Source organism: Nannobrachium achirus (genome assembly GCF_963921795.1).
Source record: "Nannobrachium achirus genome assembly, chromosome: 3".
Lineage (NCBI taxonomy): Eukaryota > Metazoa > Chordata > Actinopteri > Myctophiformes > Myctophidae > Nannobrachium > Nannobrachium achirus.
The window spans coordinates 18,476,998-18,549,086 of NC_137812.1; the positions used below are offsets into that span (position 1 = coordinate 18,476,998).

The 72,089-nt window shown below is 43.6% G+C and overlaps 3 protein-coding genes across 3 annotated transcripts; all 3 read left to right on the forward strand.

Annotated features, from left to right (window-relative positions):
* Positions 1 to 8,000: 8,000 nt before the first annotated feature.
* Positions 8,001 to 26,651, forward strand: p2rx3b (purinergic receptor P2X, ligand-gated ion channel, 3b; the record flags this gene model as incomplete). The annotated part of the gene is made up of 12 exons (XM_080721702.1): positions 8,001 to 8,122; positions 10,055 to 10,190; positions 10,306 to 10,377; positions 10,709 to 10,778; positions 11,439 to 11,532; positions 12,243 to 12,320; positions 13,380 to 13,521; positions 22,513 to 22,649; positions 25,452 to 25,545; positions 25,679 to 25,744; positions 26,051 to 26,128; positions 26,529 to 26,651. The coding sequence occupies 12 exons, from the start codon at positions 8,001 to 8,003 to the stop codon at positions 26,649 to 26,651; spliced, it is 1,212 nt and encodes a 403-aa protein (XP_080577828.1).
* A 3,160-nt stretch (positions 26,652 to 29,811) lies between these two features.
* LOC308282047 (octanoyl-[acyl-carrier-protein]:protein N-octanoyltransferase LIPT2, mitochondrial-like) lies at positions 29,812 to 30,537 on the forward strand (the record flags this gene model as incomplete). Its single annotated transcript, XM_080722395.1, has 1 exon — positions 29,812 to 30,537. One exon carries the CDS (start codon positions 29,812 to 29,814, stop codon positions 30,535 to 30,537), a length of 726 nt encoding a protein of 241 aa, XP_080578521.1.
* Positions 30,538 to 58,125: 27,588 nt separating this feature from the next.
* On the forward strand, positions 58,126 to 59,420 carry LOC308282048 (frataxin, mitochondrial-like; the record flags this gene model as incomplete). The annotated part of the gene is made up of 2 exons (XM_080722396.1): positions 58,126 to 58,137; positions 58,917 to 59,420. 2 exons carry the CDS (start codon positions 58,126 to 58,128, stop codon positions 59,418 to 59,420), a joined length of 516 nt encoding a protein of 171 aa, XP_080578522.1.
* Between the last annotated feature and the right edge of the window lie 12,669 nt (positions 59,421 to 72,089).

Here is a 72,089-nt window from a genome sequence, read left to right on the forward strand (position 1 = left end):
TGTCATCAATATTAAGCCCATATCTAACAGGGCTTCATATGGGAATGCCCATACATGGAGGCCACATCAGCATCATAAAAGGGTATGATGTCAGATAGACGTCATAGGACTTTCACATAAGGTTTGGGCTCTCACAGCATATCTCATTAATACAGTACATGGATCTCCATATATGGGTACCAGGGGTCTCCATATATGGGAAACTGGTCCGATATACATCACTGGCCAGATGGCCAAGAATTAGTCAAGAATTGTGACTAATTCGCCCCGAGGCGTCTTACTAGTAATTATATGTTAGTTGTCAAGTACAAATGCATTGTAATCACCTTTGGGAGCACCCGGGACAGTTTTTGAGTTGCTACAAACTTCAAACTACATTTTAACCGTGATAGATTCAATGAAAACACCCGTCCTTTTTTTCTGATGAGTCCTGATTCCCTCCTAATACGTGAGCTGGCCGTGTTTTTTCGATAAAATTACATTCATATTCAATGTATATTTTTTATTGTATTACATTTTTTCATTTTCCCCAAAAATGATTAAAAATAAATGATAAAAGTTATCGAAAAAACACGGCCTGCAACAAAGCCTGATTCGACTATAAAATGACCAAAGGTTTTTTTGAAAGCGAAATATCCCTTTAAGCAGGCTATAAGGTAAACCGTGAATTTGAATGTGCCCCAGTACTTGGGGCCAGACCGGTCTGGAAAAGAAGCATGATGTGAATTCAGTTTCCATGACCAGGTTGGTTTACCATCACCACCAGGGATGTAATCTATGATGATGATGACGACGATGATTAACAAGAATCCACTATTCTCTCTCTATCTCTCTCTCTATCTCTATCTCTCTCTCTCTCTCTCTCTCTCTCTCTCTCTCTCTCTCTCTCTCTCTCTCTCTCTCTCTCTCATCTTCAACAGAAGGATCAATACAAACAGATTTAACCTCTTCCATGCCGTTCGTCTTTGGTTCTTTGTCAATTCCCTTGTGTGTCTCTTTCCTCTGTCCATCAACCCCTCCCCTCCCCCCTCCTCCCCTCTGTCAGCAGACCACTTACCACATAATCTAATCCAAGGTGTAAGTGTGAGTGTGTGCGTGCATGTGCACGCACGTGTGCGTGTGTGTGTGTGTGTGTGTGTGTGTGTGTGTGTGTGCGTGCGTGCGTGTGCGTGCAAGCCACTGTGCGTGCGTGCGCGTGCACGCGTGCGTGATACCATTTTACCATTATCCCTTATCGTATATTTCCCAGTGTCATACTCATTGTTTCACATTGATGTTTTTAGCCCTGCCTGCCAGCATCTCATCTGTCTGTCTATCTGCGTTCGTCCTTCTGTCCATCTGACTCGAGAACTCATGGCTGAATTGCCATGGAATTTGCAGTGCAACTTCATGCTCCTCAGACAGAAGTGGGAAACTCAAATATACTCAAATGTTTTACTTAAAAAAGTATCAATACTGCAATTTATAAATACTCTGTTAGGGTGCCCTCACACCAAAATAACTAGAGTTTAATCCGCCAATGCATTTCAATGATAATGGAGCGTTTGCGTTTTTTTTGCAGAAATCCTCTGCTGGCATGAAACCGCTTAACTCTCATTGAAATGCATTGGCGGAACGCAGATTCCACTCTCATAGGTATTTTGGTGTGAGGGCACCCTTACAAGTAAAAGTCCAGAATTCAAAATGTACTTGAGTAAAAGTACCAAAATGTACTAAGCACTGAAAGTAAAAGTAGTCATTATGCAGAATATCCCATTTCAAGTCTTTTAAATGTATACAAATCTTTTGAAAAGATTGTAGACTGACTATTTTCAAATGGCCTAAAATAATGTATATAGGGCTGAAGAGGTTATTGTATGTTTTGTAATAATAATAAAAATCTGCAAAGTAACTATAACTAAAGTGCTCAAATAAATGGATCTGAGATGTAGTGGAGTATAAGTAAAAGTATTGGGCATTGGAAATATTCAAAATACAAATACCTCAAAATTGTACTTAAGTACAGTACTACTTAGTTACTTTACACCACTGTCCTCAGATGATGATGACCCCTATTGATTTTGTAGATCTCAAAATACAATGTGCAGATTGACAGGAAATCTGCTGAACAGAAATAGCGGAAAGAACAATTTGAGTTGACCCCATGACCTATCATCATTCTAGTCTATTCTAGATAGTGCCACCCTTTGGCCGGCCACAATATATATATATATATATATTTATACAAGTTATTTCATAGTCTAATCTGATTCTATGATGAACCCTAAATGGCATTTCCTCTAGTGCTAGTGGTTTTCAACCTTCTTCATATCAAGGTCCATTATTTATTCAACATTTGCACCGCGGACCACCATTTGATGACATTAAGCCTCTCAGACCTGCAAGATGTATTTAGACTTACTGGTAGTTGTCCTTAGATACGATTTTCTCCACAATTCCATGCTGTATTGAAGTGGTGCCATAGAAGACATAACAGGCCAACGTTGATCAAACACAACAATTATTCTAAATTCTCTAATTGTCTAGACTTCTTGTGAATTAGTAATGCAGATGTTAAACAATAATTTAACTCTTGAGAGCATAAAATGAAACCAAATCCATTTGGTTTAATTTTACGCTCTCGAGTTAAAGATCCAAAGGTCCATTTGGTTACCAACTCTCCATCATTTTGCCTCACTGGTGGTCCCCGGACCACTGATAGAGCCATCCAATCAAGAGCTCTTGAACCCGGCCTGTGTGTAAACCCCAGAGGATGTATTTGTAATGACGTTATGTCTATGACCAGACACGCTGAAAGTATATGACATCAGCAGCTATATGTTTCCCGGCCATAGGGAGTTGTAGAAATATGAGCTGGACCACTAAGTACCACTGTCATTAGTGATGTATAATATGTTGTACTGTGTGTCGGTAATGGCCTCCATCAATGTCATGCATGGTCTGTGGCATCATCAAAATGGATGTAGTTAAACCGTATTGAATGTATACAATTGTATTGAGTAGAGTATGTTAATGTTAACTTATAGAGAAGTTTTCTTTATTTCTTTTTTTTTTCTTTTTTTTTGGAAAGTTTGTTATTTTTGGATATACAAGCTCACAGGATGGCACGGAGTGTCGCGCTGCGAGCTTGTAGATCTGCTATTTTTGAAAAATCATGAAAAAGACTTTGAAAAACCTGTTTCTATGTCAGTGGTGCTGCGAAAGGTTTGCTTAAAAATACATATATTCAAAGATTTGCACACATTTTCACGACTTTTCAAAAATAGCAGATCTACAAGCTTGCAGCACGGCACCGAGTGCCACGCTGCAAGCTTAGTCATAGTATAGTATAGTATAGTATAGTTAAAGTATAAAATAATTAAGGTCCCTCCACCTTGGGCCCTACAGTAACTCAGTCCCAACAATGTGTTATGAGCTTGTTCAGCTTGTAGATCATTTAAAGAGGCGGTGCCATAGTTTTGTACTTTTTCTGGTTTTCATATGTCTAGGAGGTTGACAGTACTTCATTAGACCCCTGGTGTGGGTTATGAGCAATTATGTATTCTCTTTGTATTTGGGGTTTCTTCCCGGAGGCTGACACCTTGTGGGTCAAAAGTGCCGATCCAAAAACACAGATAAAATGACATCATATAATCATCCCCTTACCTTTTACCAACACTGTGGGTGTGTCTAACTTCAGCTGGGTCATCACCCACCATGACATACCGGTACTTAATGAACTGGTGGGTGTGGACAAGCAAGTCATTCCAGAGGGAGTAAAAGCCAGCACCGTTATCGCCCATTAGCGTTAGCCACCGTTAGCCACAAGCCACAATGGCTAATAGTAATTTACACTTGCCACTTTCTCTGTTTTTGCCGCCACTCGCGGTATATTTGCCCTGGCCACACCACTCACGCTAATATTTCCTTTTTTGTGGTATATGTTCTTTGCTGCTTCCCCTGACATGTATGTACCTGCAAGCAGAGCAGTTTGTATAAAAGTAATTTTTTAGTAATTTGTTTCACCGGAAGTTCTCCTACGCAAAATTTGTCACGAAAGTGTCAGATTTCACTTGCTTCATGCAGCGAGAGAGAGAGAGGGGAACAGCGAGAGAGAGTGCCGGAATGTGAAGCGAGTTACACAATATTTTGTTACCCACCAAAATTGGTAAGAAAAGTCACCTTCAGGTGGCTGCTACTCGAGACTTGTAAATAGACTAAGCCCCCATGCTTCCACACCCCCCATTTTTTCTGCTTTTGTAATTGATGTTATCCTTTTTCTGCTTTTGAAATTGATGTTATCTTATAAAGTGTTCTATCCGTCTGTATAAGATACATAAAGTGGTTCCTGCGTAAATAAGCCGTAAGGCTTTCTAGGAACTCCTTTTAGTTGACCTTGACCCCACCAGCAAGGGAAAAGATGCATGCTTTCTTTTCCCTAAAACACAACTCTTATTGCTTCAGTCATCAAAGCAATTTCTGTAGGCTTACTTTTAGCATTTTAATGGATCCTAATATAGTAAATCCTAATACAAGTATAACAATACTGTGCGTGTGTGAGTGTGTGTGTGTGTGTGTGCGTGTGTGTGTGTGTGTGTGCGTGTGTGCGTGCGTGCGTGCGTCCGTGCGTGCGTGCGTGCGTGCACACGTGCATGCGTGCACGCATGCGTGCACGCTCATAGAATGTCTCATTTACAGAGCTTTTCATGTTGACAACGAGGCGAGGAGGCCTAGATGGGCCGCGACCTTCTAATAGGCCTACAATACAATACAATACAATACAATACAATATATAATATAATGTGATTTACATACATAATATATGCCACCTAAGTTGATTGTGGTGGCAGCTGCAGGGGTGGAAAGGACTTGTTGGTTGTGGTGACAGTAAGTATCATCATGCAGTTCATTAATACTGCAGTGGTTAATCCTGCAGGTAGAAGCCATCCATACAGTGGTAGGGAAGGAAGCTTCACCATGTTTCAACATCTGTCAGCTGTAGAAATGTCCTCAACATGCTGGATGAGGAGAAAACAACCTCATGGACATTAACCTTTAACCCCTCTGGCGTCTCACATTTTGTTTTACAATGCGATTTTAATGGCTCCTCCTGGGGGGAGGGATGGCCGACCCTCTTGGAAGGATATAATTGAGTTCCGGTGTCTGCAAAAAGTATGATGACCGTGGCCTTTCTTAATGGCCTTGCAGCCAAATGGACCCTTCCATTTGTACATACACTGTAATTTTACTACACTGTTTACACATTCTAGATGATTTTGTTAATTTAACAAGAACAGCGTGGTAATTTAAATGCAGGCATGGGCTCACAGCGCTTCATATAGCTGACAGGGGTGATGGGAAGGAACTCTTATATTTATGTAACCGAGTCAATTCTTCCAGGAACAGTAATTTGGATTTAGAACCGGTTTCCTACGCAAGTGCTGACAATTTTACCATCGAGCTAATAGAGCCTGCCTGCTTGCTCAGGGGATAAATTGAATCTTTGACCATCAGATCAAAAGTTTTAAAAAGATTCTGTGACTACAGTAGGTGAGGCATGACCTTTGACACAATCTAAATGTCTCAATAGAAGAACAGTGAAACAAAATACAACCATCCCAAATGTATGAGTTACATTTTATCAACATACTCTACAGATTGCACACAATGACATTATATTCATTAAAACAGTTACATAGTGCCCCTTTAACTTTAAATTGTCTTTGAACCACTTTTGATATAGTTATCTTACTTATCTGCGTAATAATTAACTCAATTAACAGTACTTCTACTTAACTAGTGCACTTTCTCCTGGCACAGTCTGTAGGAGTCTAGTCAGTCTAAAAGAGGGTCTGTCTGTCTGTGTGTGTGTGTGTGTGTGTGTGTGTGTGTGTGTGTGTGTGTGTGTGTGTGTGTGTGTGTGTGTGTGTGTGTGTGTGTGTGTGTGTGTGTCTGTATGTATGTTTCCAGAGAAAATCTTGCAACAGCTTGACCGATTGGCACCAAATGTGTTATGCACACTGCTCTACACATGTTTCATACTGTTTCTTTTTGTTTTTAACTTTAGTTTTATCAGCCCTGCTTTGATCAGACTGAAACCTTGCCCACATACGGATGGATACAATGACATTATGTAGATGACTGACGTCATTAATGACTGAGTTGTTTTTAAGAACACATGATATACGGTACATGTAATGTACCGGTATAGGATATGTCTTTCTACAACCATACTGTATACTGCTGTATTGTCAGAGTTACGTTACTTGGAGCTTTGCCTAATACGTGTGTCAAATGATTATAGCGTGCTGTGCCAGAAATAGCAGATTTACGAGCGTTGGGAGCTTTTTGATCATCTGTTTTATATGGACATCATCATGCTTCTGAGTATAAATGATAAATGTGGCTTTAATTTTTAGCAAACAGAAAGTGAAAATAGAAAATAACTAAAAATCTAAGTAATGAGTGAGAACATTTGATCCATTCAGTAATCAACTCTAATTGACAAGACAAGCGTTGCAGTGCAAAGTGATTTCCAAGTTCATGATGGAGACCTCAGCTCTCTGGGGTCTACTAACCATAACAGACTATATTGGCGTCTCTCTCTGTGTTTGTGTGTGTGTGTGTGTGTGTGTGTGTGTGTGTGTGTGTGTGTGTGTGTGTGTGTGTGTGTGTGTGTGTGTGTGTGTGTTTGTTTTCCCCACAGTATGTCTCGTTTCAGTTGGACATGTTGTCAGTAGACAGGAAATGGCTTGTCTTCCTGCCTATTAACTGCTCCTACTGTATACCGCACATGTGTGCGCAGTCTGCGCACGCACGCGCACACACACACACACACACACACACAAACACGCTCACACGCACACACGCACACGCACACGCACACACACACACACACACACACACACACACACACACACACACACACACACACACACACGCATATGTGTATGTTATCAGCTCTCAGTAGTTCTCTCTCAAACCCAGTTTTTCATTTCCCCACTTAGCCACAGATTAGACACTATAGTGACCTGACCATGCCCAGAGATAGAGAGGAAAGATATATGATAAGACATTCATCATTGTCTAATGTACAGATGACTAAAACACAGAGCTCTCTATGTCACCACTTCCTCACTTTCATCCAATCACAGTCCATCATTGTCGTTGACATATATGTCATACGGTCAGTAAGTGACCATTTCAGACACACACACACACACACACACACACACACACACACACACACACACACACACACACACACACACACACACACACACACACACACACACACACACACACACACACACACACACACACACACACACACACACACAGCACACACACATACCCTCCAGCCCACTTGTTAGGATCGAACCCTCATTACATTAGTGTGAAATTTCACCCCCTCGGATATGGCTTGTGGCTGCATGAGTGCGTGTGTGTGTGTGCATGCGTATGATGTGCCTATGTGCCATGTGTTTGTATGTTTGAAGAATAATTAATGTAAAAAAAAATGTCTGAGAGTCTGAGAGTGAAAGAGACAAACTGAGAGAGATAGAGAGAGAAAATGACAATTGGGGGGGTAGGAAGGAAGGGGGGGAAGGAGGGAGGAAGGGAAAAACTATGAGCTGAGAGATATGATGGTGAGATAAGAAGACAGAGAGTTGGAGGAGCAGGTTGTTCACAGGCGGAGGCTGAACTTCAACATCACCTCATCGGCTGGAGACACACTAGTCAGGAGAAACAGCGATGCGTACACTAGCCTCTTCCTTTCTGCAGGAACTCTGGGACATTTGAAAACAAGTGACTATTTTTGGAACGCAGATTTAATTTTTTTTTTATAGAAAAACAGTGATAAAAAAAGACAAACGCAGAGAAATGCAGAACACACCGAAGATGTTCGTCGGCGTCCAGGCAATCATTTGGAGGAAGTAGCCAAGCAGGGCAAAAGAATGCAAAGGCAGCACAGCGAGGATTCCTCCAGAGGGTTTCTGAAGCGCGCGCTGCGGGCCGTCATGTGGTCGTTCATCACCAACTTCTTCACCTATGAGACCACCAAGTCGGTGGTGGTGAAGAGTTGGACCATCGGCATCATCAACCGCGTCGTTCAGCTGCTCATCATCACCTACTTTGTGGGGTCAGTAGCTCTGCTTTATTCCTCCTGTGGTTTTTAGAGCAGCGGCTCTCAAAGTGGGGTCTGGGGACCTCCAGGGGTCCTAGAGGGAGCTCCAGGGGGGTCTCCCAGCTAAATGATAGATAGGAACCAAATGGACCTAGGTCCAAATGGGTCCCATTGGTTCCATTTGTACACTCAGAGTTAAATTAATATTGATTTTACTATATAAATTAGGGTCTCTCAGAGATAGAAATACCATTAAATGGATGGTCTGTAGTAGCACTGCTGCATGTCAAACTAGGGGTCCTTGAAATTAGAATGGTCGGTCGGGAATCACTAGAGTGGTAAAAATCTTCCCCACCGGCAAATAGTGTCAATTTGGGGGTCCTTGACATGAAAAAGTTTAAGAACTGCTGGTTTAGAGCAGTAGTTCTGTTTCACGTCTTTCACTCCTATTCTTATTTGTAATGTTATTTTCTTCAATACATTCTTCAAAAGGTGGGTTATCGTTCATTCATAACAACGGGTGGGAACCTCATTATGTCCAAAATGTCTACTTTTCAGTTTTCAAATTCAAAAGTAGCCAACAATAGCAGATCTACAAGCTCAAAACACATTGCTACTTTTGTATGACACTTTACTGTATGGCAAAGTATAGGGCATTAATCTACCAAAAACAAGGTAAAATATGGAGATATGAGGTTTCTGCCTGACAGCAACAATATGCTAGATATATTTACATTAATTTAGTTTTTCTTTCTATTGTGAAAAATAAATACATGTAAATCGGCTATTTTCTGCCTCTTATATTTAACAATTTGGCCAATGTTTAATTTGTCATCTTAGAGGTATTTAAAAACTCCTTAAAGTGTCACTTTAGAAATGTGCAGATACCCTGTATACACTTCAACTTTATGTTGGTTTGTTAGTGTTGAGAGAGAAAACAATCTTGCACATTACGTTACTCATCTGGGGACCCCCCAAAATAATTTAGGGACGAAACAGTGGGTCCCGAGTCGACCCATTTGTGGGTCACGGACCATTTTCTATATGGGTCATTACTCAAGTAAAAAGTTTTTTCTTTTCCTACAAAAAATAAAATAACAATTTCAGAAAATCCCCCAAAAACATTTTATTTTAAGTTTTTTTTTTCTATATTCTATACATTTTCAAACAAACAAACATGTACAAAATTCCATAAATACAATATAATATTAATTGTTGTGAGCTTGTAGATCTGCTATTTTCACTAGTTTGGGTCCCAGGCAAATGTCTTATTTCTCTTTTTGGTCAAGGAACCACTAGGTTTAGTGCAGTGGTGTTCAACCTTTTTCAATCATATCAAGGTCCATTATTTATTCTGCATTTGAGCCAAAGAATGGACCACCATTCCATGAGAATTAGCCTCTCAGACCCAAGACAATATTTTGTTGTCGTTGGACAAGATTGTTTTCCACAATTCCATCCACGCTGTATTGATGTTGGTAGGAGAGATAAACAGGCCAACGTTGATCATAACAACAATTCTTCTACATTCTCCAATTATGATGTTTTACTGTTGAGAATAGAAGCTCCTGTTCTCCAGCATGGGTGGTAACTACGGGGGGCTCTCTCCATTCCGACATGTCGCCACTCCAACAGTGACTTCTTGTCTATGAAAGTGGCAACACTTCCATAGAGGTTAAGGTTAGGGTTAGGGTAAGAGATAGGGTTAGTGTCTGTCGGAAAGGAGACATGTCGGAATGGAGAGATGCACCCTGCACCCGTTAAGTAATAGTCTAATAGAACGTTATAATCACTTCTTTAACCACACTAAATAAGCCCTAAAAACAAATTAAGGCAATGCTCTGTGTGTGTGTGTGTGTGTGTGTGTGTGTGTGTGTGTGTGTGTGTGTGTGTGTGTGTGTGTGTGTGTGTGTGTTCATGTCTGTGCGTGTTGTGCACGTGCACCAGGTGGGTGTTTCTCCATGAGAAGGCCTACCAGGTGACGGACACTGCCATAGAGTCTTCAGTGATGACCAAGGTCAAAGGATTTGGAATCTACAATAATAAAGTCATGGATGTTGCGGACTACGTCACCCCTACAGAGGTAGCTTATATATATTTATGTACGTACGTACGTACGTACAAGGGAGGGAGGGAGGAGGGATGGATGTTGAAATATGTGGTGTTGGATTATATGTTATGTGTTATGCATTCCACAGGGATCCTCTGTTTTCTGCATCATCACCAAACTCATCACCACAGAAAACCAAGTTCAAGGACACTGCCCTGAGGTGAGCTACTATTATAGCACTCATTGCAAGTCCTAATGCCTACAGTGTACACGTATTACTGTCACTGCTGTTACTGCCACAACTCCTACGACAAAAGGCCATGACACACTGTAAGCGTCACTGACGTGCACCAAGAGAAAACAATCAATGAAAAGTGGTTACCTTTCTGTGTGTGTGTGTGTGTGTGTGTGTGTGTGTGTGTGTGTGTGTGTGTGTGAGTGTGTGTGCGTGCGTGCGTGCGTGCGTGCGTGTGTGCGTGTGCGTGTGCGTGTGTGTGTGTGTGTGTGTGCGTGCGCGCGCGCACACATGCCTGGATGCCTGTTTGAGACAGAGTGAGATGAAATTCAGGTGCACTCACGACAACAACTGCACCAAGTACCTCAACAAAGCGGGAGGATACGGTAAGATTCCTCTCTAGCTCTCTTTTCTTCCCCTTCCTCCCTCCTGTTCTCATTGTCTCTCAAAACATGTTACAGCACACGCTTTCCCTCTGAACAGGGGTCATCAATATGTCCGTAACTGTGTCTGTTTTACACACTGTTAATTTGATCATAAGGTTTTCTTCAGAATATGTATGACACTTATTTACTACAACACTACTATGGCACATTAGGAGTCCACTGCCACTAGTGGTTCTCAAAGTTTTATTTGCAAGGACCCCATAAATCTGGGAGTGTGACGGGCCCATTTGGTAATATAATTGTTCGCTCATTTTCTATGTCGGTGGAAATAATGGCATTTTGACAAAAATGGCAACCACAAACCAACGTGGTGATGACCTCTGCCTCTGAAAATGTACACAGCTCAACCATTTGACCACTTACGTTAACGGCCACTGTGTTACGTGGTCGGAAAGTGGTCTGAAAATGTACACAGCTCACCCATTTGACCACTTACGTTAACGGCCACTGTGTTACGTGGTCTGAAAGCGGTCTGAAAACACTTTCGAAATGTCCAAGTGGGTCCTGATCCAGAAAAGGTTGGAATCCACTACATGTGTTACAGGTTGATGTGTCATCCTCTGCTCTGTTACTGCTCTTCCTCCTTCCTCCTCCCATCAGGCTTTGGCACAGGGAGTTGCGTTCGTTTTAACGACTCCGTGAAGACGTGTGAGATGAGAGGCTGGTGCCCCGCTGAGATCGACTACATAAAGACGTGAGGCATCATACTGTGTGTGTGTGTGTGTGTGTGTGTGTGAGAGAGAGAGAGAGAGAGAGAGAGAGAGAGAGAGAGAGAGAGAGAGAGAGAGAGAGAGAGAGAGAGAGAGAGAGAGAGGGACGGACGGACGGACGGACGGACGGACGGACGGACGGACGGACGGACGGACGGACGGACGTAACCCATCATTGTGGAAACACATTTGAACCAACAGGTTGAGATTTGTAAAGTCTAATCTTGATGGTTCTTAGAGAAAAGCCTGATGTACAAGTTAAACTGAAAGTTCTGTAACATTTTAATGACTTTGAGGATATCTTTGTCTGTTTTTGTATTGCTCTGCTTGTCAGGGCTCCCTTGTAAAACACATAACCATCTCAACGGGACTCATAAACGGGACTCGTAAAGGAGACAATAACATGAACTGAATACATGTCGTTGTATAATACAGTACGCATGAGAAATAAAACAAAATACAATAAACTATAGGAAGAAATGTGACGCACAGTATACTGTATCATTCCGTATCATGGCTGTGAATAAACAATTACACGTATTGACAGACAAGAAGATCCTTTAAGGGTCAAGCTATTGAGCAGAGAATGAGTGTGCATTATTAGCCTTCTCAGTCCACTGCACCTGCTGCAGACTGGGGCTGAGAGACAGACCATATTGTATTATATCCGTCTGATGTTTTCTCTCCTCCTCAGTGTACCTATGATGGAGGTGGAGAATTTCACCATCTTCATCAAGAACAGCATCCGCTTCCCGCTCTTCAGCTTCACCAAGTAGGGACGATGAGGATGATGCACTGTTGATTCTGACAGCAGATTTGAATATCATTTTAGTCATAATAATCTTGAATATTTTAGTCATCTGAAATGTTTTAGTTTTAGTCGACTAATTCTGCTGTTGATTTTGTCAACTAAAATGTATTTTGGCGGGCCTTGATGGCGTCTTAACTCTCCCGCCGCTTCGAACGTTCACGTTCACCCCATTTTTTACAGAACCTCGATGCCAATACGGCGCTCGTTCGGTTCGTTCGTCTGATGACTGTAAGCTGATGAGGCGTCGCGCGGCCGTCTACTGTAAACACATTTTCCGCGGTGATGGTGTAAAAAATCCATTATGCGTTAACATCAACGGAGAACAATTCACTTCCTTGTTGATTTTCTCTGGCTCTGAGGCTCTGTGGCCAGTGACTGGTCTTCTTCTTCTTCAACACATAACAGGCAAATTCACATTCATTCTCGCATGACGCCGCCCTCTGCTGCCTGGCAGACCAAAGTGCACTATTGCACAACCAAAAAAAATAAAAATAAATAAATAAATGTCTGTCTGTCTATCTACTATAACGTCGCAAAGGTAAGCCGCTTTTTGATGGCGCCAGACCCAATAAATAAATAAATAATCTGGCAGTAGGAGAGTTAATGTCTGATTTTACACTTTGTTGCATGCTGAAAATAGTCTACAAGCTCACAACGTGTTGCAGCGCAGCGCAGCGCAGCGCGCTGTGAGCTTGTAGATCGGCTATTTTCAGAGCGCAACACCCGAACGTCATCACATCTTAGTTTTTATTTAGTTTATTTTCGCCTGTGAAAAAAGGTTGTCATAGTTTTAGTCAACGAAATCAACACTATGATGATGATAATGATCATGATGATGCTGACCTAGTGATTTTCAATATGAATACAAAGATCTTTATTCAGTCTTTGTTATTTAAGTGTGTGTGCATGTGGGTACGTGTGTGTGTGTGTGTGTGTGTGTGTGTACGTGTGTGTGTGTGTGTGTGTGTGTGTGTGTGTGTGTGTGTGTGTGTGTGTGTGTGTGTGTGTGTGTGCACGCAGAGGGAACTTCCTCCCCACCATCACGTCCAGCTACATCAAGTCGTGTAACTATGACCATGTGAACAACACATACTGTCCTATCTTCAGAGTGGGAGACGTGGTGCGCTACGCGGAGCAGAACTTCACCACCCTGGCACTCAAGGTGAACGCACAAATGCAAACACACACTCAAGGGCAGTGTGGGTGATGTTGTCCTGCTCTCTACAGATCACATGCTGCTCAATCCATTTCTACCGCCTTCTGATAAGGATAGTAGCAGGGACGTGCTGGCCATTGGGAAAAGTGGGACAACACCCAACGGCCGTTTCATTCCCGGCCGGTCCAGGCCGGCCGTTAGGAGAAAAAAAAAAAAAAAACGTCGGCCTTCATTCCATTTTGGGGGCTGGGCGGCCAACAAAGTAAATCGTCACTGTCGGGCAGAAACCTTGTATCTCAAGTTTCAAATGTATACATTCTTTTGCAAAGCAAAGCCCTGCTTCATCATACAAGGCCGTTGCACAAAAGTAGTGAAAACAGCCGATCTACAAGCAAACAACGCCTCGCGGTGCGAGGCGTTGTGTGCTTGTAGATCGGCTGTTTTCACTAGTTTAAATCATTTTTAAAATGATAAATACAAAACAAGCGGTTTTGGAGAGGTTTCCACCCGACAACGACGAAATATAACTAAAAAAAAGAAATGAGGGCCTCTCCAACTATTTTTTCCGGGCTGAATTAGGGGCCCAGCATGTCGTAGCCATGTTTTCCTGTTTACACAGGATAAGAATGTGTTGATTGGAGATGGTTTTGAGGCCAGAATATTTGCGGTATTTTCCTTGGAACGTAGACAGTTTGTGGAGATCATTTTCTGTTGTTCTCCGACATTCAGAACCATATGGACAGGATGCAGCTGTGGTACAGTGTCAGCTTGGTGTTGGTGCAATACCAGAGTACAGGATGAGTCTGCTCTCGTGTTTTCTCTCTTGACTTTTTCCATTAACCCTAGATCGCTATTTCTTTTACACCCACACTAACGCCGGGTATATTTTACCCGATATGAAATCTGTGAAGAAATTGGGTAGGCTATTGTTTTAAAAATATTCCTAAAAAAAAACGACTAAAGGAGCTGGGAACTTCTCCTTTGGTCCCGCCATTCCTGGCAAAATGTGAGATGGTCCAGTGAAGGCACAGTCATATCTATCAATTGTAGGAGAATAGGATTTTTTATTTTATTTTACCCTATCACTAACGCTGAGTGAAATCCATCCGGATACCTGCCTGTAGAAAAAAACAAAAAAAAACAAAACAGGGATGGGGCTGGGAAACACACCTAGCTTCTATGATGTCACTGAGCATCCTGAAGGTACCCAAGGACCCATGCACCCACGCCCTGACGCCTGATTTGGAATCGCACATGAGTTCTGGGCGGAGCCGTTTGTTTTCACGCCCGTCGGCAGGTTAGTTACTCACCAGCGTTAGTTTCAGTGAGGTTAGGTTTAGGATTAGGGTTAGAGTTAGGCATAGTTTTCCTGAGGTTAAGGTTAGGGGTAGGGTTAGGTTTAGGCATAGTTTTACTAAGGTCAGGGTTAGGTTCAGGTGGTCGCACCTCCGTGCGGTCCAAGCGAACACAAAGGAGCTCTCCTTAGCTCCAGTTCAGCCAATCAAAAGCTTCCATGGTCGGGGTTTGCCCAGAACTCATGTGCGTTTCCAAATAACACACCTCAGACAGCAACATTATGAAAATCACATCAAACATATAATTTTCCGAATGTCTGAGTGAGTGTCTGTCTGTCTGTCTGAAACAGCGTTTCTCCTCAGTGGCTGGAGCAATTGATCTGAAATCGCATCATCATTAGCATATGAACACACCTGACATAACTGTGAAGCCCGTTTGTCACTTTCACAAATCATATGCTGTATATTAGCATTTTTATGGTGTATCTACTATCTATTCTGCATCTAGCATGAGGCATATCTATTCTACATCTAGCATGAGGCAACATGTTTAACCAGCTGTGTGTGTGTGTGTGTGTGTGTGTGTGTGTGTGTGTGTGTGTGTGTGTGTGTGTGTGTGTGTGTGTGTGTGTGTGTGTGTGAAGACGGGCCGGGGGGGGGTGTCTGGCCCTGTTACAGATGTTGTCCAAAAATCATGCAGATCGGTACACAGTATCTCTATAGCCATTAAACGAAACGGGTATTTCTTACATTGATGCTCCTACATATTATCATGCAAGCACCAGTTAAAGTTATACTGTGTGCACAGTGCACATCCCATAACCCACACACTGCACATCATTTCGGAGCTCATATCTTTGAACGGGTAAGGGCTAGTAAACATAATTGTCCAGGTGGAGATCAGCCGCCGTTAGTGTTCTAGGGTTAATACAATTTGTATCAATTCAATTCAACTCAGTCGAGGGTTAGGAGTTTCGCTCAGGGACACCAGGGGTTAAAGTGGCTTGAAGTTCTTGCCGGGAACTCCCGGATATGAAATTCAGGGACACGTCTTGGCCGCGGCTGGATAAAAATCATAAAATATGAAAATGAATAATCATTTTGATAGCCTGTCAAAAGAACCTACAGTAGCAAGTTCACACTTTTGAGTGTTACTTGCATAATATCCTATGTAAACCACACTTCACACCCAAATATGTCTGAGAAACGTTAACATTTCCTTCTTCTGCTGCGTGTTTTTAAAAGTGTTGCATAGCGAGTAGCCTACTGAAAACTTAATTTGATACAGTATATTCGTGCCCTCTGGGTATTTCTTACATTGATGCTCCTACATATTATCATGCAAGCACCAGTTAAAGTTATACTGTGTGCACAGTGCACATCCCATAACCCACACACTGCACATCATTTCGGAGCTCATATCTTTGAACGGGTAAGGGCTAGTAAACATAATTGTCCAGGTGGAGATCAGCCGCCGTTAGTGTTCTAGGGTTAATACAATTTGTATCAATTCAATTCAACTCAGTCGAGGGTTAGGAGTTTCGCTCAGGGACACCGCAAGCCTGGGAGGCTCAAACCTGAGTCCTTTTGTTTCCCAGGAAGCCTCTCTAAACCAAGGGTCTTCGACAGGGGGTCCGGGTCCTCACCCAGCCAGCACGCCCACATGGGTCCCGCATGGGTACGAGTTGGGCTACTTGGGTACCACGTGGGCATGGGCTTGATGTGGGCAAATTACATGGGTCCCACGTGGGATACATGTGGGATACCTGGGCATGGGTTGGAAGTGGGCTTTCCCACATGGTTCCCACATGGGCTACATGTGGGCTAACTGGGCATGGGATTGAAGTGGGCTGGCCCAAGTGGTTCCCACGTGGGCTACATGTGGGATAACTGGGCATGGGATGGAGGTGGGCTGGCCCAAGTGGTTCCCACATGGGCTACATGTGGGCTAACTGGGCATGGGATGGAAGTGGGTTGGCCCACGTGGTTCCCGCATGGGCTACATGTGGGCTAACTGGGCATGGGATGGAAGTGGGTTGGCCCACGTGGTTCCCGCATGGGCTACATGTGGGCTAAGTGGGCATGGGATGGAAGTGGGCTGGCCCAGGCGGTTCCTGCGTGGGCTACATGTGGGCTAAGTGGGCATGGGATGGACATGGGCTGGCCCACGTGGTTCCCGCATGGGCTACATGTGGGCTAAGTGGGCATGGGATGGAAGTGGGCTGGCCCAGGTGGTTCCCGCGTGGGCTACATGTGGGCTAACTGGGCATGGGATGGAAGTGGGTTGGCCCACGTGGTTCCCGCATGGGCTACATGTGGGCTAACTGGGCATGGGATGGACATGGGCTGGCCCACGTGGTTCCCGCATGGGCTACATGTGGGCTAACTGGGCTTGGGATGGAAGTGGGTTGGCCCACGTGGTTCCCGCATGGGCTACATGTGGGCTAACTGGGCATGGGATGGAAGTGGGCTTGGCCACAAGGTTCCTGCATGGGCTACATGTGGGCTAACTGGGCATGGGATGGGCATGGGCTGGCCCACGTGGTTCCCGCATGGGCTACATGTGGGCTAAGTGGGCATGGGATGGAAGTGGGCTGGCCCAGGTGGTTCCCGCGTGGGCTACATGTGGGCTAACTGGGCATGGGATGGAAGTGGGTTGGCCCACGTGGTTCCCGCATGGGCTACATGTGGGCTAACTGGGCATGGGATGGACATGGGCTGGCCCACGTGGTTCCCGCATGGGCTACATGTGGGCTAACTGGGCATGGGTTGGAAGTGGGCAGGCCCACATGGTTCCCACATTGGTCTACATAGAGTTTTCAACTTCAAGCGTCAATCACTGGTTCCCACATCGGCCTATTTTTAACACATATGGTGCCAACCCCGAGTTTCCCGAGTTTGTATTGGTACTACCGCTGTGCCAACCCCGAGTTTCCCGAGTTTGGGCCGTTTTTGAAAAAAAAAAAAAAATCTTTTTTCAAAAAAAATTTTTTTCAAGATTTTTTTTTGGACCTCCACAAATGTATTAGGCATGATCGCGAAATTGCATGTTTAACCGCCATACCAACTCATTCTTTCAAACATGGCAGCCATGTTTGTTTACATCTGAAGAAAACATAATGGCTGATAAATCATGAATGCCTGAACGGATTTCCAAGCGGATTTTTTTGTTTGAAAGCTGTGAACAGCATCTACACACGTGATGCATCATCTAGGCAGGGGCGTGCACTTTTTACACAATTGCACAATTACATGGAAGTCTATGGTAACCATGGCAACGCGAGACATTGAAGAGAAAAAATCATTGCAACATAAGTGTTAAATGTATTTTTTATTTTATTTCAGTTATTTTTTGGCTGTGAATTGGCCTAGGCAATGAGTGGGGAAAACTATTTCCTTTGAATGTTTCCATATGGACTTACGAAGTCTAGCCTATAGTTATTAACAACAGCTTGACCAACATATCTATTCAGGGGGTTATGTATAAAGAAGAAAAATAATATTAAAGAAAAACATCCATGACTTTAATGCTATATCAATTCCATGCTGTACCGGTACCAGTAGGAGAGATAACAGGCAAAATGTTGACCAAAATAACACTTCTACTTTCTCTAATTGTGTAGACTTGTTGTAAATTAAGTAATGCAGATGTTTAACAATAATTTAGTGTAAAATGAAACTGTAGATCTATGAGGGTCCATTTGGTCACCAACTCGCCATCATTTAGCTAGGGACCACCTGGAACGCTCCCAAAAACCACTGGTGGTGTGTGTGCGTGTGCGTGTGCGTGTGTGCGTGTGTGCGTGCGTGCGTGCGTGCGTGTGCGTGTTGTGGCATGTCTGTGTGTTGTGACATGTCTGCTTTATGTGCTGATAGGTACTTTTACAATATAATAATACATAATACACATTATTTAAAAGTCAGTAGCTGATTATACTTGATGCATTTTGGACAGACAGACAGGCACATTGCACGCACGCACGCACGCACGCACGCACGCACGCACGCACGCACGCACGCACGCACACACACACACACACACACACACACACACACACACACACACACACACACACACACACACACACACACACACACACACACACACACAGAGAGAGAGAGAGAGAGAGAGAGAGGGAGAGGGAGAGGGAGAGAGAGAGAGGGAGAGGGAGAGGGAGAGAGAGAGAGGGCAGACAGACCAACCAGGGACAGAATCTCATTACCATTTGAATACAGGGTGAGTTCACACGTCACTGTGAAGTCCATCTAACCAATCACTTTCCTTCTCAGATTTTGAAAAGTAACTGATAGAATTAGGAACTCATTTTCCACTAGGCTACTGTACTGTACTGTACTGTCTTGCGATTTGGCTTAACCCACGGATGGACCTTAAAACATCTAAAAGTATGGTAAGTAGCCTCATTGTCTATATATTCTAAAATGTTCTCAAACTAGCCCAGAGACAGGCTGGTTTTAACTCAAGGTTTGTTGTTTTTGTCAGCTTAACCAAGGACATTATCTTAAACAAGTTGCATGTTTTAGCTCTAGATTTAAATTTGTTATCACATTGTAACCAATTATTTCAATTATTATTATTATTTAATTATTTAGTACAGCCAGATGCTTAAAGGTGGGCCAGAACATAACTTTTTCCCTCCTCAAAGATGTGTAGGCCTACATTGACATTTACATTGCTTTAACTTTTGATGGCGTCCTCAGAGTCACTAAAGGGGGTCCTCCAAATCTTTGTGTGATAGAAACCTTATTTTCTAATTTTTTATATTAACCACTTGAACACTAGCGTCCATATTCTGAGAACTTGAGCCAAAAATAGCAGATCTACAAGCTCACAACGCCTTGCACTGCGAGGCGTTGTGAGCTTGTAGATCAGACATTTGGGCAAAGAGGTTTTGTAGAGAGGGAAAAGAGCAGACCAAGTAGTGAGTGAAATGTCAACTTTATTAAGTATTGACTGTTCAAGTGGTTAAATATCTGAAACACAAATCGACATGGATCCAAAATACAATGATGATTTTCCTGTCATGATGAAACTATATGGAATCTATGTGGTTTTGGTGGTCCCTGCTTCATCTCTCTCAACTAAGGGGTCCGTGGCCTGAAAACATTGAGCATGCAAAACCAGTTTGTCCACAGTCAGCAGGCACGTAGACAGTAGGCAGCTGATAGCATAGGCCTACTAAACTTGCTTATAGAGATGCAAATTTTTGCTATTGTGGGGGTTTACTTTGGGTCATCGTCACCTGGCTTTACAAAGAATCAAATGTGCACACGCTTGCCAAATGGTCTGTCTCCTGTGTACTACCCTATTGGACTAGTTACTTATTTAGAATATTATTAGGCTATAAAACATAGGCCTACATTAAACTCTTCAGCCCTATACATTTTGTCTATTTGAAAATCGCCTACTAAAATCTCATTCCTGGTGACGCCAGTGTAAGTGTGTTTAAAGATAGAATGACTACTTTACATTCATATCTTGTGGCTAATCCTTTCTTTGACTTTTGCCATAAACTCAGGAATTGCCATGTCGGAGATATCTAAGGTTAAGGCTTCCTGGGTGAAGGCAAGATGGACAGAGCAGTGGAAGGCAGCAGAACCGTCCAGGCTTCACCAATTCATCAAGGATCTCACATATGTTCCTGACCAGCACCTCCCCCATAAGGAGTGGACAACCCTCAATCACCTGAGGACAGGTGTGGGACGTTTCAGTGCAGCACAGGATCCATCACAGACTGTGGAGCATGTCATGACCAGCTGCCCTATATACCAGCCACTGAATGGTGATCGTGGACGAGAATGATCATGACCTAGACAATGACACACTCGACTGGATTGCTGCAACGGAGTGTAAGGACATACAACAGAAAAATAACTGGATGATGTGCCATCCCAATAGACAAACTCTCTCTCTCTCTCTCCCCTGTGGTTGGCTAAAAAAAACACCCACAAGCACAGCGGACCCAGATTGATGAATGCAACATGAATGAACACTGGATTCCAGAAAACCTATGCCCTAAAACAGTTTTGTAAAAAAAAAAATCAAGATTTTGATGCACCTCTTACACAATTTATGTTTTTGGAAATTTTTTATCCTTTATTTTGTTCTGTTAGCAGTCTGTGGAGCATTATGGGAATATCTCTTTTTGCATTTCAAGTGTTTTTTAAATGTACTGTATGTACACTTGCACATTTGATCTGTTTGCCTTCATGCTGCTGCTATCTTTATTTATATTGTATTTTATTATCTTGTTTATTTTTGTAATAAACGTTGTCAAATATACAGTATATTGTCTATTTCATCCAAAATGTATTTTAGGTGTTTCAATAATTAACACAGTTCATGTCAAACACTGTTTTAGTCTACCATTAAAATCTTCCTAGGAGCAAGGTTGAGCCCACTTGGATCCCACGTTTATCCCCTATGGTTACCGCATAGAATTGCCTAGGTGGGGCCCAACCAGGGCCCATGTAGAACCCACCTAGGGCCCACACAGGCTAGCCCAAGCGGCTCCCACCTGGGTCCCATATACATTTGCCGAGGTGGGGCCCACCCAGGACCCATGCAGAACCCACCCAGAGCCCACGTGGGCTAGCCCAAGTGGTTCCCACTTGGGTCCCATATAAATTTGCCGATGTGGGGCCCACCCAGGGCCCCTGCAGAACCCACGTTGATCCCACGTGGGCTAGCCCAAGTGGTTCCCACTTGGGTCCCATATAAATTTGCCGAGGTGGGGCCCACCCAGGACCCATGTAGAACCCACGTTGAGCCCACGTGGGCTAGCCCAAGTGGTTCCCACCTGGGTCCCATATAAATTAGCCGAGGTGGGGCCCACCCAGAGCCCATATAGAACCCACACAGAGCCCACGTGGGCTAACCCACGAGGGACCCTTGTGGAAACCGCGGACATTCCCACATAGAACCCACGTGGGCTAGCCCAGGCGGTTCCCACATGGGTCCCATATAAATTTGCCGAGGTGGGGCCCACCCAGCGCCCATGTAGAACCCACGTTGAGCCCACGTGGGCTAGCCCAAGTGGTTCCCACCTGGGTCCCATATAAATTAGCCGAGGTGGGGCCGACCCAGGGCCCATGTAGAACCCACACAGAGCCCACGTGGGCTAACCCACGAGGGACCCTTGTGGAAACCGCGGACATTCCCACATGGGGCCCATGTAGGGAAGCCCACCCTGTACCCATGCGGGACCCATGTGGGCGTGCTGGCTGGGCAGAGTTGCTATAGGGGGTCCTCAGAGTTACTTTAGGGGGTCCTCCAAATCTTTGTGTGATAGAAACTTGTTTCTCCTTTTTTATATTAACCACTTGAACCCTAGTGTCCTTGTTCTGAGAACTTTGGCCAAAAATAGCCGATCTACAAGCTCACAACGCCTCGCGCTGTGAGCTTGTAGATCGGCTATTTTTGGCGAAGAGGTTTGGTGTAGAGGTGGAAAGGAGCAGTATGTATTGATGGTTAAAGTTGTTAAATATCTGAAAACAAATTGACATGAATCCAAAATAATAAAAAAAACAATTAAACTATGTGGAATCTATAAAAGGTTATGGGGGTTCTCTCTCTCAACTAAGGGGTCCTTGGCCTGAAAACATTGAAGACCCCTGCTCTAAACATTTGGCCATATCTGCCCTATATACTCTGTGTCATTTCTGTCACCCGTGTCTCTCCCAGGGAGGAGTGATAGGGATAAAGATCTCGTGGATGTGTGACCTGGACAGAGACGAGAACGAGTGTAAACCCTCCTACACCTTCACCAGGCTGGACGCCATGTCACAGAAGAACGCCGTCTCTCCTGGCTACAACTTCAGGTATTCCTTTCTTGACCATAAATTGCACCCTAAAATGTGTAATTGCGACTGTCAGGTCGCAGTTACTATCAAAACCTCGACCAGCTGTCAGTCAGTCTGTCACACGTCACACGTCACACTTTTGCCCTGCTCATAGCTCCATAACCGTTCCGATCCATGACAAATGTTGTACCTTGCCTGCCAAACCACAACCTCCAACCATCAATTCTCACATGACCCTCTTCTAGCGCCACCATAAGGCCAATTCTTGCAAAACACATTTTTGGACACTTCTCCTACAGATTTTGTCCTAAAATCACGCAAATCGGTACACAGTATGTCTACACTCATCTCATCACCATGGATCTGTCCCACATAGCGCCAGCATCAGGCCGTTTTTTTTTTTTTTTTTCAAACACTTTTTTGGACACTGCTCCTACACATTTTGCTCTCAAATCACGCTGCGACCTGGCGGTCGCTTATCTCCCGATTAGGGAGTCTTACTGGTAGCTTGGCAGTTCACACTGTCAGGCTGCATCAGAGCATATACGGTATGTGGAATCAACCGCCTGGACCGCTACGCCTACTACCACTACACAGGGCCGGTTCTAGGATTCTGGTGGCCCTAAGCTAGATTTCTTTTGGTGGCCCCCAAGACCAGGGGTTAAAGTGGCTTGAAGTTCTTGCCGGGAACTCCCGGATATGAAATTCAGGGACACGTCTTGGCCGCGGCTGGATAAAAATCATAAAATATGAAAATGAATAATCATTTTGATAGCCTGTCAAAAGAACCTACAGTAGCAAGTTCACACTTTTGAGTGTTACTTGCATAATATCCTATGTAAACCACACTTCACACCCAAATATGTCTGAGAAATGTTAACATTTCCTTCTTCTGCTGCGTGTTTTTAAAAGTGTTGCATAGCGAGTAGCCTACTGAAAACTTAATTTGATACAGTATATTCGTACCCTCTGGTTTTACCAAGAAAAATGGAGACTGCCATGCTCAACTAAAGCATTTTCAGGATGAGAATGAGTGAACAAAGCAACCTAATATACATACATTGTATTGAATGAGAGCAGGGTGGAGAGCAACTACCGACATTGATTGTTTTTATTAAGCATTGTAAAGATGTATTTACATGTTTGTATAGGATATTTGTATGTATCTTATATGGACCCCAGGAAAATTAGCTGTCGCTCTGACGTCAGCCAATGGGGATCCATTAAATCCCCTACAACATGTGCACCTGCACCTGATGGAGGCAATGCATGCTACACAGGTCAAACTGCATGCTACACACGGACTAGAGAGTCAGTCGCTGCCAAATAAATTAGTGCTGAATTGTCAGATGTCATGAAAGCTGTGAAGAAGCTGTGAAGAACACACTGCCCTACTTCACTATTCTGAGGCTTGATGGATTTTACATTGTCACGCATTTTTAAGTTATGTATCTAGTCAGGAGTTTTTACTTCTCCAAATTAAAGTTATGTATCCAGTCAGGGGTTTTTACTTCTCCAAATTAACTGCACAGAGCTGGCTGACAATTTCAATGACGGTGCCTGGGTTGTGAGCTGCACAGAATGTTAAGGTTCTATGTAAGGCTACAATGCAAGCACGTTTCTGTATGACAGAATGGAAAGCATTCTAAGAAATACGAATATACAGTATGGGGTCCCTGCTTCATCTCTCTATCAGCTAAGGCCGGGTCCTTGGCCAGAAAAATGTTGAAGACCCCTGATCTACATAAAAAGCAGAAATACTTCATCCAGGTGCGCAAACCTATCCATATTGTATATCCAGGGCCGAAAATCTTTAGGGGGGTCAAACTCCCCAAAATGCATAGAAAACTGCATCTTGGCACAGTTATACCTAACACTCCCAGCACAACCATCCTCTGACATGGCCCCCCTATAGTGGTTGTGGCCCTAAGCGACCGCTTAGATTGCTTATAGCAGAAACCGGCCCTGCCACTACAGCAGTGTTTAACACTTAAAATGAACATAACTCTGTGACCATTGCTGTGGTCAGCACTATATGAGACTGAGCGGTCTGAAAATGTAGATCAACTAACTTTGAAGGATGCTTGCTCAGCCAGGACACATTATGGTTTATCCTATATGTAATGGGTTTAACCACAAGAACTCAAGCGTCCCCCTTTAATAGTAACACTCTGCAAAGATGGGAGAACATTCTGCAAAACAATAACAGATCTACAAGCTCACAGCTCTACACCTGGGCTACACCTGGGCTGCCAGGTTTCATAAAGCAGTTGTTCTCAACTTTTCAGGCCGCAACCCCCAAAATAATCATATTTTAACTGGGGACCCCCCTACCCTGACGAGCACTAAGAGTTGAGGCATTACATTTTGTATAACACAGTCATATTGTGAAAATAGCAGATCTACATGCTCACAACGCCAACGCGAGGCGTTGTGACCATGTAGATCTGCTATTTTCACAATTTCTGCCTCTAATATTTGACAATTTGGCCAATGTTAAATTTGTCATTGTAGAGGAATTAAAAAGTCCTTAAATTGTAACTTTAGAAATGTGCATATACCCTCTATACACTTCAAGTTATGTTGGTTTGTTTACTGTTGAGTGAGAAGACAACGTTGCACATTGAGTCAATCATCTGGGGAACCCCCAAAACAATTTCGGGAAGCCCCCTTGGGGTCCCGGCCCACAGGTTGAGAACCACTGTCATAAAGTATGAACCATTAGTAGATAATTCATAAAAATAAACAATTCATGTTTATCAGGTACTGTTAGTATTAACACTGCGTAATAATGAGTGCTTTGGTTTCCTCTGCACATAGGTTTGCCAAATACTATAAGATGGACAATGGGACTGACTATCGTACACTGGTCAAAGCCTATTGTATCAGGTTTGATGTGCTGGTCTATGGACATGTGAGTATGCCCAATTTATAGTTTTTGTTCAATAATCCCTTGTCTCTTCTGACACCTTTTTTTTTTATAATTTTTTGTCACTCATAATAATGTTTAACTGATTTTAACTACAGCCTATATGTGTTCTATCCAGGCTGGGAAGTTCAACATGATTCCTACACTCATCAATATGGTGGCAGCCTTCACTTCAGTGGGAGTGGTGAGTTTGTAAATGAATGAATGAATAACTAGACTGCAATCAGTCGAGGTGCCAACTTGCCAACTTGCGCCATGTGCCACAACTGTACATGGCGCAGGTTGGCACCGCAGTATGGCCAACTCTATCGAGGTGCCAACTTGCGTCTTGTTATTTATATCAGGTCGCACTTGTTGGTGGTGACGTCGCCTTTATACTGTCGACCCGGAACAGACGGCACCGAACGCAGTACAATATATATTATTAATGTCTTTATTTTGGCAATAAATATGTCAATCAATCACGTGTCTTTATGTGATTGGTCCAAAGGGTACGGTTCTGTGTGACATCATACTGCTGAACTTCCTGAAAGGGGCGGAGCAGTACAAGGCCAAAAAGTTTGAAGAGGTAAGTGGAGCATGCAAACTGCACATGATGCACCTTACATTTAGTCTGTTCACCCTGATACTGTCCCCACTCCCCCCACATGATGCACATTACATTTAGTCTGTTCACCCTGATACTGTCCCCACTCCCCCCACATGCTGTATTATAATGCACACTCCATGCACGTTCACAACGTTTCAGCATGGTCTGCATACAGTATGCGCTGCTTACTGTACATATTGTGTACAAATCCCTAATAGCCTTCGTAATATACCATAACTATATTGATTCGATTACAGTATTTTGAAGAACACCAAACCGTACATTGTTTATCTACGTCTCTATGCCTCCTCTCTCTCTCTCTCTCTCTCTCTCTCTCTCTCTCTCTCTCTCTCTCTCTCTCTCTATCTCTCTCTCTCAGGTATCAGACAAGGCGGTTGATTCCCCTACAGGTACCAACGGGCTGTACCGCTCCCAGCTGTACAGACACGAGGAGAAGCAATCCAGTGACTCAGGGGCCTTCTCTCTGGGCCAGTACAGCTAACTGACAGCTATTAGGGGCCACCATGCAGCTTCATAAGACCCATAAGACCTGGAATAGCTATTGGAAAATCTTGACATGTTTGGCAAATCTTTTAATATATCTTTTATAAAGCATTCATTTGTAACTCAAATATTTGCTTCTGGGTGGTCCCTGGAACAACATATTTTGAGATGGGGGTCCGCGGCCAAATACATTTAATTTTGGCGGTCCTTGACATGAAAAAGTTCAAGAACCGCTGGTTTTTCAAAACTCTTAGAAGAATTTAGAAGACATTTATAAAATCAGTTCAAAAATATTCAAAGACTTGCAAAAATGTTCCAAGATCTACAAGCTTACAGTGTGGCACTCGGTGCCGTGCTGGGAGCTTGTAGATCTGCAATTTTTTAAAGTTAAAGCATAAAATAATGGTTAAAGTAATAATGTGTATTAATGCGTTCCCGGTCATAATGAGTCAATGTGTAGCATGGATGTGAGGACAGGACATCAGGGCTACAGTAGGAGTAGAATGTGAGTTGGGATTTTCAAAAGCATCAACATACAGAAATTGTATTAGCTTTTAATATATAGTGTATTGGATGTATAGAAACATTTTTTTTCCATTGGTATAGAAACTATAGAACTGTTCACAACAGCTCCACAAAGCGTCCACTATTGAATTAGGGAATAAGAATGTGGAAATTAGGTATGCTGTAACTTGTCTGAAATACGGTCTCCATGTATACAAGGATTAAGAAAAATATATATAGTTGTACTGTAGACTGTAGTTGCACGAGTGTACATGTTTAGCATGTCTTGTATGCTTGTTTAACAACTTACCTGAAATACATTTAGATTTATACCGGTACGTCTAGTAAATGTATAAATCCTGGTGGGAACCATGACAAATATTTGTATTTATTTTTTCTCCATGGGGAAAAGGCTCAAACACAGTACAAGTCTGAAAAAAACAATAAAATTAAACGCTCAACAATAAATGGCTCTGTTTTCTTTTCTTTCTTTCATTAGCTCTCTTTTCAAATGTACATTACATGTATGAAGGCTATACATAAAAGAGTAACTGAATTAGATGAGTTGAAACGGGCTACTCCTTGCAACAACAATTAACGACAAAAAAGCCAATACAATATGCTCAGTACGGACACATATGTCAGTTTTACATCAAATCAGCAGTTGCCTAAAATAAAAAGTGAGTTTCTGGACCTGGAGCAGATAAACAGTGTGCGTCCATTCCTCTCCTTTCCATCAAAGAAACTATCAGCCAGTATCACAATGCTTGGACCCCCCCACATTTCCCATCAAATAGTACACTGATTTGATTAATTCCACTGAAAGAAAGGAAGAAAGAAAGAAAGTTGTAGACGGAGGGAGAGAGTGATTGGAGCGATAAGGAAAGAGAAGGGCAGGGAGAAGGATGGTACATACTGGATTACTGTATATCTGTAACACAATAAGAAGAAACACATCGTCTGAGGTCTTCTCGTGTTGCTAATGGGCTCCAGGACTCCACAATGATGTTACCGTATCAGTGGAGACCCAAGCGGTCCATATCCGAAGCTGATTCGATTATTCTGGACTGGAGCAGTGCGCATAGGGCACACACACGCACGCACGCACGCACACACACACACACACACGTACACACAATGTGCAATCTACACAGAGACATAACTTGCACGACTGAAGTGAAAAATGCTGGACCATTTAAGCCCTATTTTACTTTGTCGAAAAAGCCTATAGATCTACAAGCTCAAATGAGCGGCGAAATCAGATATTTTCACTATCTATGAAGATTGAGAAAAGGGGAAAATAAAGCTTATAACTACTTTGAAAATGGTCATTTATGTTTTGGTGGCGCCGCCTGCGGCCAATGCAGACAGTGTCAGGTGTGCCATGGGATTTTGTGACCACACATTATTATTGCAGGGGTCATCGATTCGATGTGATTGTATAAATGGACAAATCTGTCCCTGCCAAAGACTTGGCCTTGTCCGTGGCAACATTTTAGATTTCCTGTTTTACACACCATTATGTTCTTATTTTGATACCCAATACCCAATTACTGAACATCAAGTCTCCAGGTTTACTTCAGATTTCTATGTATGACACTGATTTACTACGGTACTATGGCACTATTAGTACAGTATAGTGGGTCTCAAACGTTACATTTGCAAGGACCCCCATAACTCTTGAGAGTTTACAAATGGAGTGTACACTCTCAGAGCTACATACATGTTATGATCATTCAGGGCTAGCTCTAGCTTGTAGTACTGATATTTTAAGGATTATGCTTTGTGCCAGTTTGTGCTGGTTGTCTCTCACGCACCGCACACACAAGCACGCACGCACTGAGAGAGAGAGAGAGAGAGAGAGAGAGAGAGAGAGAGAGAGAGAGAGAGAGAGAGAGAGAGAGAGAGAGAGAGTGATACTTAACAAACCAAAGCTCTTCCTCTTGCTGTTACAGTCATCAGAGCTATACAAACACACAGAAACAAAGCCATTAATGGTTGACCACTGGGTTACAACTTATTACTTTTGCACTTAATTGTATTATCTTGTTGACAGTTTACAGTTTAGGCATTTAGCAGACGCTTTTAATCCAAAGCGATTTACAATAAGCAGATAATACATCACTTTAATAAACAAGATAACATATCAGAACATCAACAACATTGTTGTGTTCATGAGAGAGAGAGAGAGAGAGAGAGAGAGAGAGAGAGAGAGAGAGAGAGAGAGAGAGAGAGAGAGAGAGAGAGAGAGTTGATTTCAGTGCATTTGTGGGTTTGAGTTCCATCAATCCATGATGTTAAGGAGAAGATGGCCCTATAAACATATTTATAATAACTTTATAATTATGTACAACAAATAGTATTCAAATACATTGTTCTTCTGCAGCAGATGGATATCCTGTATATGGTGTCATGTGGCATATGGCACCCACCAATCCACATACAGATGTTCTGCACTGCAGTGCCCATATGTATGGACATCTATGACATCAATGACGTCCTCCACCGCTGCTAGCCAATCAGAGAGGGGACCGTCCAAGCCGTAGCCAATCAGGGACCAGCATTCTTGGTGACGTCACTGTCAACAAGAGGACCTGATATAAATAACATTGGGTAAACAGATACGCAAACAGAACGTAATACCTATAACTGACATGCAGAAGAGCAGCAGAGCGGTGGTGGAGCTGGTCAGTCTGGGTCTGAAGTCCTACTCCAGCGCTCTCCGGGTCCAGCAGTCCTACGTCAGACAACATCTGGAGGGAAGAGGGAGGAACGTGATGCTGCTGTGTGAACACCCTCCAGTCTACACCACCGGTCAGAGACATGCCCCTTACCCTCCCAGCGAGGAGCACAGGATCAAGCTCCTCGGCGCAGAGTTCCTTCGCACCAACCGCGGCGGTCATATAACGTTCCACGGGCCGGGGCAGCTGGTGTGCTACCCCATTCTGAACCTGGCCTGCTTCAAGAACAGCGTCCGCTGGTACGTGGGCGCGCTGGAGAGGACAGGCATTCAACTGTGCAGGGGATTCGGCGTCGAGGCCTCGACGTCCCCCCCACACGCCGGGGTCTGGGTCGGAGACAACAAGATATGTGCCATAGGGTGTGCCATACAGACGACACACTCTGGTCACTTCGTCACGTCCCACGGCATGGCTCTGAACTGCAACACAGACATGACCTGGTTCAAACACATTGTGCCCTGTGGGATTGTGGGGAAAGGAGTGACGTCGCTGACTGCCGAGCTGGGGAGGACTGTGACTACTGCTGAGAGCGCCCCCTACCTGCTGGAGGCCTTCAGACAACAGTTTAACTGTCTTATAGTAGAGGGAGAGAAGGAAACCCAGTCAGATTGGAAAAAGAATCACACCTGTGTGAAGTGAGCGACGCTCACATCACACACTTATTGTGGGCTCGCTAAAAGGCGAGACCAGTATGTTATACCAAAACTTTATATGTCAAGGTTATTCTCTTCAAAATAATTACCGACAGTACAAAAGCAGGGCCCGAGCATCTTTTTTGGTGACATCACCACCAACTAGTGCGACCTGATATAAATAACAACACGTGGGCTCGCTGAAAGGTGATTGTGGGCACGCTGAAAGGCGAGACCAGCCGTATGGAACAGCTTCGTAGGAACAGTATTTCTAGTTGTGGGCTCGCCTATAAGGCGAGCACACTTTAGATATTGTCATTATTGTGGGCTCGCCTGTAAGGCGAGCACACTTTAGATATTGTCATTGTGGGCTCGCCTATAAGGCGAGCACACTTTAGATATTGTCATTATTGTGGGATCGCCTGTAAGGCGAGCACACTTTAGATATTGTCATTGTGGGCTCGCCTGTAAGGCGAGCACACTTTAGATATTGTCATTATTGTGGGATCGCCTGTAAGGCGAGCACACTTTAGATATTGTCATTGTGGGCTCGCCTGTAAGGCGAGCACACTTTAGATATTGTCATTATTAGTGTGGTTGCCCTAACAGGGCAACACACTATAGTTCTAGGGAAACTTTATTTATTCTAGATAAACTTTTTTTCGGCGCGTTTCACAGCCCACAGTTTTTGCGCCACACACTCGCGCCATATGTCAAATCGACCGGCTTCATCGGGAATCGTATGCTATCATTTTGCTAAGAGAAAGGTTGTATAGTTTAATTGATATTAATTTATTAGTGAATTAAATTTCCCCATTGACTTATAATGGGAATTGCAAAAACTCACGTTCAATTATTTTTCTCTCGCAAACCATAGGGGCTACAGTTTCAAAACTTGGAGGGAAGGTTCATAATGCATACAAGGATTAACTGAGAAATAATTACATCATTTGGCCTCATGGTGGCGCTATAACAGCTCACTTTACCTTTTGGCTTATAACTCTTGAACCGTAGGTCGGAAAATTAAAATTATTTTTTCCCTGGATTCCTTGGGTCATGACGCATCTCTCCATATAGGCCACGCCCATTTGCGTCAGGATAGATTTTCCGCCATTTTGAATTTTCTTCAAAACACACTTTTTGCTCCTTTTCCTACATATTTTCTCCAAATGTCACAAAAATCGGTACACATAATTTATGGACCCATGCGATAAACATACTCAAGCGATATTTCGATAGTCCAAACCGTTCGTCCGTAACAGGCTTCCAAACTTAGCAAGAGGGGCCCATTTCGCAATAAATAGCCATAAATCACAAATGAAACATCCGGTCAACACCAAATTTTAACCACAATTCGCAGGTGATATACTCAACAAATCCCCAAAAGCATTTCCACTTCGACCCTCAGGGGGCGCCACAAACGCACAAAACGTAACCGTTTCAGGCCAAAACGCGTTTTTCAGGGGGAACAACCCTCTCAAAACGAAACACAAACGATCTCGGGAGCGACGCGACAACATAATCGTCTTGCGAAACTCGTGGGAGGAGCCTATTTCTCTAAAACAAGAAACCGTATCCTTATATCAAGAACGCAGGATCCCAACGGCAGCTTTTCAAATCGCGCGTCGCACGGCCCCGCCGGTATCCGTCCCTACGTCCTCTCCCTCGGACCCCGGCGTTTTCCTCTGGGTCCCGGAGGCGCATCCCCGTGACTCGCGCCGGGGCGGGGCGGGCAACCACACTCGCAATTTCACAAATTGCACATTTTCTAGTTGTGGGCTCGCCTGTAATCAAGTTCTCCTCAATACTTTGTCCGCTTTCAACTCCTACATACTTAGTGAGAAAATGAAAATAAAAACATCAATGTGTTCAACCTACTGTGGCGACGTGTGCTATTATTTTATACAGCAATCGGGCAAATGGTGGCGCTGTAGGAAGCCTTCGAAAGTGCGAACTTTGAACAGGTATAGCTCATGCTCTGTTATACGTACAGCCATGAAACCTGTATACACGTATGCGTCTCCTCATGCCGAACAACTTTTACGCTCTAACTTTTGACCTTTGACCTTTAGATCTCCCACAATTTGGAATTATATGAAAAACAGTAAAAATCTATCTCCTCCTGGGATCTTCGCGTTACGTGCACAAAACTTTTTTCACATGAACTTTGGACCAATACGGTCAAACTGTCTGGTCGGATTTCTTTTAAAGTGAAATATATTTTTTTAATTATTCAATTGATATTGCGGTTTTATGCAAATTATTCTTCGGCCTCTAAATCATACATGCAAAGTTACACGTTCATGGCATTTGGCAAAGATGTAGAGGGTTAGTCAAAGTATCACTGAAACCAATTTTATTCCAATCGGCCAAAGGGGGGCGCTGTAGGAAGCCTTCAAAAGTGCGAACTTTGAACAGGTAGAGCTCATGCTCTGTTATAAGTACAGCCATGAAACCTGTATACACGTATGTGTCTCCTCATGCCGAACAACTTTTACACTCTGACTTTTGACCTCTGACCTTTAGATCCCCCAAAATTTGGAATTATATGAAAAACAGTCAAAATCTATCTCCTCCTGGGATTTTTGCGTGACGCGCACAAAACTTTTTTCACAGGAACTTTGGACCAATACACACCAATAGGTCAAGGAACAGATACCAACCTTCTCACATTGGCCTGTTATAGCGCCACCAGCGGGTCAACTTTTGCATAACACATTTTTGGAACAAAATGGACCAATCTTTGACGTCAGTAACGTCAAAGAGAGCACTGCCTGCGATCTTGACATTTTGTGCTTTTATAGCCATTGTTTTCTGGCTTGAAGCGAGCCCACAATTGTTTCGAAGGAACAATATTTTTCTAGTTAGTGTGGTTGCCCACCAGGGCAACACACTATAGTCCTAGGGAAACTTTATTATTCTTTATAGTGTAACCAAAAGTTTGTCCGCCTACTCCTCCCACAGTTTTTGCACCACACACTCGCGCCATATGTCAAATCGACCGGCTTAATCGGGAATCGTGTGCTATTACTTTGCTAAGAGAAAAGTTGTATAGTTTAATTGATATTCATTTATTAGTGAATTAATTTCCCCATTGACTTATAATGGGAGCCGAGTTCAAGTATTTTTCTCTCAAAAGTCTTAAGGGCTACAGTTTCACAATTTGGAGAGGAGATTCATAGTGCTTCTAAGGATTAATTGAAAAATAATTACATCAATCGGCCAGATGGTGGCGCTATAACAGCCCACTTTACGTTTCGGCCTATAACTCTCTAACCGTAGGTCGGAAAATTAAAATTCCTTTTTCCCTGGATTCCTTGGGTGAAGACGCATCTCCCCATATAGGCCACGCCCATTTGCGTCAGGATAGATTTTCCGCCATTTTGAATTTTCTTCAAAACACACTTTTTGCTCCTTTTCCTACATATTTTCTCCAAATGTTACAAAAATCGGCAGACATGATCTCTGGACCCATGCAATGAACATATTCAAGCGATATTTTGATAGTCCATACTGTTCGCCCGTAATAGGCTTCCAAAATTAGCGGGAGGGGCTCGTTTCGCCAAAAATAGCCATAAATCACAAACGAAACATCCAGTCAACACCAAATTTTAACCACACATTGCGGGTGGGATACTCAACAAATCCCTAAAAGCATTTCCACTTCGACCCATAGGGGGCGCCACAAATGCGCAAAACGTAACCGTTTCGTGCCAAAATGCGTTTTCAGGGGGAACGACCCTCTCAAAACGAAACACAAACGATCTCGGAAGTAACGCGACAACGTAATCGCTTGCCGAAACTCGTGGGAGGAGCCTATTTCTTTAAAACAAGAAACCGTATCCTTACATCAAGAACGCAGGATCCCGACGGCACCTTTTCCAATCGCGCGTCGCACGGCCCCGACGGTATCTGTCCCGACGTCCTCTCGCTCGGGCCCCAGCGTTTTCCTCGGGGTCCCGGAGGCGCATACCCGCCGCTCGCGCCGGGGCAGGGCGGGCAACCACACTCGCAATTTCCCAAATTGCACATTTTCTAGTTTATATACTAGAGCAAGTTCTCCTCAAAACTTCGGTTCCTTTCAACTCCTACATACTTAGTGAGAAAATGAAAATAAAAACATCAATGTGTTCGGTTTACAGTGGCGAAGTGTGCTATTACTTTTTAAAGCAATCGGCCAAATGGTGGCGCTGTAGGAAGCCTTCGAAAGTGCGATCTTTGAACAGGTATAGCTCCTGCTGTGTTATACATACAGCCATGAAACCTGTATACACTTATGCGTCTCCTCATGCCGAACAACTTTTACCCTCTAACTTTTGACCTCTGACCTTTAGGTCTCCCACAATTCGGAATTATATGAAAAACAGTAAAAATCTCCTCCTGGGATTTTTCGCGTCAAGTGCACAAAACTTTTTTCACATGAACTTTGGACCAATACGGTCAGATTGATCAACCAGATTTTTTTTAAAGTGAAATATAATTTTTTAATAATTCAATCAATATTGCGGTTTTATGCAAATTATTCTTCTGCCTCTAAATCATACATGCAAAGTTACACGTTCATGGCATTTAGTCAAAGTATCACTGAAACCAATTTTATTCCAATCGGCCAAAGGGGGGCGCTATACGAAGCGTTTGAAAATTCAAACTTCAAACGGGCATAAGTCATGACTCGTTTCGTTTGAAGACATGCAACTTGTTACACGCGTGCTTTGACTCAAGCGTAAGACATCTGTGTCGTTGTTAAGTAAGCTCCGCCCTTCGATTTTCTGCCATTTTGAGCAGTTTGTAAAACACTTAAACCCGCTTTTATTCTGGAATTTTTGCTCCACGTGCACAAAACGTTTTTTACGTGAACTTTGGACCGATATCTAAAGATCTGTCAGATCGGATTTCTTTAAAATTGAAACATGCTTTTTTAAATAAATTCAATGAATATTGCAGTTTTATGCAAATTATTCTTCTGCCTCTAAATCAAACATGCAAAGTAACATGTTCATGGCATTTGGCAAAGATGTAGAGTGTTAGTCCAAATATCACTAAAACCAATCTTACCCCAATTGGCCAAAGGGGGGCGCTATATCATTTTGAGCAGTTTGTGAAACGCTTAAACCCGTTAGGATTTTTTTTTTGCAATTTGCATGAAACATTCTACACACAATCTAAGTACCTTTATCTAATAAAGTGCACACACACAAAAAAATAATAATAATGAATATAGCTGCAAGCAGCGATAAAGTGGCCAAAGCCAAAAACACCTCAAATCATGAACACAGCCTGCAATGTGCGTGAAATCTTGCAAGCACATTCCCAATAGGTCAAGGAACAGATGCCACCCTTCTTACATTGGCCTGTTATAGCGCCACCAGCGGGTCAACTTTTGCACAACACATTTTTGGAACAAAATGGACCAATCTTTGACGTCAGTAACGTCAAAGAGAGCACTGCCTGCGATCTTGACATTTTGTACTTTTATAGCCATTGTTTTCTGGCTTGAAGCGAGCCCACAATTGTTTCGAAGGAACAATATTTTTCTAGGTTATCTACCAGTCTATACTAGTCAGTCATATCAAGTTCTCCTCAATACTTTGGCACCTTTCAACTCCTACATACTTAGTGAGAAAATGAAAATAAAAACATTAATGTGTTCAGCTTACAGTGGCGACGTGTGCTATTACTTTATACAGCAATCGGCCAAATGGTGGCGCTGTAGGAAGCCTTCGAAAGTGCAAACTTTGAACAGATATAGCTCATGCTGTGTTTGAGGTACAGCCATGAAACCCGTATACACGTATGCGTCTCCTCATGCCGAACAACTTTTACGCTCTGACTTTTGACCTCTGACCTTTAGATCTCCCACAATTTGCAATTATATGAAAAACAGTAAAAATCTATCTCCTCCTGGGATTTTTGCTTTACGCGCACGAAACTTTTTTCACATGAAATTTGAACCTATATCTACACAGGCTATGTGGTGAGAAGTTTGTACGTTAAATAATGATTTTTTAATAATTCAATGTATATTGCGGTTTTATGCAAATTATTTTTCAGCCTCTAAATCATACATGCAAAGTTACACGTTCATGGCATTTGGCAAAGATGTAGAGGGTTAGTCAAAGTATCACTGAAACCAATTTTATTCCAATCGGCCAAAGGGGGGCGCTATACGAAGCGTTTGAAAATTCAAACTTCAAACGGGCATAAGTCATGACTCGTTTCGTTTGAAGACATGCAACTTGCTTACACGCGTGCTTTGACTCGAGCAGAAGACATCTGTGTCTTTGTTAAGTAAGCTCCGCCCTTAGATTTTCCGCCATTTTGAGCAGTTTGTAAAACTCTTACACCAGCTTTTATTCTGAAGTTTTCGCATTACGTGCACAAAACTTCTTTTACGTGAACTTTGGACCAATATCTAAAGATCTGTCAGATCGGATTTTTTTTTAATTGAAACATGCTTTTTTTAATAATTCAATGAATATTGCAGTTTTATGCAAATTATTCTTCTGCCTCTAAATCATACATGCAAAGTAACATGTTCATGGCATTTGGCAAAGATGTAGAGTGTTAGTCCAAATATCACTAAAACCAATCTTACTCCAATTGGCCAAAGGGGGCGCTATATCATTTTGAGCATTTTGTGAAACGCTTAAACCTGTTAGGATTTTTTTTTTTTTTTAATTTACATGAAACATTCTACACACAATCTAAGGACCTTTATCTAATATGCCTATGAAGTGCACACACAAAAATAGCTGCAAGCAGCGATAAAGTGGCCAAAGCCAAAAACACCTCAAATCATGAACACAGCCTGCAATGTGTGTGAAATCTTGCAAGCACATTCCCAATAGGTCAAGGAACAGATACCACCCTTCTTACATTGATTGGCCTGTTATTGCACCACCAGCAGGTCAACTTTTGCACAACACATTTTTGGAACAAAATGGACCAATCTTTGACGTCAGTAACGTCAAAGAGAGCACTGCCTGCGATCTTGACATTTTGTACTTTTATAGCCATTGTTTTCTGGCTTGAAGCGAGCCCACAATTGTTTCGAAGGAACAATATTTTCTAGTTGGTATTTGTTTGTATTTGTTGGTAAAATATTAAAGGAGTAGTTCATTACCAAAATTACTTTTTTTCTATTGATTTACTCACGCCATGTTTTTTGTCACATTTCTAAGACAATAAATTGATTACAGTAAATTTACCCTGATGGTTTCCCCATCCAGTGCATTTGGGTCCCCATCCGGAATCAACTGGGGGTAAATTTAATGTCATCACATGTTTGTCTCAGGAATGCAACAAGTCTCCATGGCATGAGTAATCAATAGAAAAAAAAACATTTTAGGGGTGAACTGCTCCTTTAAGATGTACTCATGCAATGATTTACTATAGGCCTACCAGGGGTCTTCAACAGGGGGTCCTTAGAGTTACTAAGGGGGTCCACCAAATCCTTGTGTGATAGGAAGGATGATAAAAAATAGCAGATCTACCAAGCTCTCAACGCCTCGCAGCGCAAGGCGTTGAGAGCTTTTAGATCAGGTTTGGTGTAGAGGTAAAAAAAAGAGCTGACCAAGTACAGAGTGAAAGGTCATGTTTTCAAAGTCGACGATTTAAGTTAAATGTCTGAAGATACACATTAACATGAATCCATGATGACAGAGCTGTCAAACAAGTCTATGAAATCCATGAAAATCTGCATCATACATTTATACAATAATTATATGTAGTGGGGGTCCCTGCTTCCTCTCTCTCTCAACTAAGGGGTCCCTGCTTCATCTCTCTCTCAGCTAAGGGGTCCCTGCTTCATCTCTCTCTCAGCTAAGGGGTCCCTGCTTCATCTCTCTCTCAACTAAGGGGTCCCTGCTTCATCTCTCTCTCAGCTAAGGGGTCCCTGCTTCATCTCTCTCTCAGCTAAGGGGTCCCTGCTTCAGCTCTCTCTCAGCTAAGGGGTCCCTGCTTCATCTCTCTCTCAGCTAAGGGGTCCCTGCTTCATCTCTCTCTCAGCTAAGCGGTCCCTGCTTCATCTCTCTCTCAGCTAAGGGGTCCCTGCTTCATCTCTCACTCAGCTAAGGGGTCCCTGCTTCATCTCTCTCTCAGCTAAGGGGTCCCTGCTTCATCTCTCTCTCAGCTAAGGGGTCCCTGCTTCATCTCTCTCTCAGCTAAGGGGTCCCTGCTTCATCTCTCTCTCAGCTAAGGGGTCCCTGCTTCATCTCTCTCTCAGCTAAGGGGTCCCTGCTTCATCGTTCTCTCAGCTAAGGGGTCCCTGCTTTATCTCTCTCTCAGCTAAGGGGTCCCTGCTTCATCTCTCTCTCAGCTAAGGGGTCCTTGGCCTGAAAACGTTGAAGACCCCTGGACTATACCATATAATCTAGATTAATTATTATTATTGATATTTTGTATTATTCCTTACATTTGGTCATATTTTAAAGTGTTTAAACAGTTTTATTTTTGTACTGTAAAGCGTATTAATGTGTTGTAATGTAATAGATTTGTGTGGACCCCTGGAAGAGTAGCTAATGGGGATCCAAATCAACAATACAAAATTAAATATAAGTACCAGCCCAACAAAGTGTGGCTTCATTTCAGCTGACCATTATCCTCTTAACTACCTTTGATATGATATATACAGCTGAGTATGATCCTACCTCTGATTTATTGCAACAGTAATCTGTTAATGTTCTCTTTAAACTTTGTGAATAAAACCTCATTTTGTAACTTCATCATTTCATCATTAAAGGTGTATTCAGTGATACTGAAAGTGGCCGGGGGTCATCTTGTCCCTTACTGGCCTTACAGCGTGGAAATGTTTAGTTTTTTATAGATTATAATGTTCTCGTTTTGATCATTAGACCCAATCACTGAATTTCGGAAGGCCTACGTCTCCAGCTTCAGGATATGTATGATTGTTGCGACCGAAGGTGGCATATACTCTGAAAAACCGTGTCGCTTGAGTGACCTTCCTTCCTTCCTTCCTTCCTTCCTTCCTTCTTCCCTTCCTTCCTTCCTTCCTTCCTTCCTTCCTTCCTTCCTTCCGTAACCTTCCTTCTGTAACCTTCCTTCTGTACGGGAATGATGTCAGTGTGATGTCAGCGAGTTGTGACATCACTTCCTGTATGGGGCGGCTACACGAAATGTGGATAACACTATATATGGAGATAGTCCAGTCCATCATGTCATATGGGACTACCGTCATAGACAGTAGCCAAAAGAGAAGGATACACAAGACTAAGAAAGACAAAAAAAGGAGGAGGAGGATAAAGATACCAAAAGGAGAGAGAAGAAAGGGTGGATGAGGTACAACATGTCTCAGAAAAGAAAATGTAACAAGGAGGTGGCAACGGGGCGGCTAGATAAAGTTATTAGGCCTGGATCCGACTTTAAGTCTACGCACAGGATTCCAGAAGTGTAGCGCTTATTCGCTCTTGTATCAAACTGGTACTCGAAACGTTCTTAGAATTTAATATATATTTTCTAAAGTAAATATGGGGGCGGCTGTGAAAAAAAGAGAAGAATAAAAAAGAAAAAAAGAGGAGGAGGATAAAGATACCAAAAGGAGAGAGAAGAAAGGGTGGATGAGGTACAATGTGCGGTATCCTCCTCTTAATTCAGAGCGACTTTGGTTCTCAAATACTTTTATTTTGACCATCATAACTAAACATCATAACATAACTACAGCCATACTCTACCCAGATTGGTCGAGGACTGGCTGGCCACCTCTGAAACCCGAATCTAGCTATGCTCGTAACACGGGCCATGGTGGAAGTCCTTATATGGTCAGCACACATTCTAGTGAGGAGAATGAATGGAAAATGTACCAATTATATTATTATTTGAATGAAATACAATCACTGAATATAGCTTTAACAATTCCATGACAATCGTTGTGTTCACTGAGGTTTGTCCTTACAGATGGACATGAAGCTGTTTCTGTGTGTGTTTAGACCAGTCATGTACCGTGGTCACAATGTCATTGTCTAATCCAGGGGATTTTGTCTCAGGGCACCCCATAAATATTGTTTTAATCCGAGGCACCCCTACATTATAATTTTCACTCCCAGCACCTTATATTTATAGCATATCGTTGTTGTCAGGTGGAAACCTTGTATGTCCAAAACCGTTCGTTTTGTATTTATCATCTATAATATGTACTAAACTAGTGAAAACAGCAGATCTACAAGCACACAACGCCTCGCGATGTGCTTGTAGATCGGCTGTTTTCACTAGTTTTGTGCGACAGTCTTGTATGATGAAGCAGGGCTTTGCTTTACCAAAAGACGTACACATTTGAAACTTGGAGATACAAGGTTTCTGCCCGACAGTGACGATATTTTAGTCATTATGTTGCGAGGAAAACGTTGAGATAACAGCCATTTCGGTTAGAACTGACTGAAAATAAAATTATACTAAATATTTTTTCAAGTGTCCAAATACATTCCAAAATATTATCAAATGATCTTGCGGCACCCCTGGACTGCCGTCACAGCACCCCAGGGTGCCCCGTCACCCACTTTGAAAACCCCTGCTCTAATCGTCCAAAACAGGAGTGTCACTTTTAGCTGGCGGCCCTTGGACTTAAGTCGTTATGCTGAGTGGCCCCCGGGCCCGGGGAGCAACCCTGGTCTAGAGGAATCCAGTAGAACCAGTTCTCTAGGAACCATCTTCAGCTGAGCAGCCCTGGTCTAAAGGAATCCAGTAGAACCTGATAGATCTCTTCTTCTCTCTCCCTATAAAGATGCTTGAGTTCAGAACACTGTGACTGACCACTGACTCTCTGCACACCAGGAGCAGAGCATCATCACCTGACAGGTAAGAACACACAATACTATGATCTGCAATGAGTTAGATTTGAAACACATGAAAACAGACAATATACTAACCAGTAAGACTCCCTAATCGGGAGATAAGCGACCGTCAGCGTGATTTAGGACAACATGTGTAGGAGCAGTGTCCAAAAATGTGTTTGAAAAACTCGGCCTGATGGTGGCGCTATATGGGACAGATCCATGTTGATGACATGAGTGTAGACATACTGTGTATCCATGTTGATGACATGAGTGTAGACATACTGTGTAGCGATTTGCGTGATTTTAGGGCAAAATCTGTAGGAGTAGTGTCCAAAAATGTGTGGTAAAAATCTGCCTTAAGGTGGCGCTGAATGGGAGAGATCCATGTTGATGACATGAGGGTAGAGCAAGTGTGTATCGATTTGTGTGATTTTAGGGCGAAATTTGTAGGAGCAGTGTCCAGAAATGTGTTTTGCAAGAATCGGCCTCATGGTGGCGCTAGAAGAGGGCCATGTGAGAATTGATGGGTTTTGGTTTGGCAGGCAAGTGTACAAAATTTGGCGTGTGTACAAAACTTGTGTGTACAAAAGTGCGTGTACAAAATTTGGCATGGATCGGGGCAACGGTTGCGGAGATATGAGCAGGGCAAAAGTGTGACGTGTGACAGACAGGCTGACGAACTGACGGACGGACAGCTGGTCGAGGTTTTGATAGCAACTGCGACCTGACGGTCGCAATAATAATCTACAATGAGTTAGATTTGAAAGATTAAATGTAGCTTATCATTTATTTTTAACCCCCTGTGGGCATCTGATGGGTTTGTCTCATTGGGTTGTATTTGAAAGAAAACGTAATTAAATTAAGTGAAATTAACGGGAGAGAAATGGACTTGAGCCATGATTTTAAGAATGATTTTGGCCCAGAAGAGAAATTAGAAGTTTGCCCGGGGACCCAAACTAATGAAGATATCAGATCTACAAGCTCACAACGCGTTGGTTCGTGCCGCGTTGTGTTCAATACTGTTTGTTTTCTAATTCATGGAATTTATTTCCTTTTTATTTAATTTCTTTACTGAAAATAATAATGGCTGAATTTGTTTTTAAGTTGTGAAGAATTCTGCTTTTTTTTTTAAATGTTTTGAAATCATAATAATTGACAAGTAAATGTAGAGATAAGGGGACCCATAAAAATGTATCCATGGCCCACATATGGGTCGTGAGCCAGTGTTTGGGAACCAGTTTACCATAGATTGAGGAGGACATTTTAATCATAATTCTGTTGTTTTCATGAACAGAAAATATTACTGTAAACACAAAGAGCTTTATTAGCCTTAAATGAACCAAATGGACCCTTACAGCTCTGTAACTCTGAGAGTGTACACATGGAACCAAATGGACCCTTACAGCTCTGTAACTCTTACTTGTAAGGGTCCATTTGGTTCGATTTGCACCCTCTCATTGTTACAAACCTTTGCTAGGGAGCTCCGTACCAGATTTGTGTTGTAGGAATGTTTTAATAAATGTTTCAGGAGTTATTAATAATGTAACGTAATGTAACATAATGTAACAATTATTATTATTATTATTATTATTACCCTTATTATATTATTATTATACATGCTGTATGGATTTGCTTTCACTGGTCTACAGTACGAGTCTCTATGTAATGTGATATTAATGAATAGAACTAAGGAACACTTTCTTACAACAAGGGTTCATATTTTATTGCGACCGTCAGGTCGCACTTACTATCAAAACCTCCACCGCCTGTCTGTCTGTCTGTCAGTCGGTCCGTCAGTCTGTCACGCCACTTCACGTCACACTTTTGCCCTGCTCATATCTCCGCAACCGTTGCCCCGATCCATGCCAAATATTGCACACACACTCCTTGCCTGCCAAACCACAACGTCCCATCAATTCTCACACGGCCCTCTTCTAGCGCCACCATGAGGCCGATTCTTGCAACACACATTTTTGGACACTGCTCCTACACATTTTGCCCTAAAATCACGTTCGCTTATCTCCCGATTTAGGAGTCTTACTGGTATAGTAATTAGAGAAAAGAAAAGATGAGTGTTAAACGTTTCCATTTACTTCTTTCTATCGTTTTAGTGATTTTAACTATTTTGATTTGCATGGTTGGGGGCATGCATGCAAGTGTCCAAATATATGTATTTTTATGCACAATAAGCCCATTCCCAAGATGCACCGCAATTGTGCATGGGCAGATGTGACTTATGGGGGCTGGTGTAAATAGCAACAAAGATATTGCCAGCTTATTGTGTCTAAACAAATGCTAATGCTAACACATGATAATGCTAACAAATGCCTAATGTTTAAAATGCTAAAGGAAAAAATTCAATGATAATGCTAAAAATGCTAAAGCTAATGCTAATAAAAATGTTAATGTTAAAGCTAATGATTAAAATGCTAATGTAAAAAATGTTAATAATGATGTTAATGTTAATGCAAAAATGCAAATGCTAACACCAACTGCTATACAAGGTTGCACACACTTAGCGAGCTGCAGGCACACTTAAAATTTCTTAGAAATGTTCTTTTCTAGTTCTAATTACAATCTAAAATATGAACCCTTGTTGTAAAAAAACAAAGTTGTCCTTTAAAGTTCAGCTTGTGTTCTCCACATCCAAAGCATTAACTTTTTCTCTGCCATTTTAAACATAGCTGTAGTAAGCAGCTGCCAAATTGTCCTTACCTTTTAACGTGGGCACGCGCACGCATCGTGCACAATCTGTGCGCGACTCATCTAGTAGACGTGTAGACTCGGTGACAAGCTTTCGAATACAAAAAACCCCATTGAAAAAGACATATCCGTTGCCACGCCGTATCTCTGCTTATCAGCCAGTGTTTACATGAAAAAGCATTGAAAAAAGCCAACTGTGCGCTATGGTAACACGTGGACACGTTCGCGCACAAAACGCACGATATGTGCGGGGATCATAATCCAGGCGTGTAGAGACTGGATCAAAGTTTCCAAACGCAAAAATCCGATTGAAAAACGAACGTTCCATCGCCCAGTAGCTTCCACTTCTGTTACACAGTAAACCAATGGAGGCGGGACTATGGCCCAGGCTCAGACTGGATACGGAAAGCTGGATCCGGTCCAGACCGGAAATGACCGGATACAGTTAGGGGGGCGGGCTTAAGAGCCAGAATCAGCGAAAATCTGCGCTAATACTTTTAATCCTTTCATAATGATTAAAGCTAATTAAACTTTGCGGGCTCTACGGGCATGGCAGCGCGGTACAGCGGGAAATCTACGGTCTCTACGGGGATCGCGAGGTATGAGTTAAGAGAATGAAATTAAAAGCTGACATGTTAACATCATGTGTTTGTAGGAATCCACCATGGCGTCACTTGAGGAGCGTATCCTGCACGCTCTACAAGATCTGGATGAGAATGACCTGAAGAGCTTCAAGTGGCTTCTGCGACGTCGTCATAATGTTGCAGGTTTCGAGCCGCTGACAAAGAGTGATCTGCAGAAGGCCGCTGACATCGAGGACGTTGTCGACCTGATCAGTGAACGTTTCCCCGGTAAAGAAAGCGTCATCATGGACACAATTCTATCGAAGCTCAACAGGCATGATCTGGCGCCCAGGTTTAGACACACACCAACAGGTAAGAAGAGAGGATGGATAATGTTTATGTGGTAACACTGTCTATGCATCCCATGTCTATAATAGCTTTTAGTCCAGGATAAACTGTCAGGCCCTTCTCTGGCCTTAGCTTAGGGTTGATTGCAGGAGGGAGTTTCTAAAACATGAAGGAAAGAGGGTGGAAAATGGTCTCACACTCCATAGAAAGTTGAACTCTTTAGAGTCTTTAGAATAAAGTCTTTAGAATAAATATACTGTATGTATGTTTACTTTCCACGCTCAATAAAGTGCTCCAAGTGTAAAGTGCAGCAATCGTTTTGGTCACGTGACCATCATCATCAGCATTGTGACATTCAGCTGTAATATTTATTATTATCACAATGATTATAAAGCATTATTAAATGATTATGTTTTTTATGAACTAACATGGGATGAATAGGATGTTATCAAAATGTCTACCTTGTAATTATTGTAGTATTACTTGACTTTATAATGTGTAGAGTTAGTTATTCATATTTACTTCAATACAACAATATTACAATAAATACAAGATAAAGATATAAAGAAGATATGATTATTTGACTGTTTTGTGTTTAATCTAAACATATGTTCTTTCTGTATGTTCTGACAGGAACAGGCCCCAGCGCTGAAAACACACTTCTTGGTGAGAAATTGATTATTAAAAACCTGCATAAAAGTCTGTAGTTTATTGTTCTGTTGATGGCTCATCTTAATGTATACATCTGTCATTACAGCTCAGCAGATGTTTGATATGAATGCTCAATTTGAGAAACTAAACACTGCATCATCAAACCAACAGACTGGTGAGTAAAATTACATGTTTTTAATAGTAAACTGATGAATAGTTGTTTTAATCTGTTTGTTTATAGCCTCGGAAACCCAGACTTCTTTTGGTGATCGGAAGAAAAAGAAGTCTGGGCAAACCCCCCTATAACTGTGCTGGCTCATGACATTTTAATTGTATAAATAAATTTAGCCGTTCAGATATCTTATTTTACATCAGTATTGTTCATGTGAACTGGTTTGTTTAGGCTTATCCATTATAATGATAAAATCACTATGATTTATCAGTCGTTTTCCACCTTGGATCACTTCCTCATTTACTCAAAGTAGACAGCAGGGGGAGTCATGTCCCTCCTCATTTACTCAAAGCAGACAGCAGCAGGAGTCATGTACCCCTCTGCGTCATTTTGCGACGTCGGAGGACGCGGCGAGATCCGCCGGCCAACAAATAATGTCCGCGTTCCCTCAGAGTGGTTTGTTTATAATGTGCTTGTTCTGTTGACCGTTTATCAAAATGTACAAATATCTCATTGCAGCTCAGGAGGTTCGTTATCTGAGGGCTGAGTTGGAGAAACTAAAGACTGCACAGAACCAACAGACTGGTGAGTCATCTGAAATGTTTTAATAGTAATGGTTAAATGTATTAATATCACTGCTCCTGATGGTTAGGATGGTTAAACGTATTAATATGATAGTTAGGATGGTTAAATGTATTAATACCACTGCTCCTGATAGTTAGGATGGTTAAATGTATTAATATCACTGCTCCTGATAGTTAGGATGGTTAAATGTATTATTATCACTGCGCCTGATAGTTAGGATGGTTAAATGTATTAATACCACTGCTCCTGATAGTTAGGATGGTTAAATGTATTAATATCACTGCTCCTGATAGTTAGGATGGTTAAATGTATTAATATGATAGTTAGGATGGTTAAATATATTAATATCACTGCTCCTGATAGTTAGGATGGTTAAATGTATTAAAATCACTGTTCCTGATAGTTAGGATGGTTAAATGTATTAATATCACTGATCCTGATAGTTAGGATGGTTAAATGTATTAAAATCACTGCTCCTGATAGTTAGGATGGTTAAATGTATTAATATGATAGTTAGGATGGTTAAATGTATTAAAATCACTGCTCCTGATAGTTAGGATGGTTAAATGTATTAATATCACTGCTCCTGATAGTTAGGATGGTTAAATGTATTATTATCACTGCTCCTGATAGTTAGGATGGTTAAATGTATTAATATGATAGTTAGGATGGTTAGATGTATTAATATGATAGTTAGGATGGTTAAATGTATTAATATGATAGTTAGGATGGTTAAATGTATTAATACCACAGCTCCTGATAGTTAGGATGGTTAAATATAGTTAGGATGGTTAAATGTATTAATATGATAGTTAGGATGGTTAAATGTATTAATATCACTGCTACTGATAGTTAGGATGGTTAAATGTATTAACATCACTGCTCCTGATAGTTAGGATGGTTAAATGTATTAATATCACTGCTCCTGATAGTTAGGATGGTTAAATGTATTAAAATAACTGCTCCTGATAGTTAGGATGGTTAAATGTATTAACATCACTGCTCCTGATAGTTAGGATGGTTAAATGTATTAATACCACTGCTCCTGATAGTTAGGATGGTTAAATGTATTAAAATCACTGCTCCTGATAGTTAGGATGGTTAAACCTCATTTCACTGTGAATGCAAATATACATACTAAGCAGTGTGGACTACATTATATTAATACATTAGATATTATTCTTGGTTTATCTAAACAAATGTCTTTCTGGTTGAGAAATGTATTATTAGTATTATTAAAACCCTTGTTAATAGCTTACTTGTTCTGTTGAAGTTTCATCAAAATGTTCAAATATCTGTCATTGCAGCTCAGCAGCTGCCGCCTCCAGCAGTGCCTCCACGTCCAGCACCTTCTCCTGTTGCAGCTTCACGTCCAGCAGTGACTCCACGTCCAGCACCATCTCCTGTTGCAGCTTCACCTCCAAGCAGAGCCGCGTTCTTGAAACGTGAGTACATGTTGGTTTAGTGTGCGTATGTGTGTGTGTGTGTGTGTGTGTGTGTGTGTGTGTGTGTGTGTGTGTGTGTGTGTGTGTGTGTGTGTGTGTGTGTGTGTGTGTGTGTGTGTGTGTGTGTGTGCTTGTAGTCAAAACAGCAGTGAAATGCTGGTTATTTTCTCTCTACAATAAACCTCTTTGCCGAAAATAACAGATCTACAAGCTCACAAAACACACTTCTTGGTGAGAAATTGATTATTAAAAACCTGCATAAAAGTCTGTAGTTTATTGTTCTGTTGATGGCTCATCTTAATGTATACATCTGTCATTACAGCTCAGCAGGTGCTTGATATGAAGGCTCAATTTGAGAAACTAAACACTGCATCATCAAACCAACAGACTGGTGAGTAAAATTACATGTTTTTAATAGTAATCTGGTGAATAGTTGTTTTAATCTATGTCTTTAATTTGCTTGTTCTGTTGTTGTTTCATCAAAATGTACAAATATCTGTCATTGCAGCTCAGCAGATGCGTGCTCTTCTTAAGGCTGAATTTGAGAAACTAAACACTGCATCATCAAACCAACTGACTGGTGAGTAAGATGACATGTTTTTAATAGTAAACTGATGAATAGTTGTTTTAATCTGTTTGTTTATAATGTGCTTGTTCTGTTGACCGTTTATCAAAATGTACAAATATCTCATTGCAGCTCAGGAGGTTCGTGATCTGAGGGCTGAGACTGCACAGAACCAACAGACTGGTGAGTCATCTGAAATGTTTTAATAGTAATGGTTAAATGTATTAATATCACTGCTCCTGATGGTTAGGATGGTTAAACGTATTAATATGATAGTTAGGATGGTTAAATGTATTAATACCACTGCTCCTGATAGTTAGGATGGTTAAATGTATTAACTCTTTTACTGCCACAGCACCTTCTCCTGTTGCAGCTTCACGTCCAGCACCATCTCCTGTTGCAGCTTCACCTCCAAGCAGAGCCGCGTTCTTGAAACGTGAGTACATGTTGGTTTAGTGTGCGTGTGTGTGTGTGTGTGTGTGTGTGTGTGTGTGTGTGTGTGTGTGTGTGTGTGTGTGCTTGTAGTCAACACAGCAGTGAAATGCTGGTTATTTTCTCTCTACAATAAACCTCTTTGCCGAAAATAACAGATCTACAAGCTCACAAAACACACTTCTTGGTGAGAAATTGATTATTAAAAACCTGCATAAAAGTCTGTAGTTTATTGTTCTGTTGATGGCTCATCTTAATGTATACATCTGTCATTACAGCTCAGCAGATGCTTGATATGAAGGCTCAATTTGAGAAACTAAACACTGCATCATCAAACCAACAGACTGGTGAGTAAAATTACATGTTTTTAATAGTAATCTGGTGAATTTTATTCTGGAATTTTCACGTCACGTGCACGAAACTTTTTTGACATGAACTTGTGACCAATATCTAAAGATCTGTCAGATCGGATTTCTTTAAAATTGAAACATGCTTTTTTAATAATTCAATGTATATTGCGGTTTTATGCAAATTATTCTTCAGCCTCTAAATCATACATGCAAAGTTACACGTTCATGGCATTTGGCAAAGATGTAGAGGGTTAGTCAAAGTATCACTGAAACCAATTTTATTCCAATCGGCCAAAGGGGGGCGCTATACGAAGCGTTTGAAAATTCAAACTTCAAACGGGCATAAGTCATGACTCGTTTCGTTTGAAGACATGCAACTTGCTTACACGCGTGCTTTGACTCGAGCGGAAGACATCTGTGTCGTTGTCAAGTAAGCTCCGCCCTTCGATTTTCTGCCATTTTGAGCAGTTTGTAAAATGCGTAAACCCGCTTTTATTCTGGAATTTTCGCTCCACGTGCACAAAACCTTTTTTACGTGAACTTTGGACCGATATCTAAAGATCTGTCAGATCGGATTTCTTTAAAATTGCTTTTTAAAATAAATTCAATGAATATTGCAGTTTTATGCAAATTATTCTTCTGCCTCTAAATCATACATGCAAAGTAACATGTTCATGGCATTTGGCAAAGATGTAGAGTGTTAGTCCAAATATCACTAAAACCAATCTTACCCCAATTGGCCAAAGGGGGGCGCTATATCATTTTGAGCAGTTTGTGAAACGCTTAAACCCGTTAGGATTTTTTTTTTTGCAATTTGCATGAAACATTCTACACACAATCTAAGGACCTTTATCTAATATGCCTATGAAGTGCACACACACAAAAAAAAAATTATGAATATAGCTGCAAGCAGCGATAAAGTGGCCAAAGCCAAAAACACCTCAAATCATGAACACAGCCTGCAATGTGCGTGAAATCTTGCAAGCACATTCCCAATAGGTCAAGGAACAGATACCACCCTTCTTACATTGGCCTGTTATAGCGCCACCAGCGGGTCAACTTTTGCACAACACATTTTTGGAACAAAATGGACCAATCTTTGACGTCAGTAACGTCAAAGAGAGCACTGCCTGCGATCTTGATATTTTGTACTTTTATAGCCATTGTTTTCTGGCTTGAAGCGAGCCCACAATTGTTTCGAAGGAACAATATTTTTCTAGTTCATTGTGTTGCCTGTAGGCAAATGTTAAAGTTTTCTGTTTATTCTATGCAACATAATTGTATTTTCCATTTACATTTACATTTGAAAGGCTTGTAATAAGTACTTTATTATGAAGTTGTGCACCAGTGCATTTGATTTTGAAACCCTTCTTGCATAGAGAGAGTCACTTCCTGTCAGCACCATTTTGATGCAGCAGTGCACAGAGAACGGAAACTATTTAGAGGCAATGCCGTACGTTTTGTTGTTGATTTCAGTTATGTTAAGTTTCTGTACAGGTTTGAGTGTTTATTTTGGTTTTGGGGAAAGTCAATTCTTGTACCATGTTTTGTTTGCTGCTGTCTGCAGCGAATAGTAGCCTAGTGCACAGGTGTATGGCATCTTGCTAATCACTTTCTTTGAATTGTATGTCTTGTAAATTAGCAACTTAACTGGTTTCCTTTTTATTCTGAAATGTCTGTAATGCTGTTAATTAAGAACACACACACTAAATGTTTGTATTGTTTTATTATTTTACAGTTTTCACCGTCATGTCTTTGAAGAAGTGCAACAGTAAATGGTCAAATCTTACTCAGACTCTGTCTTCATTGGCTGTGGTTTAACTTGGTGTTAAGTAACAGTTCCCTACACTGCATGAGAACACTACATTCATTTAATATTATATATTGCATTGTAACGTGAAGCTTGCCCAGCAAGCCAAATTACGTCATGATGACGTCCTCCAGTGACGTTCAGAACTAGGCCAGATCACAGCCCATATGGGATCATGATCTTGACGTCATTACCAGGATGTCATATTATGGACTTATGGATTATTGTTTTGTTTGTAATATTAGTTGAAATATGAGCATATACGGTTATATTCGGGGACATATCTGACTAGTCATGGTTTGACTTGATCTGGCCCCAATCGAGACGTCACTGATTGTTCCAGGTCCTGACCGTGCTTGCTGGGTGACCAATCCTCAAATCCATTTTTTGGTCCATGCAGAGCAAGTTCAGGCAGACAACTCAAAGGTATTATTACCAGTAAGAAGCCCTAAGGGGAGAAGTGAGGTTGCACTGAAACAACAGAGATTGACATGTCCATATATGGGCATTCCCAGATTTGGGCTTAATATTGATGACATCAGGGATCTCCATATACAGTATGAGCATAAAAGGGACAATGACGGATTTCATTTTCAAGTGTGACTCACGTCGTGGATGGTGTTTAAGTTGGCCAAAAAATTAGGCCATATTTTCCCAAATATGGAGATGACTGACATAATAGATGTCTGTCATCATAGACCACATGAGACTGACACAATACGTCCACATATGGGACTGACATTGACATTTCCTGTTTTCTACCACCCTATGCCTTTAATATGATTATAACATGTGTTTATTTTTCATAGAAGTCTAGAAAGGTATCACAGCTAAGTTAGAACCCATTTGTATTTTCATTATGCCTCTTATAGCTCTCTCATCTTTGCTCTCGGAAGCTGTTGGCCCTGAAAGAGAGGCACACCAGAATGCCACAAAATGGGCGAAGAAGTCTAAAATTCTGCAGAACCTGACAACACCCGAACCCGACCGACATTTAGGGTAGGGTAGGGCCTAAAATGTATGCTAATTAGTAGGGCCGGGTAGGGCCTTGGGCTCAATAAAAAAAGAAAATATATTTTTTTATTATTTTATTACTATTACTCTGTGATAGACCCGGCCATACCCAACCCGACCCGACGTTTTCGGGCCGGGTAGGGCCTAAAATTTATGCTAACTAGTATAGGGCCGGGTAGGGCCTCGGGCCTGCCCAGTTAGGGCCGGGCCTTAATTTTCAGTCCCGTTGAGAACTCTACGGAGAAGACCAAAAAGGATGGAAACTAGGCATAAGTTGAGAACCGTTGTGTGGTACAGGTAATTTCTATTTTTGTCAGCCATTGCAAGTTCCAGTTAGCGCAACAATCTACAACCTCTTCAAAGGGCCTTTATGTAAACCTTTGTACACGTCTTGTAAATAATATTGCATTAATAACACAAAGTTCTTTGCTCGTCACGTTTCCTTGATCTTGTCTTCATAAAGTCCAACTGATGATAGAGCAAAGTGAGATAAAAGAAAAGAAAAGCAAAGATGAAAGAGAAAGTTAAGAAAAGGTAACAATGTGCAAAATCAATATCGAGCAGTACACCTGAAAACATAAACTTTGTCTTTTATTTCTTGCAAGTGCATTCGTCATTTAGCATATTAATTCAAGCTAAACATGAATGAATTAAGCCATATGCTGCCCAAGACACGTTGTGGTGATGATATGTTAGCTTATATAATATTGGCTGGGACGACCAGCAGGTGGGCGGATTCCATACAGTATTATGTCCTTTCACTAGCTAACAAGAAACACACCATGAAGGTTTAAGGGTTTTAATGAAGTAAGGGCTAGTGGTGGGAATTTTTGTTCATTTCCGTGAACCGAATCATCGTTCGTTCGTTCACAAGATAGATTCGGTCATTATCGTTCAATCGGTCGTTCACAACTTTCGGGAAGCGCGGGGGGGGGGGTTGGAGCCGGTCGTCACATCATTCTCGTTCAGAGCCGTGACCGATAATCAGTCGAGTTCAGTCAGTCAGTCAGTCAGTCAGTCAGTCAGTCAAGCACAAGCAGTCAAAACACACCTCTTTCCTCTCTGCCTGACTGTTTCGGTCAGATGACAGACTCCCTGCAGTGCCCTGCACCCTAGTAGGCTTTTTCCACATCTGGTGCACGCACGCATATCAATCAAAAACATTCACACCGTCGCCGCACGCTCTATCATTATAAAACGGCCAACATCACTCAAAAGCGCAAATTAACATTTCACCCGTTCAGAGAATGAACGATTATCCCTTACCATTAGCATTACGTTCACACTTCATGAATTAACATGACACTGGCTCGATGGTCCATTGTATGAGATGAGATGTGTTACTATAGGCTGCTTGTAGGATAGATTAATGCCATAGTGTTTTCTATGGCTTATCTTCTAGCATTCTTTTGTATAGAACTGTACCACTTTTTTTGCAAACTTAATACAGTAGTCAGTCAGTCAGTCAGTCTGCAGTCTCGTAGGGTAGGCTAGTAATCAGGCTAGTAATTAGAACATCCCGTTCAAAGAATGAACGATAACACCCTTTTCACTCGCAGGCAGTCAGTCAGTCGGTCTCGGTCAATCAATCATCAGTCACAACTCTTCTCGTGGTCGGAGGCACTCTGCTGCTCCGTGACTGTACAGTCCCTGATTTCTGTTCCACACCCCCACGCACACACAGTCCTGCTTCTCTGAGGGAGAGCCCGCCTCCAGCCCACTACAGTCAGTGTCCAATAAGGAAAGAGGAACGGTGGAAAGGAGGGACGGAACGGTCGGTCGGGTCTGTCTTCTCTTGTGAGATACGTTGAATGAACCGTCTCTCTCTCTCTCTCTCTCTCTCGTCGCATTTGCAACTGAACGCCGTGAACGGTTGAACGGGTCTTTTCCGGATGGTGACCCGTTCGATCTCGTTCACCAGAAAGATCCGTTCATTTGAACGGGTCATTCATGACCGACACATCACTAGTAAGGGCAGATAAATAATGAGCAGTGATCGATGAGCAGACATGGATCTATGGTGTAAACGATCATGAAACGATCAATGATAATAATGAAATCAAGCAGTAATGAGTCAGTAGTGGAAGGAGGGGATTGGGGAGGGTGTAGGTTCCGGGGAGGGTCGCGGACCCTGGAGTCTTGGGGTAGGGGTCGTATAGCGTGATCGTCTGCACCGTCGGCGTCAGTGGCAACGTGGACTGAACCCCCCGGCAGGAACCTGAGAATAGAAAATAGAGAGAGGAGGAGAGGGGGATAGGGAGAGGAGAGAAAGGTAGAGTGAGAGAGAGAAGGGAAAAAAGGCTGTGGTGGTGTAGGGGTGGTGGAGGGATACGAAAAAGCAAGAGGGGTTCTGGGAAGTTAGGGTGAGGATAAATAGAGCTAGGTAGATGTCTGAGGGGCGGAGCTAAGGGCCAGGTAGGCCAGGTAGGTGGCGTGAGAGCAGGTAGGTGGAGAGGGGGGAGGAGTCATAGTGTGTTTCTCTCTCTCCTGAACTTCTGTTGTTCCAACACCATTTCACTAGCTAACAAGAAACACACCATGAAGGTTTAAGGGTTTTAATGAAGTAAGGGCAGATAAATAATGAGCAGTGATCGATGAGCAGACATGGATCTATGGTGTAAACGATCATGAAACGATCAATGATAATAATGAAATCAAGCAGTAATGAGTCAGTAGTGGAAGGAGGGGATTGGGGAGGGTGTAGGTTCCGGGGAGGGTCGCGGACCCTGGAGTCTTGGGGTAGGGGTCGTATAGCGTGATCGTCTGCACCGCCGGCGTCAGTGGCTACGTGGACTGAACCCCCAAAAAGTAAACATAAGGGCCACTACGTTGGATGTTGGGACGGTGTGGACTGACCCCCAAAAGGAGAGACGAAGGGCAACTTCAGGACTACGCTAGGGCATGGTCGGCTACTCTGAGGTCGTGGACGCTAGTGCATATGTAGCGCAAGTAGGATTGCGAGGTCCACCTGCTTAGCAGTTGGACGGTGTGATCTTGTAGGCCACGGCTAGCGGCTGTGGATGCGGCGCCGATGCGGAAAGAGTGGCCTGGGAAGTTCTCTGCAGAGAACCCTGAGATGGTGAGAATTTGGCGGAGGTGGAGGTGGAACCAGCTGCGGGTGGCTACTGTTCCGTTTTCGGTAGTGAACAAGGGGTCTGAGGGTCGGGCATTAAGGGAGGGTCTGGCTCGGATATGGTTGGCTAGGGGTTCGTATGGGCTGGTTGGGGAGTTGAGGCGGAATAGGTAGATGGGGGTTAAACGGCACTGGGAGGCTTTGCTCTTTTTGATTGTAAACACGAGGGTGTTGTGGTCGTGGATAGCTAGGTCTGATAAGCAAGGATCGATGCTGGGGTCGAGATTTTTGAGTTGGAAGTTGAGGCGCTGCAGGCCTTTCAGTTAGAGGGTGGTTTGTGGGTAAAGCGTGAACAGATGGGACGAGCCAGTGATGAGTTTGGTGAAAGAGAGATTCCACGGAGGTAAGCTCTGATTGTGGAAACTCTGGTGGAGTGTGTGGATTGGCTGTAGCTGATGTACGCTGAAAATGTTGAGGGGTCTAAGGAAGGAAATTCAATGTTGTGTGGTGGAACGACCTGAAATTTGGTCCACACGGTCCGGTAGGACGATATGGTGGAGTCGGCAACGCCCTGGAGGACGGACTGCTGGGACTGCAGGATGGGGTGGTGGAGGGGCTGGTTTATGGGGAGATGTCCGAGAATGGTGGGACCAGGACTGGCTGGGGATCTGGGTGTGGAGCCAGTGTCTTGAATTTCTGAAGCATACGACGGTAAGTGAGTCAGCTATGGCATTGTGGTAATATGGGATGTGGGCTGAGAGACGAAGGGCCACTGCTGGGCTACAGCGTTGTGGCGGTTCTGAGGTTGTGGACGCTCAGATGCTCTGATTGATGGCCGTTGAAGGACGTTGAGTGCTGCGTGTTGAGCATTATGTGTCGAGTGCTGTGTGTTTAACGCTGTGGGGACTGCTGTGAAGGGAACGCTGTGTGTTGGGCGCTGTAGTAGGGAACACTGTGAGGGGAACGCTGTGTGTTGAGCGCTGTAGTAGGGAACGCTGTGAGGGGAACGCTGTGTGTTGAGCGCTGTAGTGGGGAACGCTGTGAGGGGAACGCTGTGTGTTGAGCGCTGTAGTAGGGAACGCTGTGTGTTGAGCGCTGTAGTAGGGAACGCTGTGGGGGGAACGCTGTGTGTTGAGCACTGTAGTAGGGAACGCTGTGTGTTGAGCGCTATCTGTTGAGCGCTGTAGGGAAAGCTGTGTGTTGAGCGCTGTAGGGAACGCAGTGTGCTGATTGCTGTGTGTTGAGCACTCTGTTGAGCGCTGTGGGGAACACTGTGGTGGGGGGCTACGGCGTTGTGGCAGTTCTGAGGTTGTGAATAATGATAAGAGGAGGACAGGAAGAACAGGGGGGGGGGGAAGGTTGGGCAGTGCCATCGCTGGTTGTAGGATGGCATGCCCGAGAGAAGGGAAAGTGAAAGCGGGCGGGGCCTGAGGTGCGCTGGTGCCAGGTGTGGCCACGGCAGTGCTGTTGTTGTTGCCGGTTGAAGGGGAGGACAGAAAAGAGGAAAGTTGAGTGGGATGTAGGGATGAGGGTGCAGGGAGGGGATGAAAGTGCAACCTGCGGGACAAGGGATGATAAGATAGACAAGAGACGTTAATGGGTGGGTGGCAGGCACGGGGTTAATGACATGACACGGAAGTAGGAATGTTAGAGGTCGGAGAAGGGCGAATACGTTGAAGTATTTTGATACGAAATACAAAGCTGGGTCAAATATTTATCAAGGTACAAAGTATAGATACGGGCCGGAGAAATGTATTTGAAATCAAATACGTATTTTGTATTATGAAAATACATGAAAATACATTTTATAAAATGTATGCAATGATGAGTAGTTTATAGATTGATTGTCGAGTATTAAATTAGATGCCTGTCAGTATGTCTAAGAATAAATTGACCATGCTATGGCAAGTAGAATGATAATAATGTCATTAGAGACGGAATAAGGACATTAGACATTGAAGTAGGGATGGTATAAGTAGAAGGTGGAAGGTAATAATGGCAAAGACATTGAAAGTATTTTGATGCAAGTACGAGTACTGGGTCAAAATGTAGCAAATACGAAATATAAATACGGGCCAGAGAAATGTATTTGAATTCAAATGCGTATTTTGTATATTGAAAATACTTGAAATACATTTAAAATGTATGCAATGATTAGTAATGTTATAGATTGATTGTCGAGTATTAATTAATTCAAGTATTAAAGTTAGTTGGAATGATAATGGCTAGAAGTGGGATTGGTAGTAATGGTATTGGTAGTAGGTGGCTGTAGTGAATTAGTGAATAAATTATGAGCAATGAATGATGAAACGATAATGGATGGGAGGAAGGGATGATAATGAAAAGGAAAAGGGAAGAAGGGATGATAATGAAGGTAATGCGAGGAAGGGACGATAATGAATAGGAATGGGAGGAAGGGATGGTAATGAAAGGATATGGTGGCTTGGTTGTTGTTTCTGGTCGGGCGCGGCCTGGGCAGCCGTGGGACCTTCGGGTCCTTCGGGTTGGCGGGTGACGTCATCGTTGCGCGCCCGGCTAGATGAAGGCCCCGGTTTTGTTGTTGTGGTGGCCAGCTTCTGTGTGGAGGCGTTTTGCGGGCTTGCAGCTGCCGCTGGAGTCCTGGTACGGTCCGGTCACCGATGTTCGGTGGCGCGGGATTTGTGGCTGTTGGCGGGAAGCCCCGGAGGAGAGTGGGGACGAGCGGCGGCCGTGGTGGCCGTGGTTGCGGCGCTCGCTAGCCTGGGACCGCTGGCTGAGCCGGCTACGGGTCGGGGAGCGCCGTGCCGGTCGCTGGTTGTTGTCCGATCGCCCCGGTCCCGCGAAGCGGGCGGTTTTGGGTGGCTGTATGGGACCGATCGGACCGGGCTGGGTTGGATGGATGGAATGGCGGGAATGGAGGAGCGGCGGGAGTAACCGGAGGCGCGGGAAGAGGCGGACTGGCCGGTTGGGTTGATGGCGGTGCCGGAGCGGCGGGAATGGCTGGGCTGGAACCTGGAAGGAGTTGTTGTTGGGCTGTCCGGACGGGAGGCTGGCATGGCTGGGTGTCGGGGCAATCGACCGGGCTGGTTCCCATCCGAGGCGAAAAACTCAAGAGCTCATGGCGAGGCAGGTAAGAGCGAACGTTGTTGCTTGTTGAGCCTCATACGAAAAGCAAGAGGGGTTCTGGGAAGTTAGGGTGAGGATAAATAGAGCTAGGTAGATGTCTGAGGGGCGGAGCTAAGGGCCAGGTAGGCCAGGTAGGTGGCGTGAGAGCAGGTAGGTGGAGAGGGGGGAGGAGTCATGGTGTGTTTCTCTCTCTCCTGAACTTCTGTTGTTCCAACACCATTAAAAGGGGCATGCCCATTGCCCATATGTCCATGGCCATTTACTGATGGCATCTACGATCTCCATATATGGTCTTTAAAGGGACAAGGACTGACAGATAGAGATCTCCAAACATGGGCATATTGGTCGAATCGAAGGTGTGTCTGGTTGTAGAACACCATGTTGGTTAGTAGTTGGTCAGCAGAGTGCACAAGTACTCCGTTCAGTGTTTCTATTGCGTCCTCTGTTTGTGTTTGGCCAGCATTCCTGGTGACATCACCATCAACGGCCAATGAGGGACCAGCATTCTTGGTGACGTCACCATCAACAAGTGCGACCTGATATAAATAATAAGGTGCGCTCTGCTGCCGCACAAGTAGGCCATACATGGCCACGAGTGCACAAGTCACAAGTTGGCACCTTGACAGATTGCAGGCTAGTTGTGTATGCGGCACTGTGGTGTCCAACATGCTGAGACTGTTCTGTAAAACACATATTAGTTATTATTCATCAAGTATTTACAGGCAGACATTAAAAACACGTCTCTATAACACTGTGACCATGCCATGTGTGACTGCACTACAGCAACACACATGCTCACGAGTCAGAGTTCGCCGTTGGATATCGTGGAGCTCTGCATGGTGTGAGAGCAGATTTGGAGGAGATGTACAGAGGAACCACATTCACCTCACGTCACCATCATTGGCAGAACGCGTCCCGGTCATCAAAAGCGAGCTGTCTGAAGCCGTGTATGAGAAGCTGGTGGAGGAAACTCTAGACGACCTGACGGACTACTTTGAGGACCTGATAGGGCAGCCCTTCTCCTCGGCCGACTTTGACGTTCTCTTCTCTAGCGGAGTGTTGACAGTGAAGGTGGGAGGTGATCACGGGACGTATGTCATTAACAAACAGACGCCCAACAAGCAGATCTGGCTCTCCTCTCCCACGAGTGGTCCAAAACGCTACGATTGGACAGGGGAGCGCTGGGTGTACGCCCATGACAGGATCAGCCTCCACCAGCTGCTCTCTGACGAGTTCTCCGCCATCTTCAACCAACACATGGACCTGTCCAACCTGGCTCACTCCTGATGTCACATATGGTGTCAGAAGAAAGAGGAAAGGGACAGTCCACTGTGCATCCAAAGGCAGCAGCAGCAAGCAGAGGCCTCAGAGGAAGAGGGGACACACAGGGACGAGGGAAGTGTCCAGCAGTGATCACTGCCTCTTCCGGGGAGGGAACGGCTTACAACCTGGCCAAGGAAGTTAAAGATAGGTGGAAGGGAAACACATGACGCCGGGGATGCGCCATGATGACCGGCCATGACGCTCATCATGGGTGTCAAAACTCGCACCGGAAGTGCGATGAAATACATGGCAGTGAATGGAGCCGGCTGGACCAGCTCATGAACAAACACTATTCATGAATGACAGATCTTTATACAATCAGTTCAGGAATAAGAAGACATCAGAGATTTTTTTTCTAATCACTTGCTTTTTGATGTGCACAGAACATAATTAAATAATAATAAACTTGGCACATTCAGAAACTTACTTTATACTCTTTAGATACCTATAAAATTACACATTGCGCACATCGGAAATCAACACAGCAGAAACAAATGTGTGACATGTCTTTTATTTTCCTGAGCATAGACTGTAAAAATATGGACGGGAACCGTCACGTGAGCCATTGGTTTCTATCAGAGCGAAAATAAAGCTTTTCTTCCCCTTGTATGGGTGTCACCACCATTGTAGAAATGGTACCAGAGGAATGCTATTGGATGCCATTTGTCACGTGCAACCGCAGGGCAACAACGAAACTAGCGGCCAATTGTAGGAACACTTAATTCCGGGTTTGCTTCATTTTAAATGCGGACAACTGGGCCCCTGTCTGAGACGAGTATTTTATAAAGGTCTGAGTTGTTCAGAAATAGTTTTTGTTCATGAGCTTGCATGTCCACAGGCTTCCACTGAGTCCAGTGCATTCTACCGAACTTCCGGGTGCAGTTTGGCACCCATGGTGCGACAAAATCTGCCGGATGGAATTGCATGATAGGGAAAATTATATTGGTGTCCCTTCCTCTTGTTCCAAGAACCTGGCCAGGAGGTTCCAGGTGAAGTAAAGGGAGAAGGAGAGGGAGCAACAGGAGCGGAAGCTCGGCTTCCTCAACCAGCACAGCACCCAGCTCCATGGAGTACTGCGGCAACCAGGGCGAGGCCAAGGTTACCTGCTGCGCGTGGCGAGGGCGGCGACAGTGACAGATCACCGCTGGCAGCAGTCAAATAGCAGAACAGACACTCTTCAATAAGTGTGGTGCTGTTTGTGTTTGAAGTGGACTGGCGCTTGGATTAGGCACGCAGCCGTAGAAAGCTGGCCCACCCAATGGATTTTCCACAAAAAAAATAATAATAATTGTGTCTTTCATTTAAAAAAAAATATTGTGTTTTTTTTTGTGTGATCGTCTTTGCTTAATTGACTTGAGACGCTAATGGGAGTGTCAACAAAGTGCCGTTCTTCCATTGGTTAGTGCCTATCACATGGGTTGAACCTGTATTCAACCCTTGTGCACGTGACCCTGCAACCCTGCAGCAAAATGGTCGCTTTGATCAGTCAACGCCACTTCCAGGTTATTTCCTTAACGTGGGAGCGGATGGGGGTTAATGCATAGAAGTGTGGAAGTGTCGAAGGCACGCTGCCAGTCAAAGTGACTACTGTCCAATCACAACTAGATAATCTATACCCCACGAGAGTGTGTTGCTGGAACAGATAAAGGTGATTTTCTACTTATTTGTGGCGCTGAAAAAAGCCATTTTAGTATGAACATTTGGGGAATATTATGTGGGTTGTGACTCGTCGTCCTAACGCGACTTCTGTCTTGTATTGTCTGGACGCGCCCTTGGCCTGTATTCAAACCCCAGTGCACGTGACCCCACAACGGCACAATGCCGATTCGGTCATCATCTTCAAGCCACTTCTGGGTTATTCCTTTTAACATGGGTTAGGATGGGGGTTAATGCCTCTGTCTCGTTCAGTGTGGACGCGTCCCTACAGCTCGTATTGTGTGGACACGCCCATGTAGGAAATACACTCCCATCAGCCGCTCAAGTGTCAAAGTTTAAAGGTATGTCAGGAATTACATCTGCACAGCAGAGTTCCACTCTTTACAAATCATACAGCAGCAACTTGCGAGGCTGACAGAGGGAAGGATAGAAACAGAAGGCTGTTCTGTGTATTGGTGTGTGTGAGTAAAACATTTTATTTACATGTTCTTGTGCTTTAGAGTGGAGCAGAGCTATAAGTCTCTTTCACTGCAGTATACAGCATGTTTATAACGTTTGAGAGGTTATTCTGCCGTGCAATGGTATAGTAGCGGCCGTCAGTCTCGAGAGACCATGGCACAAGCGCACTTGATTAGATCAGGTGGTACTGAGGGAGCATTTCTTAGTGTGGCTGTACAGTCCCACTTGCGAATGACAGTCTCTCTGGCAGTGATTGCACTTGAATGTGCTGCTGTCGCCTGCTGATGCTGATGATTGAGGTGCCTTTCGCCGTGCTCTCCTTTCTGCTGCTGCTTGACTCAGCACAGTTTCACTTTTCTCCATTCCTTTCCATATCGCCTGCCTCCAGCTGGCGCGATCGTCTGCACAGTCCTCCCAGTTGTCCACTCCTATGCCCATGGATTTCATGTCACGCTTGCACACATCTTTAAACCGCAGGTGGGGGCGGCCCACCGGCCTGGTGCCAGTGGCAAGCTGTCCATACAGCAGGTCCTTGGGGATCCTCCCATCTGCCATGCGGTGGACATGGCCGAGCCATCTAAGACGCCGCTGTCGCAACATGGTATAGAGGCTGGGCATCTGAGCTTGTTTGAGGACTTCCTCATTTGTCACACGATCTTGCCATTTGATGTTTAGGATGCGTCTGAGGTTACGCATATGAAATGCATGGAGGCGTCTTTCTTGTCTTGAGTATGTGTTCCACGACTCGCTCCCATACAGCAGGACGCTGATGATGCATGCACTGTAGACAGCCATCTTGGTGTGGGTTGACAGTTTACTATTGGTCCATACTCTCTGGTTTAGCCTGGCGAAGGTTGTTGCAGCTCGCCCAATCCTCCGGTCGATTTCAGGGTCTAAGCAGAGGTTGTCCGTAGTTGTGGAACCAAGGTAGGTAAACTGGTGCACTGCTTCCAGCTTGTAGTCCGATATGGTGATTGAAGGGATGTTCTCAACACCTTGTCCCATGATCTGTGTTTTTTTCAGACTGATGGTGAGTCTGAAGTCTGTGCATGCGTTGGAGAGCTGATCCATGAGCCTTTGCAGTTGCTCTTGCGAGTGGGCTACCAGTGCAGCATCATCTGCAAAGAGCATGTCCCTGATGAGGACTTTCCTGACTTTAGTCTTCGCTCTCAAGCGTGAAATGCTGATCTTGTATGGAGGTGTATACCATCTGCTGACTGTCCGAAAGCATGTTGCAGCATTACAGCAAAGTAAATGCCAAAAAGGGTTGGAGCAAGGACGCAACCTTGCTTCACCCCGCTGCGTATGTCGAAAGCATCAGAGGAAGCTCCATCGAACTGGACAATACCTCTCATATCTGTATGGAAGGACTGGATCAAGTTGAGGAGCTTCGGGGGGCATCCTATTTTGTTCAGGATCTTGAAGAGGCCATCACGACTTATGAGATCAAAGGCCTTGGTCAGGTTAACAAAAGCAATATACAGGGGCATCCTCTGTTCCCTGCATTTCTCTTGCAGCTGGCGTAGAGAGAAGATCATATCGATCGTGGATCGCTCTGACCTGAATCCGTACTGCGACTCTGGGTAGATTCTCTCTGCGAGTTTCTGGAGCCTGTTCAGTACTACACGAGCGAAGAGCTTCCCCACTATGCTTAGCAGAGAAACACCTCTATAATTATTGCAGTCGCTTCTGTCCCCCTTGTTTTTATAGAGGGTAACAATGCTACAGTCCCGCATGTCTTGTGGTACTGCACTCTCCTCCCAACACTGGAGGAGAAGTCCATGCAGGTGGTTTAGCATGGGTCCCTTAGCGCACTTGACAACTTCAGGAGGGATTCCGTCTAGCCCTGGAGCCTTTCCGGAAGGTATGCGATCGATGGCTTTGCTTAGTTCCTCCAGGGATGGCATTTCATCCAACTCTTCCATGGTCGGCAGGCTCTTGATTGCCTCCATTGTAGAATTGGAGATGGTGTTTTCCCTGGAGTAAAGATCTGAATAATGTTCCACCCATCTCTCCATCTGCTTCCCTTTGTCTCTGATGATCTCCCCCGTTGGAGACTTGAGGGGTGCAGTTTTCTGCAGCGTAGGACAGATAGCTGATTTTATGCCATCATAAACCCCACGAATGTTTCCTGCATCAGCTGCTGCTTGGATGTCCTCGCAGATCTGCAGAAAATAAGCATTTGCACAGCGCCTGGCTGTTTTCTGGGCTATGCTCCTTGCTGTTCTTAAAGCTTGCAGAGAGGACCGGGTGGGGCATCGTTTGTATTTAAGCAAAGCAGCTTGCTTTTCTTCCATCACAGGGCCGAGATCCCCTAAGTGGGTCTCAAACCAGTCCTGGGACAAGCGTTTCTTCCTTCCGAACACCTTCAGTGCTACACTGTGCAGTGTGTCCCGCAAGTAGCTCCATCTTTGCTGCGCATTTCCTTCTGGCTGCTTGGTGGTGAAGGCTTTTTCCAGTGCCTTTGTGAACTCTTCCACCTTGTCAGGGTGCTTTGTACTGTTGACATTTATACGGACCCTCCCTGGTGGCCGAGCATGGTGGATCTTCTTGGGTTTTAACCTGATGCTACAGCATACCAAGGAATGGTCGGTATCACAGTCGGCACTCTGGAAGGACCGTGTGAATAGCACGTTCTTGAGGTGGCACCGCCTGGTGATGATGAGATCTAGCTGGTGCCAATGCTTGGAGCGTGGATGTCTCCAGGAGACCTTGTGCTGTGGCTTCATCCGAAAGAAGGTGTTTGTGATGCACATGTTGTTTATAGTGCATAATTCAAGCAGGCGTTGACCATTGTCGTTTAAGGTACCGACCCCGAATTGCCCAAGACAGGTAGGCCACGATTCAGAGTCAGCGCCCACTCTGGCATTTAAGTCTCCCAGGAGAATTAGCTGCTCCTGCATTGGCATGCTCTGGATGGTTCTGTAAAGTTGGTCATAGAACTCGTCTTTGACTTCTTGAGGGGAGTACAGCGTTGGGGCATACACGCTGATGAGGTTGACAGGCCCATCAGTGGTGTGCAGTCGCATGGCAAGTATCCTCTCAGTTCCGATTTCACCAGGCTCTATCATGTTCAGTAAGGTGTTTTTGACGGCAAATCCGATGCCATGCTCCCTGATTTGATCGGAAGCTTTTCCTCGCCAAAAGAAGGTGTAGTTATTTTCACGCAAAGTGCCAGATTCGGCAAGACGGGTCTCTTGCAGGGCAGCAATGTCTACTTTCAGTCTGAGCAGTTCGTTGTCGATCACTGCGGTCTTGCGTGCATCGTCTATCTCCTGAATGTTATCTGATAGACCGGGAGTCATTGTCCTAACGTTCCAGCAAGCGATTCGGAGTGCTGGCCTCCTTTCTTTTCTTGTTTTGCCTGGTGCAAGATTTCCATCCACCTGTCAGGTTAGGTATAACCTTAAGCTTCACGCACCCAGTGAAGCAAGTGGATTGTGGCGGAACAGCACCTTATTGGCTGGGGGCTGCCCAGCTTTAGGCGGGCGGTAGCTGTTCAGTGAGACTTCACAATCTCTCCCACCGTCGGGAGCAACCCCTGGCGCCTCGCATCTACGCCAATCAAGCGAGGCTTATCACCGGTAAACTGTTATCTCCCCGTGTTTTGCCGTCGCAGTGAAGCGACGCTGGAGTGTCCTCTCCAGTGCGCAAGCCTGGGTTTAAAGTTTATGGGAGACCAGCTGTAACCCACTTAGCAGGTCCCCCCTCTCCACTCTGCTGATGAGATCCAAGGGAGAGGCAGAAGCCAATACGCTTGGCACCAACGTCGTCGCAGGAGTTGCCGGAACGTTGCTTAAAATAGCAGCGGACCACCTATAGGGACTCCGGCTCCTGATTTGGTTTCATTTCTGAGTTTGCCGTCTCCTAGGCGGGTTGCCTTCCCAAGCTTTTGAGTCCCACCTGCCCACTTCACCGTAACCCTGGTTTGGGGGCTGTCAGGTTCTGAGCCTTTGCCAAAGGCAGCCTGGAGGTAACGGTGGTCTGGGGTACCCTCATTCTATCCCCTAGGTCCAAGCCCCCACCGTCGGATGCAGTTTTACGTCATGCCCAGGACATACACGGGGCCGCGAAACTAGTGCAATGGTATGAACAGGTGATCTGCACAGTATTAGCAAAGAAGACTAATACTCAAAAGTTTGCAAACATTGTAACACAGAGATGTAAATATTAACGTAATCAAAGAAGAAACACAAATGCACCATAAAGAGATTACAAATGAGCTATAGTCAGTTGGGAGATAAATCAGAACTAGCCAAAAGAACAGGTGTTGCCAATTATAATGTAACAAATGATAGGTTAAGTTAAACAACCTATACTTGTCACAGACTCCGCCTCAGTCACCGTCTGTGACCCACCTAGCCTACCTGTGCTCTGATTATTATCTTACTCACCTGTGTGGCTCACCTCACCTGTTCCCTGTGACTATTGAATGCCTAGTCTATATTTAGGACATGATGCCAGCCAGTCATTTGTTGGTTTGTCTGATTTGCCTGAGTTTATTGTTTGTACTGCATTCCCCTTTGAGAAAGGGTCGTTTTGAGTTTAAGTAAAGACAAACAGAGCTGACGCTGATACCTGTTTCCAGTCTCAAGTTTATTCTGCATTTTGGGTCCTGTCCTGGGCTAAGCCTGACAGTACAAACCAACCAAACCAAATGGACCCAGCGGAATTTGCACAGTTGCAAGGTGCGGTTGCTCTACAAGGACAGCTTTTGGGCCAACATGAAAATCACCTGGCGCAGATGAATGATCGCCTCGCTCAACTTGTCACCGCCGTTCAGGCGCTCACCTTTACTCCCCCCGCTGCTGTGGCACCTGGTGTGAACCAGGCACAGAGGGGGGCCGATGGAGCCCAAGCCCCAGCCGTTACACCCAGGGAGCCGCATGTTTCTCCCCCAGAGAGGTACAGTGGAGAGTCTGGTTCTTGCCGTGGTTTCATATCACAGTGCACTTTGATTTTCACTCTCCAGCCATCTGCTTTTACCACTGACGGGGCCATGTTGGCTTATATAATGACTTTGTTATCTGGCCGTGCGCTCGAATGGGCTAATGCTCTGCTGGAGAAACAATCCCCATTGTGTTCCGACTTTGACCGTTTCGTTGATGAAATGAAGAGAGTTTTTGATTGTCCGGTGAGAGGAAGAGATGCGGCGACTCGTCTGCTGAATCTCCGACAGGGACGCAACAGCGTGGCTAACTATGCGATTGAGTTTCGTGTCTTGGCTGCGGAAAGCGAGTGGTCCGACGCAGCTTTAATCCCTACCTTTCTTCACGGTCTGTCTGATGAATTAAAAGACGAGCTGGTTTCCCGTGAGTTGAGCGAGGGGTTGGATTCTCTCATTACTTTGGCCATCCAAGTGGATAACCGTATCCGTGAGTACAGGAGAGAGAGACGTCTCCGAATGGGGCCGAGGGCTCCCGATTACACCCGAATGGGGCCGAGGGCTCCCGACTACTCTCGTTTGGGGCCGAATGCCTCCGACTACTCCCGAAGTGGCCCGAATTCCCCGACGTCATCGGCGGCCGCCGATTTCTCTTCTGCTGAGGAGCCTATGCATCTGGGGCGTACCAGGTTAACATCCAGGGAGAGAGAGAGAAGAATGTCAAAGAAGCTCTGTCTCTATTGTGGAAAACCCGGCCATATCCTTGTTTCATGTCCTGAGAGGGAGGGAAACGAGCCGGCTCAACAGTAAATGGGGAATTATTGGTGAGCCATATTATTTCTTCTTCCCCATCGTTTTCTTGCTTTAAAATGCCTGCTGCTTTGTCCTGGGGGGGTCAAGAGCTATCCATTACTGCACTCATTGGGCCCGATTCACCAACCTACTTACGAACGTTCTTACGAAGAAATTTGTTCTTAGACCCTTTTAAGAAGTTTTTTAAGAAGATTTGGCATACACCAATGTTTTCTTAGCTGTGATTTGTTCTTATGTTAAGAAGAAATCTACGCACACTGCAGAGCACTCTTAGGGTGGCCTTTTAGTTCTTAAGTGTGACAGCGTGTGCTAAAATAATTTATTTTTTAAGTTTCATCAATTCTACAGTTGTATAATAATATGATGTAAATCATCAAAAATATTTGTATCATATTTTAGAGCAGTGGTTCTCAAAGTGTGGTTTGGGGACCCCCAGGGGTCCATTAGGAAGTTCCAGGGGGTCCACAGTAAAACAAGGAAGAGTTTTACCATTTTAACTAAGTTTTAAAATGTGTTTGAAAATAGCCGATCTACAAGCTCACAACCAAACGCATTACCATTACAGCCCATTTTGAGCTTGTAGATCGGATAAACACTTTGATAAATCTTGAAAAATCTTCCCAGGCAGAAAATATTTTCAGGTGGGGGTCTGCAGAACGCATGTTAATTTGGGGGTCCTTGACATGAAAATGTTTAGAACCACTGGTTTACTGACTAGTTTTCAACAGGTCTGAAAATTACATCCCAACCCAAATGAGCCGGTTGAGTTGAAGCCCAAGCCCCATACTCACCCCCTACGCCCCCCACCCACCCCCCGGCACAACCCTTCATCCCAACCCTTCTTCACCCCCATATCTCAACAGCCGCCACACGCCCATTTTCCTGTCCCCTTCCTACCTGAAAGCCCCCCATTGCACCATCCCAACCACCACACCCCTACTTCCACCCCATTACATACTAAGCAGATGCTAACTTAAAGCCCCTCTATACCCACCTACCAGCTTTCAGTAATAAAATGTTTTATATCCACAACTAATGCTATTTCCAAACATGAAATATGGATAACATTCTAATTTCAGCAAATTTACATTGATGTCTATAGTGAAATAATAAAATACATTCATTCATTAAATACAAATAATTAGCTGTTCACTTCAGAAGTACCTCCACAGAAGTATTTTTCTTTTTAATGTTTGGAGTCTAGTTGATAAGATAGGAATTATGATACATAATTATGGTTTGTGTATGAGGCTCATATGACCATATAATATATATATTGAACTGAACTTACAGTATAAGATACTGTAGGTTCAGGCTAAAAAGATTACAGGTCATAGTAACTTTGGTTGCCCTGGCTACGAAATCATGATATACTGTATGTGGAAAATTACCAACTACATGTCACTGTCTTCTTGTTACTTCCTTGTTATGATCTGGGAACCAATCAATAAGTCCCACGATCTTATACTGTCATAAACTGTACTCTTTATATACTGTTCTCCTCCATCTTGGAAGAGAGAGAGAATTATCAAGCTGCCGCTATGGTACGCTCACTGTTTGTCTCCTCTGTCTGACTCCTCTCAAAATACAGCAATCTATGGACTGTCCTTTGGCTCGTGTCTCTTATTTTGGTTATGGATTTTATCCATAATCCATATTTATTTAACATTAATAACTTACATTTCAATGGTCCATCGAGCGAGGATACTGTTTGTAACATTGGCCGACTGAGGGACGGATAAGTGTTCAGGGCTGTTAGCCATTTAAGGTTCACTTTCTCTCCCCCGGTGGAACAATGTTGCAACACGTATCTGGAACCAGCCAGGAAATCCTACATTTCTGTATTTTCAGACAAAGGTTTTTATTGGACAACAGTGTTATCTGAGTTTTGGATTAATGTGGAACCTGCGTGGACATCCGGGAGCAGCGGACCGTGTTGGACCATCGGACACAAGAGGTTGGATACTCCCCCGGTCCTTGGCTGCACCTGGATCTCTACGCCTGGCAAATTCCTAAGTTGATTAAGATAAGTACATATTTACTTAGTCCCCGTAACGTGTCGTGTCTTTGAATTTTGAATTAACGATGTTAATGTAATAATAATTAAGATGATTTGTGTTCTCCCTCCATTGGAGGAGTCGGAAAGCTCCTAAATAATGTTTTGGTTTGACACGCGTCGTAAATTAATCCTTATCTACTAGATACAGAATGGTCGTAAATCTCTTTGTTTCATCTTACAAAGTTTCAGGGAGGTGTGCACAATCCCTATTCTATTTTTAACTATCTCGTTTGGTTTCTCTCCCTCTCATTGCCATGAGGAAGAGACAAATATTTTCAGACTTTAACTTTTTTCGGTACAGTTGTTTTTGTCATTATTTGTTTGTCTGGACCCTATGAAGGGTCATTATTTGTTTGGCTTATAACCTAGGGCGTGAGCTTTCTAGCCAGCCTGATTAACACTTGGGTGACTGAAAATAAAAAACTACCACTACGCCTGCATTTATCGTTCATTTTGACCGTTATATTCTCTCCCTTTTGGCCAGGAGCGCAACACTTCCTCCCCCTGCTGCCAGCGGGGGTTCTATTGTCTTCCGAATTTGAATTAGCATTTCAATTGACCTCTCAAATAGGCCTACTCTCGCAGCGCAGCCCAGCATCCGCGCCGAGGGCGAGGCGCTTTGTATTATAGCAGACTAAATTGTTGAGTTTTGAAAGTCACTTTAAAACAGTTCGGTTTTGCATGCAGGAATAAATCAATGATCAGCGTCTTTGCGCACAGTGCGCCATGCAGTTTGAGTGGTTATAGACACATTTGTTTATCCAGAAACATATCTTTTATGGCTTTGTTTTATTTACGGTTTGGGAGATTCAAGGCCAACACAGCAGGGCGCACCGCGCTATTGATTATGCGGTGAAAGGCAAGGTAATGTGATGTCCCGACATCACGCACGCATGCATGCATGAGAGAGAGAGAGATATGCATTATATCCATTATGTAAAAGAATGACGCTTTTATTTGTCCCCACAGTGTGAGAGAGATGTAACTCCTGTGAGCGTAAAATGAAACCAAATGGACCCGTACGGTTCCATTTGGCTTAGTTTTGTTCATTGACAATATAGGGTATTTTGTTACACAAATAGCCAATCTTCTACAAGCTCACAACGCCATACGAAGCGAAGTAAAAGAATTACGCCTTCATATGTCCCGATTTTCATTCGTATTAGCTATTATTAGACAACTCACAAAACCAGCCAATGAATCATGTTTAGGTAGGCTACTGTGATGTCCCGACATCACGCATGCACGCATGCATGCAGAGAGGGAGGGGAAAGAGAAAGAAAGAGAGCGCTCTCGATAGTTAAATATATATATAATAAAATAAGGTTCCATTTGCGCAAATTGGGCTCGGGAGAAAGAGAGAGAGGGAACGGTGTAGCAGAGATAGACAGAGCGAGGCAGAGAAATGATGAGAGAGAAAGAGAGAGAGAGATAATTCACATTCTCTTCACTCTGTAAAATGTTCACGTAGTGTTTTTTGCTTAGGCATGTAACAATGAAAAGCAAATGATTATCCATTAGAAATTAAACATGCAGGACACAAGTGTCGGGTGCCTATACTGTTTGGTCGGCACCCATGTCACCGTGACATGCGTGCCCGTCTAAAAGCCGTCTCCACTCGGACAGAACAGACTGACTGCACCGGGAGGGACCGGTGCTGCGGTGCAGCGTGTGCCGTGTAGGCCTATCTATACAAGCTATTCATTTTGGCCGATAAATTATAGATCACCCAGTTGTTCTTTCTATGTATTATTAGCTGAAATGATGCTTAGCTTTTAGAAACACGCTGTACAGTGGCAGCAGCGTCGCACTTCTCCCGGTCAGCAAGAGCATCATCTCCCCGCAAATGATTGCTCCTGCACGGCTAAAATAATAATAGGCCTACATTATATACACCATAGAGATTCTCATAATTAATATTATATTGATACTATTTATGAAATAAAACATTTCCAGGTAGTGGTTTTAATGTCTTTGCTAAGCTGACAGTGAAATGCAAATGATCCATTACCTTGAACAAAGGCGCACTCCGGGAGCGCTAAAGGTGTGAACTCTCTTAGGAGGGGGAGAACTGGGGGAGAGCGGTCTTTTCTGCCGATAATTACCGTCAGAGTGGTATAATTTTATTTTATTTCATAATTAGGAAACGTTTCAGAAGGGGAAAAAAAACGAGAACATATATCTTGAGTATTTAGGAAAAGTCATGGAAGGGGAAATTTCTGAGACCTTCACAGGGAGAGTTATTGCACTTTGAAATCTCAAAATCGGCCTGAGGGACCGGTTAGTCACCCGTGTGTTAAAACCGTGCTCCTTAGTCAGTTTGTGGTTATGGCTTATCTTGTCCTCCGCAAGTTCAGTGTCTGTTAGATCAATTTGCGGAATGTTTTGTGGAACAGCGACTCAGGCAGTCGGCTGTTTATTGTTATTTGTAACTGTATCGATTAATCTGTGTTTATTTGGGTCTCTCAGTTTCATGGCTTTGCGCCAAGCCATTAGAAAGTGAGAAACAACATTTTATCTTTGACTATGTTACTGACCAGTTCTGTTTTCTGTAATATTAAGTACTTTTAAGACGTTTTAAAATGTCTCTGAGAAATTAAAGTTAAGATTTAAGATTAAGAATAACTAACTCAAATTATTGATGTCTAAATTAATTTAAACTATTGTAACATTAAGATTTTAGAGCCTTCCATATGACTATGGTTGTGTTTACAGTATTGATAATTCCTGTTTACTCTATCTGTCCCTCACTCCCTTGCTG